This window comes from Phalacrocorax aristotelis, chromosome 3 (assembly GCF_949628215.1).
Source record: "Phalacrocorax aristotelis chromosome 3, bGulAri2.1, whole genome shotgun sequence".
NCBI lineage: Eukaryota > Metazoa > Chordata > Aves > Suliformes > Phalacrocoracidae > Phalacrocorax > Phalacrocorax aristotelis.
Genome location: NC_134278.1, coordinates 37,202,916 through 37,271,388, shown reverse-complemented (window position 1 = coordinate 37,271,388; position 68,473 = coordinate 37,202,916). Strand labels below are relative to the sequence as shown.

At 39.4% G+C, this 68,473-nt stretch overlaps 1 protein-coding gene and 1 long non-coding RNA gene across 7 annotated transcripts; one reads left to right on the top strand and one right to left on the bottom strand.

The window, feature by feature from the left end:
• Window positions 1-11,088: 11,088 nt before the first annotated feature.
• Window positions 11,089-50,708, bottom strand: TTK (TTK protein kinase). 6 transcript variants are annotated; one of them, XM_075087150.1, is made up of 24 exons: window positions 50,615-50,708; window positions 49,989-50,055; window positions 47,017-47,193; window positions 41,938-42,082; window positions 41,430-41,655; window positions 35,597-35,703; window positions 31,472-31,615; window positions 28,250-28,358; window positions 28,077-28,152; window positions 27,900-27,994; window positions 26,779-26,881; window positions 25,996-26,119; window positions 22,700-22,878; window positions 22,442-22,578; window positions 20,750-20,876; window positions 19,525-19,617; window positions 17,432-17,589; window positions 17,190-17,341; window positions 15,823-15,947; window positions 15,426-15,506; window positions 13,312-13,488; window positions 12,803-12,893; window positions 12,537-12,634; window positions 11,089-11,337 (listed from the first exon to the last, which is right to left on the bottom strand). In XM_075087150.1, exons 4-24 carry the CDS (start codon window positions 42,080-42,082, stop codon window positions 11,248-11,250), a joined length of 2,637 nt encoding a protein of 878 aa, XP_074943251.1. In that variant the 5' UTR covers window positions 47,017-47,193; window positions 49,989-50,055; window positions 50,615-50,708; the 3' UTR covers window positions 11,089-11,247. The 6 variants fall into 6 exon arrangements, with proteins under 6 accessions (XP_074943251.1, XP_074943254.1, XP_074943248.1 ...); XM_075087153.1 differs by having other exon boundaries at window positions 26,779-26,878; XM_075087147.1 differs by lacking the exon at window positions 49,989-50,055 and adding an exon at window positions 46,144-46,225.
• Window positions 50,709-50,812: 104 nt separating this feature from the next.
• On the top strand, window positions 50,813-55,732 carry LOC142054502 (uncharacterized). Its single transcript, XR_012659550.1, has 3 exons — window positions 50,813-51,030; window positions 51,427-51,611; window positions 53,315-55,732. It is a non-coding gene; the product is annotated as an uncharacterized LOC142054502 (long non-coding RNA).
• The last annotated feature ends 12,741 nt before the right edge of the window (window positions 55,733-68,473 follow it).

The following is a 68,473-nucleotide window of genomic DNA, read 5'->3' as shown; positions in this document are numbered from 1 at the left end:
ATGCTGATCTATGCAAGCCTCGTTAGCCTGATCTCAAAAGTATGCCTAGATTTAAGAAGAGAAGTGTGTAACAATAACATAGAAAGTGACACAAAATACAGCTCGGGTTTATTAATGGTAAATCAAACTATTCTAAACAATTTGTTTTCCCCTGACAGTCAGGAGGTTGGGATGTAATATGTACATCTTGACATACAACTTTTGGCACAACAGCCTCTTACTGGTTGAAACAGGGAAAAAGCCAACCATTAAGACAGTACCAATGCTGGTCTTGCTCATCATGTGAATTTGGATGTCATTCTGCTGGTCAGAAAGAAATCAGAAGCCTGAGGAGCTCAGTGCAAAGCAAGACCAGTTTCAGCAGGCTGAAAAGAGGCTCTTAGAGCTCCTTCAAAGCTTAAGAATCACAGCTAATATTTTCATTAATGACAAAAACAGCATTCTAATGAAATTTACCATCATCTCTGCTTTTATCATCCTCAGTTCAAGAGCAGTAATTCAGGTCTAGGTGGTTATCTTCACAGGTAGGGGTGAAAATGAGTTGCAATAAACTCAATCATAAAAAGAACAGGTCAAGCACCTAGAACCAAACCAAAGCATTTCACCTGCATGCTGTGAGCTTAGCAGTCAGAGTTGAAGGGGGGGAGCAGGGGAAGAGTTCTGTATTAGTTACTTATTAGTTATCAATCACAGCTGCTTAAGCCAACAAAGAAGATGCAGCCTACGGATCGTACTTAGAAAAGTACTCCCTGAAAAGACAGAGAAGTGTTAATATTCCTCTCTAAAAGCCACCTTGTAAGACTTCTGAAATAATTCCATTTTCACTTTGTCTTCTCTGCATGTGTCTAGCCGGGATGCGTAAAAGGGTAAAGACAGGTTACCAGGTCGGTCAGGAACACGCTCTACAGAAAAGCCTGATTCACTTAGCCAAGCAGAAGGAAGGCTGGGAAGAAGCAGGAGGACACCAGACAGTTTCTCACCCCACGAAGAGGCTCTTGACATCTCACAAGGCAGAACACTGGAGATGCAGTATCTGCCTCTTGCTGGTTGGGCTTGCTTGTTTTGTTGTGCATTGGGCTTTGGGTGGTTTTTTGTTGTTGTTAGCGATTTTTTTGTGGTGGTGGCATGGGGTTTTTTTGTTTTGGGGTTTTTTTTATTAGATTGGATCCATTAACACCAGGAACTACAGTATTTTTTTGCTGTAGAGGGAAGTGGATGCTTCACCTAGTCCTGTGCGAATATCTTCATCTTTCTTTTATGCTTGGCCTGCATTAGGGAAAAGAAATTCTTCATTATTAGGGTATGATGTTCTAAGCAGTGCTCAAGATGAAAATCAATTAACCTCTGTGATAACTTGAGCCTATATTGAGATAAGGTATTATTATAATTGCAATAATTGATATTTTTGTATATAAGAATAAGCAAGTCTCCACTTGTAATGACTCCTATTTACTGTAAGCTGCTATGGAAAAATGTGCTTAGATGCACTAGCTTTGGATGCACAACTCGTGCATTAGCAACGTTTATGGGATTAACTCATCACACAACCAGACTTTATGCCCATCCCTCCTGGGAACATATCGGTTTCCAGACATAGTCAAAAGCAGGATGTCCGGTATCCAGGAAAGTTTATTCTTTGTTAGTCTTCCATGAACCAGAATCTCCCTGAGTTCAAAAACACCCTTGACCAATGGCTAAAGGGGCAAGATTTACTGCTGATACAATGACAGACCACAAAGTGAACAGCAAATGCTGTAGGGCTCATTTTCCAGCAGGCTTACTCCAGATCCTGAAAGGACCTAAACTCCAGACCATGGAGGCCTTATGCTAGGAACTATGGCAGGAGCCTACCCAAGTGATACCGGGCACTTGCCAAAAGTGAAACCCAGAAGAATTTGAAAGGAACACTGTGAACTCCTTGAACTGGTATTTCCCCATGAAACCACCACTGGAGAGCTTCCAGCTATTGCCTTAAACCCGAGAATAAGGACATGCATATAGCAGTGTGAGGCAAGGTGCTGTGGGAAGGCTGAGCACAGGGGGAACTGTGCAAAGGAGGGGCTAGTTAAACAAGTTTTGCAGGACTGTTTATAGACCTGCCCATGTAGAAAAAAAGCCCACCAGCATGCCAAAGTAGTTATTGGAGCATCGCCACCTGCGCCGACCTAAGCCGCCAGCAGGAATTGCTGCCGGCATTATCGTCAGGCTACGTGCAAAATGTGACCTAGCGCCAACTATGTCAGTACGTGGTTACAAGCTGAGTTGAGAAAGTTATAGCTTACGCAGGACCTGAAGGTGAACCTGTAAGACCAAACCTGAAGACCAAACCTCTAACAAGCAGAACCTGAACCCTGCTCCTACCACAAAGGGCTGTATGGATTACTCTGTTACTTGCTTTCCTGTAGCCTTGCTCCCAGCTTGCGTCCAGGCAAAAAGTCCATGATCCTAGCTTCCAGGTGCCCTTCTGAGGCACGGTGTATGATCTCAGCAGGAAAGCTGCAGGGAAGTTACAGCAAAGTTACAAAACCTGCATGACTACTTGAGACAGTGGCTCAGGTACAAGGCAAAGGTGGGATGCCAGATAACTTTGCACAGATATGGTCAAGCCATTGCTGGTACACAAAATGCCTGCTAAAACATGATTGCTTTTCAGTTGACGCTGACGTATCTAATCAAATACATTTGAATGCTGCTTGCAAAAACTGTCATGTTGGCAGGCAGGGAGAATGAAATCAAGTAGCTAGTACCCAAGGAAACCCAACCACAGGGCTCCAGTTGAGGAATCTAACTGTTGTCACAGTGAGTCAGAGCAAGAGGCTGTGTGGTCTGACATCCTTTTCACCATGAACCCCTTCAGCAAGGTAAGCGATTCAGTCTCTGGCAAAACATTCCAGACGCTCCAGATCAGAGGCTTAAAGGGAATTCCCAAGACAGAGATTACATCCACACCACTTATACTCAGTGCCAATGATCATAGTAACCTCCTTGAATGTGCCTCATCTCTTTTTGAATGTGTTTATACCTTTGGCTTCCACAATATCTACCACTAGCCTCATTTTGAGCATAATTACCTTTTGCATACTAAACCCCAGTATCTTCATCTGTTTGAAAACTCTGACTGATCATTTCACCAGCTCCTAGCCCTACGCAATGCCGATTTCTCCCCTCCAGCAACCTGCCAGAGTGGTACAGTTTCCTAAGTGAGTCATACAGCTTGCAGTCTTGTATGGAAGTTATTCCATCTCTTTGGAACACCTTCACTGGTCCTCTCACCACTTCTCTAGTTTTAGTAGATCCTTTTCAAGGACTGCAGACAGCATTCAAACCACATTTATATTGCAGTGTATCAATATTTGTTTTGTTCTCTTCCTTTCCTAATAAATAATATTCTAATTGGCTCCTTCGGTACAAGGGTTGGGCAGATATTTTCAGACAGCTATGCATAATGTGGAAAAAGTTTCCCCAAATACCACTCTGAAGCCCCTTGTGTTATACGCATATTAGGATACCTTCCTCCCATGCGAATTCCTTTGTGTTCTGTCAATGTAGGCTTTCCTCTATGTCATCGATAATACGAGATTCTTCTACCTGTTTTCCGACAGGAAGCTCTATGTTTTAATTTTTCTGAATACTCCTGTATCAACAATCAATCTACTGTTTAACCCTAAGATCGCTTGGGAACATGCATTACCACAGCTCCTTGGCCCACCTCACTGGTAATCTTCCTTAGGTGGGAAAGACCGACTACTTATTCCATAGCTTTCTCCCACCTGTTTACCCTTGAGATTTTTCTCATTTGTCTTGGCATATCAGCTTCTCTTAAGAGCTGTTGAAAGACCTTGCACTAGTAGCTTTTGGAAAGATCCAAATATGCCATATGAGTATCTTCCTCACGGACTTATTGGAAAGAACTAAGTAGATTTGTAAGCATTATTTCTCCATGAAAGACACTCTCAGTAGTTTACATTCATTCATGAATCCCCTTATTCTGCTCTTCAATATATTTACTTCCTTCGATTTATTTATTATGGAAGTCATACTCGGTAGTCTAATTTACAAGCTCCAACATTCTCTAAGACCAGTATGACATATACTACCTTCCATTTCTGTGTTCCTAAGGGTAATTTAAAAATCACACAGTACAGTGTCTAGCACAGCTATTGCAAACACCTTTAGACTCCTTCAGTCAATACCATCTGGGCCTGGAAAGCTCTTAGTGCTCATTTTATCAACTGCTACTGGCACATCAACTTCAAATAGTTCCTCAGACTAATCTCTTACAAAGCAAGGCTCCGATATGAACACTTCCAAATTCCTCTGCTCTGAACACCTATGCAGGTAACTAACTTTGGTTTTCTGCCACAATTGTGTCTTTCCAGAGAAGATGAGGAGCAAAAGCAGCAATGGGAGTATTCTCTAACTCAGGGCAAACAATGTGCTGAAAGCCAGGATTTATTTGAATCTTCATCTGCTCTCCCTAAAACAAATTCTTAATTCATATTCCCATTGTCCAGCACACATCACAGCAGGTAGGAAGTGTCTTCACCTTTGCAGTGTTGGACCTCTGCTAAGTCCCAAGATCAGCCTGAAAGATTTAGGCAGACACTCACTTTTGAGTCAGGTACCCCAGTCCTGCTCAAGACTCCTGCTTGTCTCATTACTGAGGTACCTTATTGTCTTTGGGTACTTTCACCTGTAAAAGCCACAGAAGCACCCCAGTGCCACCACTGCCCATGCCGACAGGCAGCACTGGTTGTCAGAAGGCAGCACCTGGCTGCCTTTTACCTAAACCGTTGTGAATTTGGAAACCGTCTCAGCAGCTCAGTTCCAGTTGGACTTGATGATCTTAGAGGTCTTTTCCAACCTTAATGATTCTACGCTTCCTTGAGGGGTCCAGGCCACTAGATACATCCATATGACACGTAGCACAGGCAGACACGGAAGTTTTGTTTTGCATTACAGTGCAAGAGCTAGCGCGTTCATCAGCAAAGTGAAACACATAGGCGGCAGGCCTTCCTCTGCCCGTGGAGCCCCTCCACTGCACGGCAGCTGCTGCAGTGCCCAGCACCCCGCAGCCACCCTGGAGGGGCATCGCTGCCTTCTGCTGCACAGAACTGCACATCCATAAATCAGACCCCCATTGTACGAACATCCAACCACCACATGGATGACAAATTTCACCCCCATTAAGAATATTTCAAAGTGTGATGGCACTCTGCAAGAGCTCTATCCCCCAGAGTCACCGAAGGCAACAAGCATTGTACGGACTCGTGCTATGAAGCTGCCAAGCTGTAAGCCGACAAGGAACGTAAAGAGCAAAGACTCATGGAAATGTTTTATCCAAGACCACATAGGAAGCAAGCATCAATGCCAAGAATCTAGTTTGTATTTCTGTAAATATAGGTACTTAATTTATTTTTAATTGGTTTTCAACAGCTATGTAAAATAGGGAAAAAAACTTGAGGTGGATAGACAAAGCATGTAACAAGCAGGTGTTCAAATTGTGCTTGCCATATAACATGCACGTTAAGTAGGTATAGACACAAGCGAGAGACCTTTACAATATTGTAAGAGTCAAGACCAATGGGCTGATGCTGTTTAATCATTCACCTTTTCCTTGTGTTTATTAAGGGTTCAAAACAGTAACACCACTGTTCTTCACAAAATTAGTCATCGCTCATTGCAAAAGCTGTCTGGATTTTAGCAATTCATCTGATTAGAGCTGGCATCTTGGAATTGCATCACTGTTTAGCTGTGGATATTCCACCGGCCAAGGGGAGGAACTGAGGTGAGGAGTCAGATTTTTATCTCAGGTTTCATTTCAGCAGCTCCCATGAAAGTGTACAGGCAGGCTGTACGAAGACCTCTGCTGTTTGCATGTAGCTGTAGTACCTCTATATGCTACAAGTAAATCACACTACATTGCCTGCATTGAGCAACGAAGGGAATACTTTTTATTAACAGTTTATACTTGGCTGAAACAGGATGTGTCTTAGTCTTAGACATGAGTTTCTAAGATACAAATATGGTAACAAGTAGCATTTTTTTTTCTCCTTGCTGCTGAGAACTCAGGCAAAAGGGAGGAGCAGCAAGGCTTTGAGAGTATAGACAACAGGAAGGAAGCAGCAAATAGTTTTCAGCTCTTACTTGCCATAACTGGCGCCTGCAAGGATTAGCCTGTAATCCTTGTGGAGGAGCTCAGGAGTAAACTGGCCTTCAGAGGTGGACTAGAACTCAAGTTTACTTCAACTGTTTAATTTGATACTTATCAGCACTTCCAGAATTAGTTATCTGTTTAGCATGAAACCACTATCAGGAGCTTAAAGAACAAACCAAAACCCAGAGGAGAGACCAAACATGGAGTGACAGTTGACGTCTTACCTTCAGGCTAACTCACACCCTGCTCTGCACTCTGCTGTGAGGGATTTAACCATTTGCTTCCTGCCCAACTACACATTCAGCAGCAGGAGCTAAGACTGCCTTCAACAAAGCCAGATGAGAAGCCCGAGTCTGACTCCTCCAGGACCATGGGCATAGACTTGTCTTGCTCCTTGGACAAGTGTCCTGAGCACAGGGAGTTACGGAAGAGAACAGCCTCCTTTTCTTATATTTGTCAAGGACTCAATTCTGGGTGTTGGCACACCAAGACAAGCTGTAAGAGCAGAGCCTCCAAAGCTTGAACTCCATTTAGCCTTTGGATTCCAACTATACATACAGCTGTTCAGGCTGAGTCATGCTATACCCATCCATAAATAAAAAAAGGAAGTCACCTTTCTGTAGTTAGGCTTTTCTTACTGTTAGCTGCCGAGTAAAGGTTTTTTGGACCAGATTTAAAGGTTTAAGTTTCCAGACCCATTTTTTAAACAAGAATTACTAAAGGGAACTTACCAAAGTGTTCTCTTTAACCTTTCTACTCTTCATGTAGTTGTGGTATCTCAACGTTAGCTGTTATAGCATTATACTGTATGTGTATCCAGTAACAGTGATTACAGACATACTCTGGCATAGTCAGCCATCTTCTCTCCTCATTTTATACACACACAATGCCCTGAACTGTGGCCTTGAGGGTGACAGTAACACATGACAGGCATTTTGTAATCTTGAAAGAGCTTCAGGCAGCAACTTCTGTTACCTAACATTTAAGAATGGTATTTTCTGTCTTTTAAAGTTACTCATCCATAGCTATTCTGTACTTCACACACACTTTTAAGATCCCAGCAGAATCTGAAGAGGGGGATGGTTGGTTGTAAAGCAAAAAAACCCGTAGGAATAGACTGAGGGCCGCTAAGTGGCAGCTGCTAAGGTAGGCAGACATCATTAGCATGTCACTGAGGCAGAAAAAGAGTATAATTCAATTACCCATTTGCAGTGGAAAATTTTTATTTGAAAGGGATGACTGATAACAACCCGCTGCCTCTCATCAGGCCCAGTCCTCTTTCATAAGCCACCTCCCATGCCACCTATATTTCCTGTGGATTCTTTAACAGTTATGGAATGAAAGAAATGATTGATAAACCATACACTACAACAGGAAAAAAAATACGGCATGTGTTTTGCTTCTCTGCATATTCAACACTAACCAAAGAAGAAAAACAGTGAAGGTTAACAATTATAACATCAAAATAATTATGCAGAAGTATGTCAAGATCTGTAATCTAGACAAGTAGTTGGGAGACACTTCAATAACTCTTCGTGAAAAGATGTTTCTGCAGAGTAAATATTTTCTTCACAATTTTTCCTCTGAAGAGGCTGATACTTCTTTTCCCCTCTCTAGAGAAAGTCAGAGATAGCATTTCACTTCCCATGCCCTAAGTAGCCTCCCAAACTGTCTAGAATATAAAAGGTGCAGAACGTTAACATTTTTTTCTTCAGTAGCTACAAGCTTTATAAGTTCAACATTTATAAAACAGACAAGCAGAATACAATTAACATATGTATTCATTATGCTTGAAAAAGCACTGAACTTCCACAGAAGTATTAAAGTCTGGGATTTAAAAAAAAAAAAATCAGAACAGGATCTTCAAAAGGAAGAAGTCTATCTTTTTTCCCCTAGAAATACGGGATAGCTCCCTCACCGTCCCTGAAGATGACTAATTGAGACACCACAATCTGTTTCATATAACAATTAGATTAACAGAGTTAAGTTTATAATTCCAAGTTTGCCCTTACAAGGGATATGTGCTGCTCCTGCATGTGCCCCGTCACTGGGGTGAGCACAGGTTCTCTGCCCCCTGCACCAGCCCTCCTCCCAGACCAGGCTGAGGGGAGAAAGGCTGGTATCAGGAGTAGCTCCCACCCCTAATCACTCTCCCTGTACAGTCCAGAGAATAGCTGCTAATCTGAAATAAAGGAGGGCAGGTGTTGAACAGACACAGGAACACCACACCCCAGAATAATTAATGCCCTTCTATGAGCACTAATTCTGTCTCAGCAGGATAGTCTTAACTGGCATGAAAGTGGTGAGGGCTTGGAGTTTTGAAACAAGACATTAAACAGAGGCCTAATAAAGTTACAGAAATATTATTCCTCATTAAAGAACTTTAAAATTATTTGAAGAAATGTTTTGCTGCTTTGAATATAAGAGAATTAAGAACAAAGTTTCCCACCTATCAAGGGGTACCTTTATTATATTAGCAAGCTTTGAAAACCTCATTTAAAAAAAACAAAGCTACTAAAGTTTGGGAAAAAATACAATACTTCCAAGTTTCATGTATCATTTGAGATCAAAGTGTGTGCTATTCTTCTCATTCTTTAGTTCTTATAGGGTTATAAAGTAATAAAAAACCTGATAAATTGATGGCAGGAAAGATAGAAAGAACACATTGAAATAAGGTCTCTCCTCCAATATTGCTGTTGAGATAAGTATTAACAACTCACTATCTCTTTTCTTGGCTATTAACTTCAGATTAAGACATTATGATAGTGCTATGAGCGATACCAATACAGTTACTGCTGCTTAGTGTGCAAGCATGGGAAAAGGTTCTGCTGTGAGCTCAGGAATCATGCAGAGTACAGATGCCACTCCGCATCTTGATCACTGCAGAAATACCTTTTATTCCCGGAAGGCACAGCTAACACATTTTCTTTAACTGAGGTTGTCACTAAAGAGTGATCCCTCATAAACACAAAGGGAAAGTAGAAGAGAGCGTGCAGTACAATATGCCTATTCCTATAGGTATAAGATAAGCTTACCTAGACAAAGAGAAAATAAAGCTATCTCAGTCCTGGTTAATACACATGGCAAAGGCAGTGGGAATTCCCCTTTTACAGGGTCAAACTGAAACTTCTTGAGAACAATATCCATGTCCTCAGAACATCAAACACAACTACCCAGTATTTTGTGATGCTCAGTCATTCATAAGAATTCTCTGGATGCCAGCCACGTCTTCCCAGGGCAGCAAGATGTGCTGGTTTAAGTAAGCCTCCAGCAGCGTTTTCTCCCTCCAGGCAGCTGACCTAACCGACCTGCCAGATGGCACACAGACGACAGAAGTGCTATGTACATGCACTTCCACAAGAGGTAGAAAATTTCCAGGCACTTGATTTGTGCTCCAGTGCTTGGATGCGTAAGTTATACTTCTGTCAGGTAGTAAAACCTGTCATTTTAAACTAGACTGCCTCCCTTCTTCAGAAGCTTTATGGAGATTTCACAGTACTGTCACAGGTTCAGGTTAACAGGTCACCAGTAGTGCCATGCCACTCAGATTTTTGATCCCCTAAATCTTCTAAGAGCCATGGAAATGAAAGCTACAGAAATCAACTGGTAGTAAGACATCAGTGAGACCTAACATTCCGATATCAAAGAAAGCAACTAGAACCCGTGAATCCAGGCAATCCAAAGAAAAAAAAAATACTCAAAATGGGGGAAAAAAGAATATTTAAATATATGTTTACAATGAAAGACAAACCTCCCTCAGTTTAGGCCTTTGAAGCATTATGACATCTTTTCCCAATGAGTTATCCAAACTTAAACACAAATACAAAAGCTATCACAAGCACTTTAAAATTTTTCAGCACTCTTCTGAAGCTAAGAAAACATTAACTCTGTAATCTAACACATAGAAATTGTCAAGGAAAGCTTCCCTAGTGCTGACCTTCAACTTTTTCCATCATTGATCAAGGAGTATGGCATACTCTAATTCATACAGATAAACAAGGAAAGAGCCACTTCAACAGTGAAATTGGGATCTTTATATGTAAGGCTATTATGAAGGAAAGACAAAAACAGAGTAGTTCAAAATGCTCAATCAAGACAGAGAGCTGACAAGCTCCAAGCTTTAGAAGGTATCTGGACAGTATAGCAGCTGTCATGAAACTGAAGGCAAGATTTTTTTTCAATTTAAAACTATTAGATATTATTTTAACATCTTTCAATTATTTAAGTAAATTTAAAATTCATACACTTACACCAGATATGTAACTCAGTTAAAACAAAACCTGATCAGTCCACTAACAATTGTGTAAAAAACAGTCCTTCTACGTTCCATGCATTTTAAAGAGTGCTTAGTATTAATGCTTTTAAAATTTCAAATTAGTGATTTCTGACCATGATGAATCTTGATGGGTGTTCTATTATTTTGAAATTTGAAAAGCAATTGGATTTATAGTAGCATTTTTAACAGAACAAAAGTCATTTTAGTCACGTAACTCCTCAGAACAGTACTGATGCTTCCACCATGTCACTTAACCACAGGAACAGCTCCAAAACTGGGTGACATTTGCATGTATCTATCAGTATTGTAACCAATCACTTATACAAACAGAGTGCTTATTTCCTTAGTTACGATCAAAGCTGGACACAAGCAGTATTTGTTGGCAAAGAACACAACAGCATAATACTCTGTGCTCACGTCACAGGAGATATTTCAGGAGGTATTTGAATGTTTTCCATGTTTAGCAAAGGGCACTTTAGGAACTTTTTTGTTTTAGCTTCAAGGGGATAAGAGCTTGAAGAGACTCATACAAGTTTTTGTACTCCATACACTGTAGTTCTTTGTAAGTAACAAAGACCATAATCACCAACTAACAATTTTCATTCTTCGATCCAAGTGGCATGGCAAGGAGTCAAACAGCCCACAGTGAAAAGTATTCAATTAAATTCTTTTTAATGATCTGCAAGCATTATCAGAAGACACAAAGAACATTTAAAAATGTGAACTTCATGCTGAGTGTCCTTTTAAAAGCTAGCAGCACAAAATATTTTTTGAACAAAACAGACATCTCTGTTGCATCCTGAACAGTAGTACATCATTTTGCTGTCCATGATTTTTGACTCCCACGTTTTGCAAATGCTGATACATCAAGACTTTTACCACTGTTGCACTGTTCATATAAAGTCTGAAAGGTAATAAAAACACAGGTATTCAGGTGAACACAGTTGTATTGAAGATGAAAAACTATCTTTATAACATTGCCACTTGAGGTAAGTTACCACCTACTGAAATATTCCAAACTCCGTATTACAATTTCTCTCTCAAATCAGAAAAAGGTACACTTAAGACAGCACAGTTGTACCAGCTGTAATGCAATGTAGTGCCTAAAAGAAAACACATACACTGACTTAGCAGCATGCGCAAAGGTATAAAGCTTCACAAGGTGGCACAGAACAAACTAATTAAAGATTTAAAATCAAGGTTACTCTGTTAATTGTCCCTGATGTGGAAACACCAGCATGGAACAGATGTACTTGCATAGTCAGAGTGAACAAGCTTTATATGAGATAGGAAAAAAATCAGTGGCCACAAGCATAGTCACATCGCAATATTGTTAAAAGAATAACCTCTTGTTTACCCTCATATTTAAAAAAAAAAGGTCAGGTATCACTAGCAGTGTAAGTGTACATAAACTTTAGATTTACTTTATGCATACTGAATTTGCTTTCCTCCCCATGAAAGCAAGTTTCCATTCCACCTGAATTTATTACATCTTTGACCACCATCACCTCTTCTGCGAGACAGGTGGAGAGAACAGAGTTGGCAAAGAGTTACCAAACTTCTCTTTCAGGCAGTAAACTGAGAGGCTGGAATCATAATACCTCAACATACAGGGACTAATTTACACATAACAATGCATTAACAGTTCAGGAACTTCCATGAAGAACAATCGCTGTCCAAAACTCGCACACTTGACAGATAAACTTAGACCATTTCTCCATATTGATGGTTCTTAAATTAGAAGACCTCCTACAGTTTTTGGGCAGCTTAAAAGCAAAGAAGCACAGTAAGGACTGTTTTAGAGAGGAGATGCTGGGGCAGCGGGGGGGTTGGAAATAAAGCGATACAGATATACTAGGGAGGTGGAAAGGAAAGAAAAAGGTTAAAAAAAAATCAAGACCACCATCATCCTTTCAACCCTTCCCATTAGGAAGGATGCGGCAAGATTCTGCATGGTTGCAAACAAAAGCACTATAATGTGTAATGTTCTTCCAGCTATAGTTAAAGCTTTGATATATGTATACTTTCAGCTTTCACTACCAAACATTCTAACCTTTGTTTGCATGAACGCGTGCTGCCGTACAAAATAGAAGATTTACTTACCCTAGCAGCTCTAGAAATAGAGTTGGGAGAATTCAAGCCAACAAGCTGGCCAAGGATACGTTTCATTTCCTCGGTTGTTCCTTTTGCATTTGGAACACCTGAAGTTAATTTATAATTATGTAGTTTATACATAATTCTAAATCATAGCATAATTATAACTTAAGTTGTACATAACTATGCATAAATTACCAGCGCAGTTTGTAAGAAGTATCTTAAACAGAATTATAAATACTATTTAATAAAAATATATTTTAGAATAAAGGTACCTGTTTGACAATGACTTTGAATTTGCACATAGGGATGTATCAGCAACTCCGAAACAGATATTCTTTGTTTAGGATTTCTTACCAAACAGCGCTGCAAATGAAAAAAGAAGAGGAAGAATTCTTTGCCTATAAATCAAAAGTTTTCCTGAGAATTAACAGTAAGGATATTTAAAAGACCCTACAGATGCATGTCAGAACTACTTACTGCCAAACTACATTACAAAAGCTACTGTATTTACTTTGGGTTGTTCAGCCAAAGGAGTTAAGCCAGACTGCTTTAAGTATTTACTTGTAACTGAGCTGAAAATAGACATTTACTATGGAAACTCTATGAAGGAGCTCTAGCTTCATTAAGTCTCCTTTTGGAATACGACCTGTTACTACAAGTAGCAGTGAACGTTTATTTGTGACAGAAGTTTCTCAAGCACAAGTCATCAGTTTAAGAAAATATGCTTTAAATAAAGAAGTTGCCATTATTTGAATAAAAATTTATCTTAATGGATGGTTACCTTTAGCACATCTTGAAGATCCTTCTCAGCAATTTCTGGAAATTCTATTTCATAACTAGGGTCAACGATAGCATGCAGTTTATTAATTGGATTTGTTATATGTTGAAATGGAGTCCTTCCATATGTCATACAGTACAAAATACATCCCAATGACCACACATCACTTTTGGGACTTATCTAATATAAAAACAAAAAATATTACTCCTCATTTAAAGAGCGGTCCCTTCAGTCAATTCATCATGTAAGTGTACAGTCATTTCACTTAACAGTGTATCTATTTTACACTGGATAACACATCTTAGTAACTATCACAAAAAAATCACCATGACAGCATGCCATTATCTACTAAGACAGCGACGTGGCTTCATTAATATTCCATAAGTTAATAAAAATAACTATCTTGGAAAATAAAAAGTTAGTTATTCAAGTAAGTTAAGTTAGAGGCAGTCCTTAGCAAGTTGAACAGCAATATTCTAGTTTTGGATTTATGAGTAAATACAAATAAAAGCATACTAAATTAATTCAATCCAGAGAACAGTGAGACATCACAGCTAGGTCCCCAGAGTGGGAAGCCATAGTTTAGTTCCTCTGGGTTTAAAGGATTCAGATCCAGATTTCAAACACCACACCTGGGCTGTTCCTTACAGGAGGAGTTTCCAATTCTCCTGTCTGAGGCACTTTTAGAAAAGCACATAAGGTTGGGGGCGCGAGGGAGTGGAGTGAGGTGGGGAAATAGGCACATCGAAAGCCTGACTCCCAGCACAATGGTTAGATTTTTGCTTAGATGAGCTGAGCTCCAGGACAAGTCTGCACTTTGCATGCAATTTTTAAAAAATGTAAAGGTAAAACTTTGAAAAGATAAAAAGTATCATCCTTAAAAGAAATCCATCTATAAAACATTCTGTTCTTTGTTTAGAAAGACAAGATTGTGTTTCACTACTTAGTAATACTTCTATTCATCTGTTAAAAAGTCACAATCTTTGAGTGTGTTTATGCCCATACATATGGATACGGATTTTTTTGAAACATCTTTCCACAAAACTATGCGCCCCTTAACTGAAGTCTGACTGCCAAAGTGAAATTGCTTTCCCTCGTTACTCATCATTCACATTCCGTTGCTCCAGTGACGTCATAAAAAGTTCTACAATACACAGTACTCTGTAGCATAGAAAAATTAATGGGATACACAGAACTAACCCATGTGTTCCCTAAAATACTAGATTTCATTGTATCATCTTTTAAAATACCTTATTAGGTATCACTTATTTCCTGCAAAGCTTGTCTCTCACTTAAAGAGCTCAGAAATATGACATTGACACACGCACCATATTTGTTGTTTAAGCAAACATGCTAACAAAGGTTTATATCAGAAAGCATATTTTCTTCCTTTCAGAAAAAGGCTTAAGACAGCGTTATTTATGCAGAATGCTAAAGCTGTGTAGCAGCTAGCGGTAAAAAAGCTCTACCAGTTTTTGGCAGAACAAAGCTGAAACAAAAGGACATAAGGAGCACAATATGTGACCAAGTAGTAACTGCGGAAGGATTCTCTCACTCGACTGTATGGAAGATCCTCCCAGAAACACCCCCTGAAAGCTCTAGCCCGGAGTGATTCCACTGCAAAGAAGGACTTGTCAGAGATGCAGAGCGTGATGGACCCTGAACCTGCTCAAAACAGTTGTAACATTAGTCATGAGTACAGCCTCTGATATGTGAAAGGCTGCATGCATTTCACTGTACTCTATATTGCTGTCCAATGCCATTCACACTGATAACATAGTGGAAGTCTATTTTATATTGCTCCATAAAAATGGATTATAAAGCATTTTTACGTTATCAGTTTAGATATATTATTATCAGTTCCTCCAATACCTGAGCCTGTGCATCTGTTTGCTTTCAATTTTACTATTAATTCAGCACTTATTTTTCTAAACACCACCTGCAAAATGCTTTTAGGTAGTTGAGAGAAATAAACTTAACCTTCAATCTTTGCCCACCACCATCGTAGCATAATGGATTTCCTTGTGTTCTACTGCCAGTGGAAGATTTTTGAGATGTATGCCTGAATTACTTTCTTCTTACCATGAATGAAATAGGAGAAAGACAGACCACATTACCTTAGATCGAGATTTTCCATTTTCTCCATAGGAAGACATATCTTTTATTGCTTCAGGTGGCATATAATTCATTGTGCCAACCTAGCCACAAAAATGTAAAAATATTGCTTTAAGTGAAGCATGCACTTAATTTAACTCACTTGATAAGAAGTTAAGATTTTTGTCTCAAAGCACTGAAAAGCATCTTGAAAATTTGTTTCTATTAAGGCTGAAGGCCTTTTATTCTGTTCAATAAAAACAGCTGAAGTTAATATACATTAATATTTTTATATACATATAGAACCATTCAGCATAAAATTTCAGTATTCATTGAAGTTAACTACACTAATCAACATAATCAGCAAGTACTATAGCACTTTACAGAAAAGTGTACATCAATTTTCCAGAAGTATTTCACCTGAGAATCTTTAATGATGCTTGTCACATCTGGCTGCATTTGGTTCGCAATGCCAAAGTCAATTAGTTTCAACATTCCATCAACTATCAGAAAGTTTGCTGGTTTCAGATCACTGTGAATAATGCCTGTAAAACAGTATTTAAAGTCAATCCAAGTTACTACTGACGTATGAGGTTTCTTTATTGCTCAATTTCCATAGCCCTTTCGTGGAGAGATGGTGCAGACCTGGCCAAAACCAAATTCTTCTTTGCAGATTTCATACAAGTGTTTCTATTTCTTTTTAAACAGTTAAGACTTGCATGAGTTTATAGTTTGAATTATTACTTATTTAAATCTGCAGGCACCCCAAAATAGCTCCAAGAGAATTGAGTTGCATAGTTTCTCTCAGTTAGGGATACTCTCTAACACAGTAAGGGCACACTGCCATACTGAACTGCTGTTCTGGAGCATTCAATGGCCTGTCCACTCCTGTAGCTTTCTCTTAAATTAGCTAAGCAGGTACTTAAAATAAAATAATTATATTGCTTAGTCTGATGTTTTCTGCTTCCTAATCTCAAAGGTACCGTTCACTGAGGATTACATATGACTGACCTCTCACAAACTCTACTCACATTTATTATGGATTTTAGTTATTATCCATATAATCAACCAATCCATCTTTATATTTTGCAAAATTGTTTCTTTCAAGGACACATGTAGTATGTAGCCTGTGTTTTAGTATTATTAGTATGCTGTCTTTCTGTATTATTGAATGTTCTAGTCTTCTTGCGCTGTTAAGGGATGATGCTGTCTGCTCTATGTACAGGTCTTCACTTTTTTTTTCTTAAATAGGAAAAAAATTTGAATCTGCTCTCTCCTTTATGTTATACAGCCAAACAGAATACAGATACGTGCACTTCAATTACATAGGTAAAGATGAAAGGAAGGCCCGAAGAACTATGAGAAGAAGCTGAATCACTATGTCAAAGTAAAGAAGAGAGCTGTGTAAAAGCCGTCGTTAATGTCAAAGATTCTTTGGAGAGTAAGTGGCTGAAATTTAAGTCTAATGGAGAACAAGCAGTATTGCGAGTACAGAACATAACCTAATACAGGAAAGATGATTTTCTGTCTGTTGCAAGGAAATAGAAAGCATTATACAACAGTGATACTTGGAGATACCTTTGAGTCAAAGTAAGTCTACCTCTACATCACGGTTTACCTTTCCCTTGTTTTCACTGAAACTTTTTCCACAATACAGTAAATACCCATCTTTGAATATCACTAGGCTTACACCAAAACTAAGAGCAGTACCACCTCCAAAATTTAAACACATTCGCATTATCTCTGCCATATAACCTATACAAATACCTAGAATTATTTAAGAATACCATATTCATGGATTGTGTGAACAGCTTCCAGCATATTTTTCCAATAGCTCTTTCGTTCTAATGGATCAATGTTTTTTTTCTTTTTGAGCCAGCTATTGAGATCAATATTTCCGCACTCCATTACCATGTAGATATGATGATCAGTAATTTCACTAAAAATAAATAAATACACTTATGTTAAAATTCAAGGCAACTTCTTTATATCAAAAGATACTGGTTTAATAAAATCAGTGTTTACTCACTAGCCATAAAGGCGGATGATCTTATCACTATGTTGCTGCAGTTTACTCAAATGAGCAATTTCATTCTTATAGCTCTCCACAGTCTGTTGATCAGCTTCCTCTAGATTCACATATTTGACAGCAAACAGCTGCTTCTTTTCATTCAGTACTTGAAACACCTGCAAAACAGTATCAGTTAATAACTTCCTTCAGTCCTAATTCTGATCTACTATGGTCCTTCATCTCACCACAGCCAGAACTTCAAAGAAAAACTGTACCTTTTCAAAAGGAAGAAGCAAAACTGAATTTACAGAGAAGTTCATACAAGTCAGAATAAAGAAAAACTAAGAAAGAAGCCACCAGTTACAACAGAAACAACCCTCTATCAGAAACCATCTTGGTAACATATATTTCACTAGATGTATTTGATCACAAGGCTGAACTGTTTCTAAGATAAAGGCGGCAAAATAACACCTCCCACAGATATATAATGGTTTGACCTGCCACTGCACATCCATTCTGTCACACCAAGGTTTGGAGGTTAGACCACATGGCACATAAGAACAGGCTGAGAGCACTGACTCTGTTCACTCTTAAGATGAGAAAACTACAGGGAATCTTATTGCTGTCTTCAGGTATTAAAGTGAAGGTATTAGAGAGACTACTCATGAACCATTGATGCAACAGGCATAGCTAACAAGAAGGCAAATTCCAATTAGATATCAGGAAACTTTTTTCATCATCATGTAGTCAAACAGGGGAACAGGCTGTCCAGAGAGGCTGTGAAATCTCCATCCTTAGCGATACTCAAAACTCAGCTGCAAGAGTTCATGAGCAACCTGCTCTATTTTGGCCTTGCTGTAAGCAGACCATTGGAGCAAGTGACATGCAGAGGTCCCTTCCATCCTACCTCATTCTACGATTGCATGCTGCCAACACAGTAAGTATTTATATTTCACTGCATGCCTTGGGTTAACTAAATATAGCCATTTCACTTTCCACATGCTGCAGAATAAGTACTACATAGGCTGTTACTAAGATTTAACCACTGTGTCGATGTATCAAGTTTCCCTTACACAAATTCTTAGGCTGTGCCTGTGACCAGTAACAGAGTCTTCAGACAGAAGCGTATGGGTGAAGCAGAGGCATGGGAGACAGAAGAAAGCAGACCAAAGAGAAATTTAACTCACACAAAACTGCTTATGTTATTTTTGTTACAATTCTTTATCTTCTGAAGAAGAGATTTCACCAAAACTGTTTCTCAAGCTCCTATGACCCCATTCTTCCTTATAAAAAGCATCTCACCACTTCAGTGATGCCTACACTCCACTTCTCACACAAGTTACAGAAGACTTCAGTAATGGGTGATGGTCTGTCCACTTCAGGAACTTTCAATTAACCTTACAAGCCACACACTTCCCAACAATGTAATCACACTGCCCTAAACAATAGCCTCTCAAATTAAGATGTACAGTAATACTGCAGCATACCTCTTAAAACAGAAGAGCTGATTTTATCAGGAATTTTAGTACTTACTCCACCATAGAAATTATCTTCAAGAGCATACACAATCTACCTTCAGGCCTTCATGCAGACACCAGAAGGAGGAGGGCATTGTTTAAGTGATGTTTTTAGATGGTCATGAGTTGGGTTATCACTTTTTCCTATTTCTGTAACTTCTGTTCAGTGTTCTGTCCACATCTGTTCAGCATTTCTGGTCACTGTTTATTCTTTACTTCAACACACCCCCTTTTATCTACCCTATCTACTGTTTTTACTTTATTTCTCCATTAAAATAAACAGCACTGTGCTCAACATCCTGTAATAATTGAAGCATCATTTTCAAAATAAAACATTAATTCAATTAGTATTGCTGGCTATCTGAAGACTCAGATGAAACAGTATTGTACCAAATCTAATCTATGCACTATGTTTCTTCTGCATGCATGAGGGATAAAGTCTAACAACAAATTTCCAGATTCTCTGGGTCACTCAAACACTGTACATGTTAGTACTAGGCACTCCTTATTAGATTACTTCAATGTGTGTGTAATACACTACAACTACTACTGTGTAAATGAGTGACTGTCTAAAAGGACAAAAGAGCATCTTACCTTGCTCGATCCTCCACTCCCTATTTGCTTTAATATTGTATAAACTCTTCCTTGGATGGCAAGACATTCATGGGAAGGTATAGAAGCTGGAACCTGTGTACATACAGAAAAAGTTCAGAAAATAATTATTGGTGTGCATGCAGCTGAACGCGGTAGAGCTCTACTTTGTATTAAGTTAATATGCTTTAAGTTGTCTTGGTCTTTCTGAACAAGACAAGAGTGGTAAAGTTGAACTTGAAATATGTTTGTCTTAACAGCTAAAGATTCCCATAGCAAAAGTATTTGTATAACGGTCATCACTTGGCATGTAACATCATTGAACTCTTACAGAAGATACCTGTGCTCTGCACATTGGAAAGCAAGAACAGTGTGTTCTTTAATTAGGCTTCTCAGATCATTAGAGGCACCTCCTTCTCCACACATAATGTTGGAAACTAGACTAAGAGACTTTCAGTCACAGCACGCAACTAACTCTGAGCTGTACTCAAATCACCTGGTATTTTATTTGAAGCTAACTACTAGTTAGCAGACTTCAGTGCTGTGAAGCTGAAACATCCTGTATTGCACATACCTGCTATACCAAGCTGTAGAACAGCCACAAATTTTGTATGTTAATCCTCTGGTAGGGACCTTAAACCTATCCCTCAATTCTACCTACAATTGGCAAGATGCCTACCTGAACGTGCAACGCATCTAAGATAATCCCTTTTTACATGATTTCAGGCCACTACAAATGAATCAAAATCTGTGAAATCTAACAAAATGGAGAAGGAATGTAATTCTTCATTCTTTTACCTCCCTCAGACTCTTATGGTTTCTAACAGACACTGGTTCTCTTTCTCGGTACTCCACTGTAGCAGGTAGTACCACTATAAAAGCATAGCAGAACAAAAATAGTGACTCTAGTTCTTGCCTCTGCCACGAAGTAGGATCTGAAAAGGCTTAGATTTCAGATATAAAAGTTTCAGGTTTTTAATACAAGTGAACTGTTTTTTCAGAAGCTGACTTATTTTACCTAAATTGAGACATACATATAAAGCAACAGTTAGTGTAAGAATAAGCAATACAGACTACTTTCCGTTACTCATCCAGAAAGATGAACAGCAACTTTAGATTAAAATATATATATATATATACACATACACACATGCATGTATTTAACCTAAAGTAGTCTCCAATAAAAATATGCACTGAAAAATGGCAGAAGACAGCCTACAATCATTACCTGCAAGCCAACTTGATTTTGAAATGGAGTTGCTGGAGTATGTGGCAGGAAATATGGGAGCTGGCTGTAGGGAGTAGAAATTTGACATCCTGGTAGAAGGTTGTTCTTTACAACTGGCGTTCTGAAACTAAAGGGAATTATGAAAAATATCTTCATTTAGTTGTATTTTTTTAATATGATTCTAACAACAACGTTGAAATCTTCACTGCTGCTTGAAAGTTAAACCCTATTGACTAGCAAAAGGCTGACCCTCTGCTACATTCAACAATTTGCATTAAGATCACTTCAACTTCTTGACTTAGAAGCCCTTTAGAAGTGCACTTAAAGTTTAACATACTGAGGAAGTATTTCTTAAAACACGAACTAATTAAATGCCCATCTTTAGATACTAGCTGGCACTCCTCAAACTGGAAAATGAAAGCACCATATAACTAGAAGAGTTGACCATAAGACAGCAAGATCATCTGAGCCACAGTTAGTTTTCTTTAGCTTATTGTTCTTTATTCAAACCCATTTTAGATGGAGACTTTTTTTTAAGTGAGCATATTGAGACAAACAACTTCAAGGCAATCATGAGAGGTGTGGGTTTTTTTTTGTTTGAGAGCTTTAGTGACTCTGTGAGCGGAAAGATTGTGTATTTAAGAAAACTAAAGACTGCAAGAAATTCTTGATGTTTTTTTCCTTTGTTGCTTTGATGTGTCTACCATATATTTAGTTGTATTACCAAATATACTTTTTTCCCCCCACAGAATTTACAGAAATTGATGCTAAGATCAGAACTGGAGAAGAATTTATATACCTGGACTTTTTTTGTAGAGAATAAAATGGCAAAAGTTTGAAAAAACACAGTCAAAACCAGTCAAAAGGACAGTTCTCAACAAACACAAAAGCACTCAACAATTCTGCATATTCACTATGTGCCACACATACCGTGTGCAATGAGAATTTAATTTTTTAAAATTTCCATATTATCCAAGTTTGAAAGAACCAAGAACAGCATCTATTCAAGGACGACTTTTACCAAGTTCCATCATGAGATGATGTACTTAACTCGCTACATATATTCCAAATTCTACAGCTACAGACACACAGGTTCTACTAACAGTGCTTACACATAATACAGCCTTGACCTATATGATTCATCCTAGAGACTTATGAAAATAGTAAGTAATCATATAATTAGAAAGATTTATCAACATATATGCACAGGGGTTTATGCCTAATTTAAGACTGCATGGATAAACAAATGCTAGCATTTCCTAACTTGAGTGCTCAATCCTGAAAGCCTCTAGATTCCTTACGCTTTTTCTTCTCTCCAAAATGCACACTCACATCATGGGAACCAGACTGGTATATAGTTATCAATCTAAAAAGCCCATCAGCCACAAAAGACAAGGCATCCAAAAGAAAGTGTAGTGTAGCATGGATGAGAGAAAGAGGTAAGTGCTGTAATAAAGACTTATTGATTTCATAGTGTACTTCCAAATGCTGAAAAGCTGACCAGGAAAACAAAGTTCCCTAAATGCAGTCTGAATCTTCAAGTCACATACTTGGCATCAGGTGTTGGAAGCACTCAGAAATCTTGTTTGCTATCTGAACAGAAAAACCTCAAGAAACCCTGTTAAGAACTGCTGAAGGCTTTCCAGAGATTGACTACTGTTCATGAGCGTGCAGCTCAAAGAGGTGGCTTACCAGTCCATATAATCATTATATGTGGTGCTTGGTGTTCCACAAACATGTGATGGATCACTTTTCTTAGAAACAGCATCTGGTGGTGATAAACCTCTTGAAAGAGGATGACCAGATTGTTCAAAGCTCGATTGTTTTCCCTACAGAGGGCAAAGCAAGATATTATTCCACACAAGGAGCCACAATTAAGACAGAAATCACTTTTTCAACACATGAAAGCTGCTGCAGCTAGAAACCCACTACATATTCCTGTTACTTTACCTCTCTAATGCAGCTTTTCTGTGTAACTTCTTGAATTGGCCATTTTTTCCTGGCATTAACACAGTTTAGTTTAATCTGATCCAACTGTTTTCTGTAGCTTTCACCAGAACTAGATTGTTGCTGTTGGCTTTCCAGGCTCCTTGGCTCTGGTAGCTTCAGCTTCTGATGCTGGACTTTTTCTAGGGGGGTGTGATGGAAAAAAGATTACTAGAAAAGACTTGATATTTAGTACTTGAAAAAGTTTCTAGCAGATTTATCCCACAGTTTCTAGAAGAATTTTACCTCATTTTCTGTATCCAGAATAAATGAACACAGTTGACTTACTGGAATCAGGCATTAGAAGGCATTAATGTAATCTTCAGGATTCATATTCAGTTCAGTGTAGTAACATGACAACTTTCTTCAAAATCTTAGGATACTACTGTAACAGTAACAGCAATATAACTGTTTCCTTCACCAACACACAGAACAAGATTATATTCATCATTTGTACTATAACATACTGGGAAACTGCACTGGTTTATAAAGCATTTAAGATAAGCTTTTGCAACACTTCAGAACATAATTCTGTTGTCTGTGACAATAGGCAACCTATAATCCAGTGTGACCATAGAATAGAATCATAGAATCATTAAGGTTGGAAAAGACCTCTAGGATCATCAAGTCCAACCGTCAACCCAACACTACCATGCCTTCCAAACCATGCCCTGAAGCGCCACGTCGACATGTTTTTTGAACACCTCCAGGGATGGTGACTCTACCACCTCTCTGGGCAGCCTGTTCCAATGCCTGACCACTCTTCCAGTAAGGAAATTTTTCCTAATATCAAATCTAAACCTCCCCTCACACAGCCTGAGGCCATTTCCTCTCGTCCTATCGCTAATAATTTGGGAGAAGAGACCGACCCCCACATGACTAAAGCCAGAGGCATAAAGGCACAAGGCATGCTCCATCTCATGGTTCCTTTTGCAGAGGTAATAGGACATTGAATTGGTAGATTATTGCAGGGCTGGCTGCAAATAGTACAGCTTAAGAGTGTTCCTTCACATACTCATTTTCTTTTCAAATGACTAGAAAGCAATATCCCATGCTAAGCAGAAGTTGAGTGCAATTCAGCTACCGAAGGACTGAGATACTACAACCAGTATCTCGTCCGGAAGCTTGAATAAAGCACAAACAGGGAAAGTAATACCTGAAACCTAAACTCTTATCAATGCAAGTCAATAGGAAAGATTTCCTGGGGCGTTGAGGGGACACTGAAATTGAAAAATCACCATTCTTCATATTACATCTTTTTCTTTCCTACAATAGGTAGGTATATTATCCTAAATCCAACTCTTGCATTATTAGACATTTTCACCTAATTTCTTTCAGCATGATCAGAAATCAGAAAGCCATCTAGGGAACTAGATTTCTGATGAAACATGGATGTGGCAAGTAACTGTAGAAGATTAGTACATGTAATTCCATATTCCACGTGCTTGTGTTGGTGCTAAGTCATTTGTAGTAACCTTATAAATTTTACCAGCCCTGAAATACTTGCTGTAAATCTGAGTTGTTCACAACATTTCCCAGAAAGACCACAATATCAGGCAGTCTTATGCCACCCCTATTTCTCTGTCATGAGGTCACTTCACACATTAGTCAAACTCTATGCATTAGGTGAATGCTTAATTAGAGCTTAGGTTATTTCTGGAATACACCAAAAATGTCTGTTTATAAAGTAACTCAAGAATCATTGCCCCAAAGTATGTTAATAATGCAATAAGAGTCTCAGCCATCCAAATGATAGCAAAAATATTTTTGTAAAGAAATCGAAGTTAAGTTTCTAAAAATTAGACAGAAGCATCATCATTGTGCTATCTTTAAAGATAATCAAGGAGCACAGGAACAACACAGTTAAGGCTGAAACACCATGTTGTTTAAAGCAAGAGGATTTACAGTAATCAAAAGTGTACCAGTGCCTTTGATTAACACTGACATTTAATAAGCCTCTAAAGAGCATACATTTATTTAGTACAAACATCATTCACAAACAAAGGATCCCTGCAGTACAAGTTCATAAATTGGATTACACTAACTATATGGAAAGAATGGTGAAAATAATTCAGGGTTTTTTGCAGGACATAGGAAAAAAGGGGCAAACAATTTGGCTTTTGACAAAGTGTTTCCATAATTTTGGGAAGCCTCATAAGAAAATAACTATGTCATTAAAGAAACTTACTTATTTTATACCTTGCCCAAAGATTAAGATGCATGTGTATGCTGTGTTAAAACTTAGGTGAGGAAAACACTATATTACAAGTTAAGAAATGCCCAAAGTGACATAAATTTAACATTTCGAAGTAAAGTCCATGGGGCAGTGAAGCTGAGCAAAGGCAACAGACACTTAACAGATGAAACCAAGACAGAAAAGAGAAACCTGACCACAGCGGAAGTAAGTAATTCAGGAATGCAAACAATCCTAATGTGAGAAAAAGTCTCCGATACATAGGCAACAGAAAAAGCTACCTAGAGTTTCATGTGCTAATGGGTAAATAGGATAGAAAGCAAAGTGTTGAAAGTAACAGATGACACGGGTGTTCTGCAGAGAGAATTGCGAGAGCTTTGTGCTTTTTTCAAGGGAAAGAATGTCACCATCTCACCTTTTTAAGCTTACTTCAGCCAAAACAATCTCAGATTAAACTTCAACAGAAGGAATTAGAGCTATAACATCTATAGGGTAAGCTAGGAGCATATACAAAAAGTCACAGGAGAAGCAAACTGCTATAATTTGAGTCTGTCTCGAAAAAATCTGAACAGACTACCCCTCAAGAACATTATAATCCTGAGTTGGCATTTCTCTCAGCTGACACCCACCTCTTTTTGGCATAGACTAGCACTTTTTCCTGATACTCTGGCAATATTTTTCTCCACTCAGGCTGGCAAGTCTTAATCTGAAGCATTGCATTGTTGCTATTTCAATGCCTATTTATGTTTTGTGTATTGTAAGAGTGAAGGATGTAATGAATTAGGACTATACATTGATATTTTACTTCAAGCCCAGCACTCCACTCTTGTAGACAGTGTTGCCGTGAGGATTTTTGTGGGTTTTGGATTTGACAGGCTTTTTTTTTTTTTTTACTACTTTCACTCAAAAGCAAAATCTTAATTAAATGCTCCTCAATTCCAAGCAGACCAATTTTTCACTTCTTGAAGAATTCTATTTAGCAATGCCTTCTTTTTTAACATAGAACAGTAAATTTCCAATACATATTCTATTTACAACTACTAAAACGTCACATATTAATAGTTACCTTCTCTTCTCATTGCACGACTGGTATCTATTTTGGTTTTGAGAGTCACGGTTGAACCGGTAGCTGTTTCTAAGCTGTTCTCATCCAACATATGCAACTGTAAAGAATCTTTTTCTTGCAAGGACTAAAGAAAACAAGAAGTATCTTAAAAATAACCAAAGGAGATCTGAAGCACAGTGCCCAAAAGACATTTCCTTGTGATAATTAATGACTGACGCACCACAGAGCAAATATCCTTCAGAAAATGATACAAGTATTACTGATACCATTTTTCAAGGCATCAACACTCTGATTTTCCATCATACAGTTTCCACAACAGAGACCTAAATGCTTTCTATTCTTGAATTTTCTTTTGGGGGACATGAAAATGCAAGGCACAGCTCAAAATTAACCTCTATCAAAAGCCATCATTTACAGCTCTATAGAGCACTTAGTGAACTCAATTAAACAGACCTCACTGAATAGAGTACTTCCCATGATAAAACTCATGACTACAGGTGAAAGAGCTCCTGTAGTCAAGATGAAATCTGTTTATCCCCTCTTCACCTCCTATTTCTCCCATCAGATGTACTGTTCAGAGAAAGCTTTCTTAATGCCTGATTATGCATAACAACTTTCAAATTTAAAAGCCACAATGAACACTTTAGTCACAACTGATAACATAAAGGAAAATTCTGCCTTATTTCTTTCTTGAATTGATAAAAGCGTTATTGTTTTCCTTTCTAATACCATAGGACAGCCAGGTAGAGTTCCGTATATCTATTTTTAAAAGATTTTAGTTACCTGTAAGTCTCTCAGGTCATATGAATCACCCCCACTAGATTTTGGTTCTGACGGTGGAAAAGGTGCAATGAAGGCTGTGCATTTGGAGCTGGATATTTGCCTACTGAAATAACATTGTTAATTACATCACATGCCAACATATAACGTAATGATTGCCTTTTGTGAACCAGATGAAAAAGGTAGTTGTGCAAAAACTTTTGGCCACAAGTTTCACATATACAGAAAAGCAGGTCCACTCTGACAGCCACGTGAGAAACAACAAAATAACACAGTCTAACAATGCCACCATCATCCTATCAAGTGACAGGTGACCTAACTGGCTGTCTTCCATATAAAACAGTAATAAGCTACAACTAGGGTCCTAAACCCCAATGGTGTGTTCCAAAGTAAATTTTGCTATAGTTACAGAACAATACTATGTGAAATACCTTATCCCACTACTTTCACAGATTCAGAATATTGGGCTTTAACTAGCTTCTGAACAGCTAACTATGCAAATTTTACTCTTTGGTTACTTATTTCTCCCCAGAATTCCCATTTTGGCATGAATTTAATCACACAGCAGAAAGAGAGGAAGAAAGTTAGCATAACAGACTTGATGGGGGCAGCTGGGGGAGGGAACTTTCTCTTCTGCTTGCTTTCAAGCTATGCTACAGTCAGGTAAAATGTAGCAATGTGCTATTTTAGTTGGCAGATTCTTCCACCACTGAACAGTTATTCACAATAAAATTAGCATAACAACTTTATATAACCATTATCATATAGATTATGTTAAAATGAGGATTTAAAAACGTTCTGGAAGTTGCAAGGCTGCCTTATATCTAATTGTAGAAACTGGAATATACAAACGTAAAGTTATTTTGAACAAAATTTTTGCTTTAGTGTCCATTTCTTTTGAGCCTACTGATTAGCCAGAACGAGAAATGGATCTTCGCATGATCTCATACAAAGAATCTGAGCAGTAAGACAGAAGTATGTTACTGCAATGCCTGTTGCAATTATGACTATTTGTCGATAATCTTCAGATCAATGTTAACATTCGGCATTTCCACTAACCAATAAACACACTGTTGAAAAGGAGTATTCAAATCTGTGTACTGTAGTAAACCCAATAACCATACCTCTTCGTAACACTAGCTGTAAGCGGGACATCACTCTTCACATCATCACCAGCATCAGTTACTAGTTTAACAGGAATCCTCCCAAAGGGGCAGGCCTAAGAGCAAATTGAAAGTTATCAGATGTGTAAAGCAGAATGAAAAGTTTAAGACATTGAAGGAAAATGTTACATGTTCTACCTGGTTAGATTTGGTTAGTGGTCTTAATGGATTGTGGTAATTAACTACAGCATCAAGTTCCTGAGACTTCTCCTCCCTGAAGGCAAGAAAAAAAAAACCACAACATTGTAGTACGTGTTTGGTTTTGGTTTAAATAATGTTTTAAGAAATTAAATAAGAAATCAGGCCATTACCCAAGAAAAAGTCTGGTAACAGTAGAAGAATTTTCACCAGAATCATTTCTTTTTATGCTTCCGTGATTTCCAACTATGCTCTGAAGTCCAGATTCTTGTGTACTTGATACTGTAGGTAAATTAGAATTATTCAGATAATACTGCAGATTGTATTTGTTCCAAAAGAAAAAAGTGTTCTTTCAAAATAAATGAAATTCAAAAGTACATATAGTTACAGTAATCTAGTATCAATGACATATCACTATTTCCTACTGATCTAGACAGACATTTTATATAATTACGTAAGACACAATAATTCAGATGAAAAAAGAAAAAAAAACAGAGACTTACAGCCAGAAGGAGCTTTCCAGGATAAGCACAAGATGGCCTGTACAACTGTTTAATATATTAGCTACTTGTTTTCTACACAGCTGTAGTTGTAAACTGTGTCCAAGAAATATCTTCAACTTCTAACTGAGAAGCCTCACTGTTAATATTATGCTATACACAGGAGGAGGATTATAAGCACCAAACACATTGGTTTAAATAGTATCTTGGTGGAGCAAGAAGAAACCCACGCTTTCAGAGCAAAGCTACATTTTGAGAATAAACCTCCACTCCAAAACAGCATAATCTGAAGCATGCTTCCGTGGCTTGCTCTACAAGGACTTATGAGGAGATTTAAAACAGCTTACATTCAGATTCTTTCGTTGTTCATGCCAATTATTGATCAGCACAGGTGATGAGGACACCCACACCTAGGTAGCTATAAGAAATCCTAAATTAAGCATCAAACCTAGCTTGTTTCAGAGATAGCATCTCAAAGGTACAACTATCTAGACGATCCTCACAAAGTCCCTGCTACTGCAGAGACCCAAGATATTGACAATATCCGTGATCTGTCCTGTTCAGTTGAAAACTTGATTTTGGACTCTGACTTCATTTATGTGGTATTTCGTTTTCATACAATGTTTTTGTGCTACCTCAGTTATGTTTTTGTAGATCTGTCTGGATTTAAAGCATTTAACTGGTTCCTGCAATTGCAAAAGCATGCAGCCTTTTCAGTTCTAGTGAAAATTATAAAAAAAGTAGCAATCACAAAATAAGTAAATCTTTCACAAGAATACCTTCTCCTTTAGGTTTTTCAGTCCAGTTTCTGGAAGGCTGCAGGCTAAATCCCTAGAACTACCTACTGTGTCAGAGGTAGGAGACAGGAATCAGGACATCAGAATTACCAATCATCAATTAAACACTTTGTTTTCTCCCTCAGATTCTCCCACCCCCTCTTTCTAAGAGGGGCACTTTAAACAGAGACAGTTTTAGTCATTGAAACTTTAAGAAGCTTCCAAATTTCAATTACTGAACATTGTTTTCATACTGACAAATCCTAGGCTGAAAGAAATTTCAGAAGTCACCTCCAAACCTCCTGACAGAGTTAGGCCACAGGCACATTCCCTGCTAGACCCAGCTCTACTAACCAGCTGAAGAATTTACTGGCTCAGTGATTTGTTATCAAAACCTTTTGCTGGTCCCTTCACCTCACTGACCTGCCAACACAGCACTCATGAGAGTAATCCCTAATTCATATCAGGTAAATTCAACCGAATTAGTCTACACAAGTAGTTGGGGTAAATTACATGAGTTGATTTCACTGATAGCGGTTTTATAAGCTGTGCTCTACTGCCAGGTCAAGGAAGATCAAGGCAGGCAACAGCAGACAGCTTATTCACCACCCCCGTCTTAATCCAGTAGAGAATCTTGCTCGATTATTGAGGATCTGACAGAATTATGAAGTTGTACCTTAATCTTAAAATGAAATGTCAAGTCAACTCCTATTCCCATTATTAATGAGCTTTGTAAAAATGAAGTATTTATTTCAGATATATTTTACAGTAAGCACAACCAGAAATCAAGTTATTTGAAAAGTAATTCTAGAACCTCAAAACCACAAACGAAGAGCTTAAAACAACATGGTCATCATCCAAGCTATTTTTGCCTAGAGGTGAAAATAAGGTCATTTCTCAGAGTTGAACAAGTGACCATGAGAAGTCAGAACACACTAATGCAAATACATCAACACTTCAGTAACTGCCCATGAACACGTTCTGTTCATGTGCTACAATATAGAGAAGGTAGCTTAATTCTTCGTTTAGGGAATGCTGCGGAGTACAAGCTATTTTAAGATACTTCAAATATACATCTCTAGCTAATATATCCTGTTATTCGTTATAATATCCTGTATTATGCTGTATATCCTGTAGATATTCTCCCGTGGCCTAGTACAGCAGCTGTGCCACTTATGATGTCTGTTTCCAATTAACGGTAAACAGAATAGGACCAAAAATAAAGTTAATTTAAAAATTATTACTATAACAGACTATTATTTCAAGTGTTGCCAAATGTTTGGTGTTTTTTCCCCCCACAACTAGTGTTTCACAAAAACGTTGACTCAGCAGGAGCCAGCCAAACCTCAAACCACATTCCTTAGGACATATCCCTAAGGAAATTAAATCAGACCTATTTTGCACTAATTCTGTCCTTATACAAAGCAAGAATATAGAAGTGTTAGACACCACTCTTGGAAGAGTTAGTTACATGCACTTCAATATTAAGTCAAACTATGGTGGGTTTTTCGCTCAATTCCACGACAAAAAAAATTATCTTTTGAAAACTTCATAAGGTAGCTGTTCCCTTACTGAAGTTATATACCCAGCAACCACTATCAGTTATGTTTTATGATATAGCCAAGTACTTCAATTTTGTACTGATAAATACATGGCTTTGTCCATTTGTAAAATAAAGTTGAAATGGATTATTTTTGCTAGGTTTGACTGCACTGAAATGACTGCCAGAACTTCACCAGCCTGTCACAAGATACACCTCAAAGTAAGCTGTCTGCATCATTTAGTCTGTGTCAGTTCTAATTTTTCTCTGCCACCAGTAGCTCTTATTTCACTCTTTCAGCCGTAAGTCTCTGTTACAAAGTCCAAACACCTAACGACAGTCAGAGGAACACCATCTGCAGAGTTGGAGAATCTGCCATCCTATGGCTCCTGCAAACTACAGTCACTGCATTGAAGATGGAACCGAATACTGAAGGAGAAAGATAATATAGATAAACAGACTGTTTTAGACAATAGCAGATTATGAGTTCGTATCTAGAAGGGACAGAGATTAGAAGTATTTTTTTCAATCTAGAATTACCACATGCATAAAACCTGACATTTTAAGAAATTGGAATACCTGCTAAGTTCTCCTTCTCCTCATCTGAAAGCAACTGCTTTTTTTGTGAATGAAGGTTTTGTAGAGCAGTTTCCAACATTTCTAGTGGAACAGCAGAGCACTCCACAGCTTTCTGAAGGAGCTGCTTACACTTCTTCACGTTTCCTAAGTAGTAAGGAACACAGAGATCAAGAAAATAGAAAACAATTACACTGGGGTAACATGGCCTTTTTTTAAAAAAAAAGGTGATTACATTCATACTGTCTTACATTCACTTTGCATTATTCTCTGAAGCCATTGTTCATTAGGCACTTCCCCCCTTAGATATCCACTTTAAGGATATTGCCTGGAACTAGTTACAAGTGAACCACATAAGTCAATTTTATGCATGAAGTTGAGCACCAAGTCACAAAATCTGCTCTATGAACTCACAAAGCTGCATTCTCAGTATTTGTTTAGTGTTAAAGGAACTGCAAGGAAATACAACACAAATTCTAAAATCCATTTTTTCTGTAGTATCAGCAAGGAAAGACAACCTTTATGGACTTCCATTTAGATCGGACCAGATATAAACTTTATTACGCATGCATTATAAAACATCTTTAATGCACTCAATAGACAAAGTTAAAAGCAGCTGTTGTTAAATCAAACATCACTACTCCAGAAAGTACTGCAGTTAAGCAAAGAGGAGTGAAAGGAAGAATACTCTTTCATTACAGTTTTATACATTATTAAGTGCCATAAACAGAGATTGAAAAGAACTCAGGGGGGTAGAGGGGATGTTTTAACAACAAGACATATTGAAAGCAACCATTTTACATATGTAAGAACATACACATACAGCTATTAAACAGTAACAGTCAAAAAGAAAGAAGCATATTGCAACCAAGATATTTTCCTTGGTTTATAGAGCATCAGGGCAAAATGATACCATGTTTTATTACAGCTATTAATGCCCTGAAGTCCCAAATGCCCTTCTTCCTCAGTTCCAAAGCAGAAAAACAAACCACTTTGTTCTTACAGGTGCCACATACATATATAATTAGGTACTTCTTATACTATATAATAGTATACTTCAGAGCTCCATAATGTCTCCAGCACTCAAAAATCCACTAATAACTGGAGTTAGACATCAGCGTTGACTGCAGTTCAGACTGGAGAGGAGTGCAGTGTATATATTAGGAACTTATGCTTAAGTAACCTATTTTAAGAATATTAAAGGGCTGATGTGGACACTGAAGCAAGGAAACTTCAAAAGAAGATTGCCTATAATTTCATTCAAATCTATTTTGTGCGCATTTGTTACAACCTGTTTTATAACCATATAATGAAATACTATTTTTCTCCCAAATCCCTAGCAAGTGGATAAGCTTAGTATTTCTTTTCAAGAATCCTTAATCAGCATTCTGCCTTTGGCTATATTTAGTAACCACACATTGCTACAGCAACACCTGCTACTCAAAATAAAAGGTAGTTTCTCCTAGTATTATGTGTCTCATTTAATAATAACATGATATCAGAACACCTATGAGAAAAATTAACTGCTCCATCCCCCTTAACAGATGAGGGACAAAGGCACAAAAGTAAAGCCAGAATTATCTGTGAGTTTCAATCAGTCCACTTCATCAGATACAAAAAGCCAGAATGATCCACCCAGGCATAATATTTTATATAGCCAAAAGTAGAGTTTTATTTATGGTCATGAGTTCCAAGCAATTCACAGCTTCAAGCACACTGCCCAAGGCAGACCAAAAGTAAGGAAGGTCAGATGAGGAGCTGCCTCTATTTAAATGAAGTTGTACTCAGCATTTAAATAAAACCAAAACAGAATGCCACCTTTATTGTGTCGCTCCATTTTTATGTCATGAATATTCAATTTACAAGGAAATGAGTATCAATATGCCAACCATAATTTCAGAATTTTGACTTGAGCTTTAGCTCACAATTTTGCTCAAGACAGGGAAGTGAATGTGTAATTAACTTTTTCTTCTTAATGGAACTGGATTAATCTGTATTTCCCAAAGCAGTTGGCAGGTGTGCCAAGGCACTGCTGGAATGACCGGGATGAGGAGGTCAAAGCACTACCCTCCTCCTTTCCCTCTGGCTTAAACTGGACACAGTGAAAAAGTAACAGAACTTTTAAAGTAACAATATACAACTCACATGTTACATTAATCCACTTTGAAGCACCCAGCAGGGACACTATAGCTCCCTACACATTACCAAATGTCAATTAGACCAGCTCAAGGGTATCAGATACAAATCGGAGAGCACGCTGGAGATAAGGCAAAGCCAATCATAAATGGCTTATTCCTTTGGGATTAGCATTTCATTTCAAGTTGACTGCTTGTTGTCAATGTGAAAAACTATTGCATTAACATATCCCATAGCTACAGGGTAATTAAATCCACAAGAGATTGTGATAGGACGAATTTAGTCATTAGTAATCACTGTCATAGAATCATTAAGGTTGGAAAAGACCTCTAGGATCATCAAGTCCAACCATCAACCAAACAGCACTAGAAACATTTCTACCTTTTACTTCAATTACACAATAGGTTCTTTATTACACTTTGACAATATCTTTATTATTGAAATATTACTGTTTAATTATCTTTTAATAAGCATACAGTGCTCACTGAAGATTTTTGGTAGGCAGCACAACACTGCTACAAGGTACCAGGGCCACCTCCCCTACACACAATAGGAAAGAAGTGACATAAGCCAAGGTGAACTTTGCAGACTACTGGCCCAAAGTGTTGAGACCCTATTGTTCTAGATATATTAGAGCATAACTTACATAGTCTGGAATAGCTGAGAGAACTGGAAGAACAAAGGAAAGAAAAAACTCCAAGAGTTTAATAAGTGAAGAAAGAAAGAAGAAAAAACAGTGATGCGAAGGCAATCATTTGTTACCTCTTACCAGCAGGCCAATGCCCAGCCAGTCTCCGAGCACCTGCTACTGTGGAAAGACTATCCCCCAGCTTTTTGCTGCTGAGCATGATGCTGTGCGGCATGGAATATCCCTTTGGTCAAATCAGGTCAGCTATATCAGCTGCGCCCCCTGCCAACCTCTCGCCCACCCCCAGCCTTTGGGTAAAGGAGAGGCTGTGCAAGAAACAGAAATCCTTGACGCTGTGCAAGCAATGTTCAGCTACAGCTAGAACATCAGTGTGTTACCAACCCTGTTGTAGTCACAGATCTAAAAAACAGCATCGTATAAGCTGCTAAGAAAATTAACCCTACCTAAGACAGAGCCAGTACACCAAGGAACAGGAGATATTAATTTAGAAAGTTTGTTCTCAGGGCAACTATCCCTACACCAGGGCAGACAGGTCAGGCATCCCCTTACAGAAGGAAAACAGAATTTTTAAGACATTATCACTCTCATATCAGACTGGCTTGCCTAAAACAATGCTGTATGGCACCATATGACAGAGATTACCATTCTGTTTTGAATACTGACAAACCCTGCCTCCCTAATGGACTGGAACATGGCATCTATGATACTGTCAAAAAAGTGAGTCCATGACATTTATGAAGCAACAGAAGATGTCAGACATCTCCATTGTCCCAACATGGATGTTCAACAATGGAATAGAAAACAGAAGAATCAATTAAAATTGCTAGCTACTTAAGAACCTGAGTGGCAGAGGAGAAAGTTTAATTTGACCAAATTGCACATTCACAGCATATTTTGGTTTAATTGAAAAACAAAAAACAAACACCACACAAAGAATCAAGAGTTGCTTTTTGGAAGGAGCCAGAATGTCTTCAACAATCAAGCTGAAAGTACCTGAAGCAAAATTATCACCCAATTTTGGGCATAATTTTTCAATACAGCAAGAGCCTTCCTCATACCTCCCACTAAGATCTAAACTTAAAAACAGAAAATCACTGCCAATTTTCATCTTAATAGTTTTTTTTCCTTTTTAGAAATAACTTTCAGAACTGTGCACATATTTTCATTAAAAATGAACAAACATGTTCTCATTAAGTTTCAATCAAAAAAGAAAATCCAGATTTTGATTTTTCTGATTTAATACCTCTCAGTTTCCTTGCAAGTTCTGTAACAGAGCAGAAGTTTAGAACAACAAGATCTAGAACACCACAGAAGAGCAACACGAAACAAGACTTTCTACACACCTTGTGATAGTTCAAACTGTGCAAAAGCCACATGCACAAAAGCAAATTTCTTGCAGTTCAGTCTGGCCAGATGAAATTGATCCCGTGCCTCTTCTGGATCTTGAAGACTGTAAAGACAGCATAACAATAGTTACACAAGGTTGAAGAACTTGAGTAACAAGGATGAAATTCCACGTGCTGGATGATGGCTTTAGATAATTCTGGAAAAGCAATCTGTCTGTAGCTGAAGTCTTTCCTCTTCCTTAGAGCCATTAGTGAAGTGCAAATAAGCAGAGTCTTTAAATTATTAGCTTTTTAAGATATCAAGCTGATCCTTTCCAAATACCAGATTGTGCTTAAACCTGAAGAGGAAGATTAAGGATTTCTCTGTCACCGCTTGTATTATTCCTCAAAATATGTAGGTATTTTCCGTCAGCATACCCACCTGTCGCCCTTCAGGCTACATGCTGACACTATCCAGAAGAAAATCTCAATTCTTCTAGATGCATCTACTCCTATACAAAGGAAGTTGCAAGCCAGGGGGACAGGAAGGAGATTGCTTTAGAAACACCAATCGTGGAAAAATGCACCATATTAATCAAGTCAGGAGAACTATTATATACACTTAATTATATTCTGCAGCAATATGGTCAAAGTTTCCAATCCATCACATTAAAGCAATACTGAACTCCAAAATTTTGCTAGAGGTTATGAGGTTTTCTACATTGAAGAGCTTCTGCAACTGCACCCGAATTGTCAGATTCCCTTAGCAGAGAAATAGGTCACTGAAAGAAGTTGTTTCTGTTGGTACATCTATAATACCATGCCTGTAAGAAAACTAGGACACAACAAGAGCATTTATCCAATAGCTACCTCTTATCAAGGGTTCTATAGGAACATCGATTCCTTACAAGATGTAGGGAATTCATTCCATTTCCCCCATAATCCTAGGCAACACTCTTATCAGTTAATTTCAGTAGCACAAGGTAGATTTCAGTCCATTTTCTGCAGACACACCAGAAGCAGCAGTGGCAAACTTTGTATACTTCAAAAATGTAGAGATTGTGCCACAAAGTCCAGACATGATACTTCACATTTAATAGTTTTACTTTTACTGAATTTTAATCCTAGTTTTACATTCAGCCACAGATTGCTAAGTAGGACAACTGAGATGCCTGCACAGAGTACACCAACACTTAAATATTCCAGAGGATCCACAGCTTAAGTAAATACTTGTCAAGATAGAAAAGGCCCTAATCTATATCACTATGAAACAAGTTAACATCACATGTCAATGGACTCCCTCCACCTTTTTAATATCTATTTTAAAAAACCACAACTCTAACACTTCTATTCGCAAAATCCACAATCAAGAAATAAAGGACATTCTTCTAAAGTTCCACCCTAGTTCAACAGTTAAGCAAAGGTAGTACTTAGAAGTGGGGATTGTGAAAAATTTGTGACAATTGCTTAAAAAAATAAGTACGGAAAAATACAACATGGAAAGCTAAAGGCAACATATTTCCAGTAGGATTCTGTGGAATGAAGAATGAAGGCAAAGTCAGAGTAACACAAATTAAGCTGAAACATGTGAATTACATTCCCTTTCAAAAAGCATGTTAAAATTTAAGTTCCTGTAGAAAGCAGCAATGACTTGGATAGCAACCTACAGAACAAGACCTAATATTAGCAACAGGCATCAAGTGCTACACACTTGGTGGCACTGTGCTACAGCCAGAAGCATTACATGAAAGCAGGCCTGGTGTGGTAAATGAGCAAGACACATATTCAATCACAGATGCAGCTGGCTCTTCACCTTTGCCTGTTTCAGAACACATTCAAGGGTTCTTCAACCAACCAAAGTATCATAAGAGGTCAAAAAGTTTTGGCATAATCAGGCTACAGCTAGAGAAGATACAAAGATAAGACAGATCCAGTGCCAAGAATGGAATAATCCAGCTTTGATCAGAAGAAAATAGTGGTGAGGCCAATAGACACTAAAATCTCAAGCTACTGTCACTGCTTCTGGAGTTTGTGATGCTCTGACTTGTTTTTCCTGTTAGGTAAATCATTTGGGAGAACACCAAACAGAACTTTATATTATACAGAACCAGAGAATGCTGGGGGTTGGAAGGGACCTCTGGAGATCATCTTGTCCAACCCCCCTGCTTGAGCAGGGGGCACAGGAACACATCCAAGTGGGTTTTGAATGTCTCCAGGGAAGGAAACTTGACAACCTCTGCAGCCTGTTCCAGTCACCCTCAAGGTAAAGAAGTTTTTCTTCATATTGAGGTGGAACTTCCTGTGTTCCAACTTGTGGCCATTGCCCCTTGTCCTGTCGTTGGGCACCACTGGAAAGAGTCCAGCCCCATCTTCTTGACACCCAACCTTGATATTTATAAGCATTGACAAGATACCCCCTCAGTCTTCTCTTCTCCATGTTAAACAAACCCAGGTGTCTCAGCCTTCCCTTGTAAGAAATGCTCCAGTCCCTGATCATCTTGGTAGCTCTCCACTGGACTGTCTCCAGTAGGTCCCTGTCTTTCTTGACCTGGGGAGCCAGAACCAGACTCAGTACTCCAGATGTGGCCTCATTAGGGCAGAGTAGAAGGGGAGGATAATCTCTCTCGACCTGCTGACCACACTCTTTTTAATGCAACCCAGGATACATTTGGCCTTCTTGGCCACAAGGGCACATTGCTGGCTCATGGTCGACTTGCTGTCCACCAGCACTACCAGGTCCTTCTCAGCAGAGCTGTTTTCCAGTAGTTCAGCCCCCAGCCTGTACTGGTGCATGGAGTTGTTCCTCCCCAGGTGCAGGACCTTGCACTTGCTTTTGCTGAATTCCATTAGGTTCCTCTCAGCCCAGCTCTCCAGCCTGTCCAGGTCTCATTGGATGGCAGCATGGCTTTCTGGTGTATCAGCCACTCCTCACAGCCAACTTGCTGAGGTTACACTCTGTCCCATCATCCAGGTCATTGATGAATATGTTGAACAGGACTGGACCCAGCGCAGACCCCTGGGGAACACCACTAGTGACAGGCCTCCATCCAGACTCTGCACCCTTGATCACAGCCCTCTGAGCTCTGCCCTTCTGCCAGTTCTCCATCCACCTCACTGCCCACTCATCTACCCACACTTCCTAAGCTTGCCTGTGAGGATGTTATGGGAGACAGTGACAAAAGCCTTGCTGAAGTCAGGGTAAGCAACATCCACTGCTCTCCCTTCACCTACCCAACCAGTCATGCCATCATAGAAGGCTATCAGGTTGGTCAAGCATGATCTTCCCTTGGTGAATCCATGTTGACAACTGATAACCTTCTTTTCCTCTACATGCCTGGAGATGACCTCCAGAATTAACTGTTCCATCACCTTTCCAGGGAATCAAGGTGAGGCTGACTGGCCTGTAGTTTCCTGGGTCCTCCTTCTTGCCCTTCTTGAAGACTGAAGTGGCACTGGCTACCCTCCAGTCCTCAGGCACCTCTCCTGTCCTCCATGACCTTTCAAAGATGGAGAGTGGCTTTGCAAAAGCATCCACCTGCTCCCTCAGTACTCAAGGGTGCCTGAGGGCCAGCCTGAGCAGTAAACACTGAAGCAAATAAGGCATTCAGTAACTCTGCCTTCTCTGCATCATCAGGGCACCCACCTCGTTCAGCAGCAGGCCCAGTTTCTCCAGTTCTTCTTTTACCGCTGATGTCTTTGAAGAAGCCCTTGTTACCCTTGACATCCCTTGCCAGATTTAGTTCCAAGTGGGCCTTAACCTTCTTGTTGCATCTCTGCATACCCTGACAACATTCCTATATTCCTCCGAAGTGGCCAGTCCCTCTTCCACATACAGTAAGCCTCCTTCTTACATATGCCACAATGCATGAGAAAGCATTAGCTTATAATAAATTATTACTAAACTGGATAATCTCAAAGTAATTTTCAGATGGGGACCATTTAGGGAGATACAGCAAAATTCCATTGGGAATGATGCTATGTCAGATTTTGGTGAGTATATTTAAGAGTGGTTTGGAAGTGGGGTTGGTTTTGGTTTGGTTTTTTTTTTTTTAATAATTTTCATTAGCAGATCAGAAAGCATATGACTGATGGCATTTGCCAACTAAAAACACACAGCAGAAACCCAAAAGAGCAGATCTGAACTACCCAATGAGCTAGGTAGATTCTACAGTAATGATGATTATCATAGCGTAAGGTATTTTAGCATAGCTGTAGAGAGTGCATTTAAAAGGTGAAACAAGATAAACTCCCTCCCAAAAGGGTCTCTAAAGGTTGTAGGAGTGAAGCAACTGGATAATTTCAGTGGGTTCAGTGGGATAATTTCAGTGATAATTTCAATCAAAAATGTTAATAATACTTGTGCATTCTAGCATTAACAGGCTACCGACGGTGCCTTCAGTTTTGCTTTCTGCAATACAATACAGGGAATACAGAACACAGTTCTAGTACCTATTTAAGAAGTATCCACCTTTAAAGCCATGTTTTAAAGGTCAAGTGGAAAGAGGTCCAAGAGTTTTAAAATTATTAGGGAGGTAGGAAATCTTTCTGAACTTAAACTCCTACTGTATGTAATGACATAACAGATGTAACTTGATCAAAGTATCCAGTCACCATTCTGGAAAAGAAATGCCAGAAAGTATGAGCTGGAAGCCTGTGCTACACAATTTCAGTTCTGAGGAAAAGCAGTAACCTTTGAACAAGAACACCATCTCTCAGTATCTTTAAAGACAGGAGGTCTTTCTGGAAGATATGCTTTACTCCACTTACACAAAAACACCTTACTTCAAGACACTAAGGATTCACAGCAGGTCATTATTCACTCCTGCTTGTTCCTCAACAGTAGATTCAACAGATTATTTCCATTGTATGCTTTTAGTAAACACTGATGCACAAGATCCATGCAAATGACAGTACAAACAAGTAGACTGTATAATACTGCAAGATCAAGCCACCTGCCAAGAAGTCAAATGGGAGGACATACAAGAAAGAGAAAAAGCCTATCCATATTCACTGGGAGACCATCTGCTTAACTCTGATTAAGGATTGCTGCAATGTTAAAACACAGCTCTTAATCAAGATATTTGCTGTCACAGTATTTCAAGTGACAAAGAAACTATGAAAAAAAAATCAAATTATAACCACATCCCAAATTATATTTGAAAACACCTGAACAACAATGTTCAAATTTGGACTGAATAAAGCAATAACTGGCCACAATCAAAACTAATTTCATAAGCATGGAAGTATGGAATGATGTTCTGAAACATCCTTCCTACCCTAACAGAGCTATTTAATGCAGCTGGGATGCATCTTCCCTAGCAAGGGAGAAAGGAGACTAGACAAGGATATACCACTATCCTTGTTTGACTAGATGGATTAGATAATAGCAACTTGTCTACCTCACAGCTGAATCAGTTATAGAAGTCGACAGGGAAATTAATCCTAACTTACAACATACACAGTTTAATACAGATTATAGTTACCCAAAGTTATATCAGATTCTACCCATCCTGCTTCTTTTGAGCTGAACTATAAAGCTGAAGAAAAAAAAGAGGGTCTCATGCTATTTCCGCATGTACCTTACACTCAGAACACAGAAAAAGCATGTAACCATCTCTAAATCAAATAGCTCTGAACAATCATCTATATTAGCATATACCAAAAAATGCAAGTGATGTGGAGACATCAGATAAGCTGACCAGCAAAAGCTGCTCAAATTCAAGGAGTTGATATGAAGATATCCCTATTCAGAATGTTTTGTTGCAGAACCTACTAATGAAAACAAACTATTTTTATCATTCAAATTCAGAATTTTGAATTATGACTTCTCAAACTGAAAATTTCTACTTACGCTTTCAACTCAGCAAATCTCACAAGGATGCGAGCGTAGCTTTCATCTTGACTATGCTTTTCCGCAGGTAACGCGGTCACCGCTTGACTGTAACGACCAATGAGTCTATTCAGTAGGCTAACATCCACCTGAGGGCTACCCTTTTTCTCTAGCCTAAGCAAAAAACACAGCCAATCTTCTGGATTATTTGTTGTCATCATTATTTGATTAACAGTTCCAGAGTTATCTGACAGAAAAACAAAGGAGACTGATTAAACATGCAGCAAACATGAACAGAAGAAAACAGCTTTTATTAGCTTTCATGTAAGATGACTAGTGAGGCTTTATTTTTCTTTACACAAGATTAGAGCAACACAGTTAACTAAAAGAAATAAGAAGAGATTAAATTTATTTCGTGGTCATTAATATTGAAGAAATGCAAAACCTTAAATCCTTTTGGTTAACCTAAGAGTGAAAGAGCCATTAAGATCAGTTGCGTAAGTGATAACATCATAACAAAAATACATACCTGTTGTATCAGCTGAGATTTTAGTACAGTTAAGGTCATCTGTGATATTGTCTTCATTTCTGTATTTGTTTTTCAAGTCTCTAACTCTGTTCATGATTGAAGCAATTTGTGGCAATCCTCTTTCACTTAAGTCCTCCTCCTCCATCTGCAGACACAAGGTTAAAAACCAGTGAGGTTACTGAAGAACCCTGTTGTAGCTCACCTTAATTGGAATTACCACAGGAAAGCCTCTCATGTACATTTTGCAGATTAATTGAGACTCAAGCATGTTATGTAACATAAATACTCTATTAAGCCTTTGTCAGTGTAGTTATACAAGTAAACTTCTTTGCAGAAGCCAACATAGATGAACAAAAAGAATCTGTACTTATCAGCCCAAATATTAGTCACAGAATCACAGGTTGGACGTGACCTCAGATATCATCTAGTCCAACCTTTCTAGGAAGAGTAGTCCATGCTTCACAGTAGCCCTTTCCAATAAGGGATATCCAGTGTTTGAATAAAGTGGGGGGGCAGAATATGTTGCCAGAATAGTTGAGTCTGTCTTATTAAATCACATCCTGAATCCATAGATTAGGATGACTAAAAGGTAATCCCCCTCCTAGCCAGGTACTCCTGGGACTTCTCTTGAATAAAGAGTGATTGAACAGCCATTTGTCAGACTTCACAGTGACCTGGGTCAGGGACAAACACCAACAGAAAATTAAAAAAAAAAATAGTGGGGAGAGCTTATATCTTTTTGCTTGATGTTTTTCCTGCTCTCTCAACTGTGTCACCATATGGAAAGAGAAAGGAAAGGCAGGAGGGAGAGACTTGCATTTGATGACACCTGTAAGGCTGTGTTAGACTACCTTAGATGTGTCACCCCACACATACACCGTAAAATGTAAACATTTTTCATATAGAAGGAAAATTTAATACTATAAACTTGAAGTTTTAACAATATTAATATTTTCTATCACTGGTATAACTTACAGTAGAAATAATAAGTTTCAAGACATGAGAGACACTTACAACCCATCTTTTAGCATTACCTCCTCTCTGTAATGGGCATGATATTTTTATTTAACATAATACATGTATAGTTGGACAGTGAGATGTGCTCTGAGAAAATATCAGTATATTCTCATTATGCTTCAGTTTTAACATTCTCCTTCTCTAAAGCAGCACTTAATTGCAATGTGGTACACTTATTTATACCACTGAGATTCTAAATCAAACATTTTGAAATAGTTCCTAGTCCTAGTTCCCGTTAAGTTTTGCTGTTGCAAAATTTTACCACCTAGACGTCTGTTCAAAAGGATTCGTTCTAAGAGATTACACAAAGCACTGAATATAGGTGAACCACTAAGCAATATGTAACAAATTACTATACTACATTGCTCATCATGAATAATATTCAACTTTTGTATTAATTCCTGGCTGAAATGTCTGCTTTATTAGGGAATACAATCCAACACTGAAACTAAAAACTAATGGTGGAGGGGAGGGCTAGCCAGGAGACAGTAATCAGGAGATGAGAAAAGTTCACATGTGAAACACCAAAGACAGATCTATGCAGAGTTTCACAGCCTGTGTGCAGGCTGAGAGAACCCTAGAGCAAATTTGTGTACTTTGTCAGCTACTAAGAATTATCTCCACATAACTGGAGTAATTTGAGGCTTACAGAAGTAAATATTAGGAACACTGTTAAGACAAAACTATGTATGTTTAAACTTTGTATAGTCTCTCTATTCAGGAAGGGCTAGAAGTGGGCAAAGTCATAGGTAGACATCCAACTCCAACCTTTGCTCTCATGGTTAGCAGTGAAGACAGGGAAATATTTGAAGATTACCACTGCTTTCATATATAAACTAAACCAAGCAATTAATAACTATGACTAAGCCTTAACAGAATTAAGGCTGTGATAAGACAGGGATAAACTGAAAAGAGCTCAGGAGAAAAACGGTATCAGTAAGAAAAACATATACCTTCAAAGATACACTATGCATCCACAGCATCATCTTGCAGTTTATGACAGTAAGAGGACCCAGGAATCCTTTCACCACAAGGAGAGATAGACACAATCTTGCAAGTTTAATAGACATGTAGAAGTGTGAGAAGATATTATGGGTGAAAGGAAAGTCCAGGAGAGGTAGGATTCTTTCTGAAGAACAAGCTAACTAGGTAACAGCTTACAAGTTCCTACCTAAGTACAAATCAGGGCAGAGCACACGCAGGTTTGTAAGAGTGCACTGAAAGAATGAATGAATGTAGGGAAAATGTAAAAACAAAGTTAAGGTAAAAGTGACTATCACTGAACTTAGTATTTTGGAAAACTTACAAGATTTTTTAATCTTTCATAACAGTAGCTTAGCTATTAAATGCTACATGTAAGTGTTTGCAAGCATTTATTAAGCTGGTAATTTAAATCCAGGTTCACAGTTGGCTTCTTATGTTTACTTAGACATGTTACCTTATGGCCCTCACCCTCAAGACAGTGGAGCGGTACTCAGGACTGATCTGTAGACTATTAGGGTCTAACTTTCAGATCAATGCAGACTAACAAAGACACAGCAAATTAAACTATACTAAAATTGTAACCGTCCAACACTTCATTAGAAGACTTAAAAGATCCACCAATAAATGCTGAAAACTCCTGCTATAGTAAAATATCTGTTGGGGATATGCAGAAAGCTTTGATTTTCTTCCAGCAGAGCTAGTAAACACAGAAACACACTCAGCAATTTCAACAGATATAGTGCTTGCAAGAAAAATGGCTTTTTTTCCCCTCTTATTTGATACTTTCCCATTTCAGCCACCTTCCTAGCTCACATCCCCTTCCCATCACATTAATCAATTAATATTCTAACAATCATTAATGCAAGTTTCCATATTCCTTACTATATTGCACATCTGGCAATTTATTGCAGATATGTATTTACTTCCTAAATTATGTAGCCAAATCTGTACATCAAAAGCAAACAAACTTCTATATCCTCTCTGTTTAGCCCAAGCTTATCCCATCCTGCTGATCCCCTTCCTCCAGGGGATTCCCCTACTGCTTTAACAAGTGGTATATGCCCAATATACAGCAAGTAGCCAAAGTTCAGACTACAACAAAAACCAGGGGCTCAAATTCTAACAGCTCCAGGACAAAATGCCTCACAGAAAGAAAGATCCTTGCAAACTTTATCTCCCACAAAATTAGTCTTCTCTTCCTCTTCACAGCCCCTGTTCCTCCACAGGAGTTGCTATAGGCAATTCACAAACAGGAAAGACCTAAACTCAGATGTGTTCTGCATGTACATACCCATAAAGCCAACATGAGCTATGATCCCATTACATCCTTCTCCTGTAAAAGTTTAGCGCACAATATTAATCTAAACTGCTTGCCACAGGTTGCCGCAATTAGTTTTCACAGCAGGTAAGCAGAGAGATAAGAATCTAGGCAATCTGAGCAGAGCAAGCATGCTAAAATGAACTGCAGAAAAACTGATGACTTTCTTTTTTCACCTACAAGTCTTTTACATTTTCATGAAATGCACCAATCACAGCCTTCCCCACATTAATCAATGTCCCATGCATCTAATGAACATGAGAATTCTAATATTAAAAACTGTGGTTAATTAAGTCCATATCCAGGGGATTTAACTTCCCGATTACTGTGAAGTTGGGCCCAGAAACAGAGAAGGTAATGCACTCTGGACAGATTAGGTCAAAGAAAGACTAAGTTTATTTTTACAGTGAATTGTTGGTCTTTGTTCCTTTTGTACTCAGGTATAACAAGTCAACAAAAAGTTGCTGGGAGGCCCAGAGAGATTACATCTATTTTAGATGAATTATTGATAGAGATGTAATTGAATGGGATAAAGTAACTTCATCAGCCTCTAATTCCACCACCTAAAAAATAAACCTGGCACCACTTTCAGGAAGCCTCACAATTAATTTTTAGAGCACTAGTTGTCACAAGTTTGCGCTTCTTCAAAAGCGGCAGACTCTCAGCTTTCTCCAAGCAGCAACCATAAACCAAAAAGATTTTCATGTTTACAGAGCTTCCTTTTGCAGCAGAAGCAGGTATATTTCTTGTTCTTCCTGTATTAGAAATGGCCCACCATTAGCAGATATTAAGTCTGCTCTTCTTTATATAGAAGTGTTTTAATAGGTTCAAAACACAGGGTTTTTTGTGTGAACACCAAGATTTAGTCTGGCAAAAGCACCACATACCTTACAACTATAAAATGGTCTTAGCATCACTTTACCAACTCTTGGAGCCCGGTGAAACGTTCAACATACGACTTCATAATATCTTTGCGGAAAAGCAAAAAAAAAAAGCAGTAAGTTCTGAAAATGGTTCCTTCCTTCATTTACAAAATGGAACATTTTCAGTGGTCTAAGAAAAGTAGAAGCAAGCATCCCCCAAATAGAGCTGTAAGCAATACCTATACAGAAGAAAAGCTATGAAAACTAGAGACAGCATGCTAAATCAGTGCTATCTGAAAAACAATTTTGGTTTCACTAAATAAAGACTAAATGCGACTAAATAAAGAACCCTCCCTTCATTTTTCTTAAAAAAAGTAGCACATTGAACAAATTCTAATTTCAGTGCTCATTTGGAACTTCCTTTAATATCCGTTTCTCCCTAAAGCACATAGTCTTAGAAAAAAAACATTTGTCTCTTCATAAGGAAGATCTTGGTACACATTGCAGTTTTGCCTGTGATAAATACAGCAGAGGGGGCTACAGGAACTCAGTACTCCAAGTCTCCTCTTCATGGGTGAGGGGATCCTTAAAGATCTGTCCTTGAACTGTATCCATTCCCCCAAAGCATGGATGAAGTCAGCTTCTCAAAAACCTGAAGCACCAAGAAGGTCTAAAGAAATTTAACTCTAGTTTAGTAATACAGCAATCTCTCATTACAACTGTAATTGCTAAAAATTCCCAGGTGAATTTTTTTAAAATATTTATATCTTCCTCACCAATGTAAAAGGTTCATTATTCATTTTACAATGATAGCTTGCCTAATGTAGCAGACCGAAATAAAAAATCATGTGCCGCATAAATTTGATCTTAACTCTCAACAATACATGTCAAACTTACATTTCTGGTATACTGCTTAACTGTTCAAGGTTCAATGTGTCGTCTATGGAAAAAACTTCTCCTGAAGAAAGTATATGCCCAGTCAAAAAGGTAACGTGGATGAGGGTCAGACTATCTCAGATGATCCCAACAATCCAGCAGAGGCAAGAAATGTAGCTCTCCATCCTGAAGAAGTTCCTGTGTATCAAAAATGGAACGGTTAGACACTGAAATGTAAACAAATACCAGTATATGCTGTAAGCTTGACTCATCTTCATGACATCCCAGAAATATAGTTTTCCTTTAATCAATAAAACTATTCTTAGTTAGCAATGAAACTGTACAAAAAAGCTCTAATATTGCTTTTGGACTACAGGCAAGCACTTCCAAATGTGTCAGCTTGTTACGACATTTACATATTTTAAAAACTGCCTAAGGGCATAATCTCCTGTGTATTGTCACAATTTGCAACTAAAGTTTCCACTCATGCCAAAGTTCAACTGTAAGCAAGTGTTCAGACTCGTTTTGGCTTCAGCTGCTGCATGATTTTTAAAGAAAGCATTTGCCATTCATTTATCTGTGTGAAGCATGTTCAAAATCTGACAAGACTACAAAGACCTAAAATAGCAACGCACTTATGTTATATGCACTCAACAGGAACTGAGTTTCTAACTGCCATGGCTACATGGCAGCACATCTGAGATCTAGGAAAGCCACGCAGGAGAGGTTAGAGACAGGGAAGCAAAGAACAGGGAAAACGTGTGTGCAGAGACAAGGAAGATACAGAACAACCTTTAAAAAAAAAGTGTAGTAAAGTAACTTCAACCCCTCATACAGACCCACTAAATAAGGAGCCAAGGGACAGAGACTAAAAGAGCAGTATATGTTGTAAATGGATGAAGTGGCAGTATCCATAGGATTTCATGTGTAATACCCCCTACAATATTTATTGATAATAAAGACAAATAATAATATCCAGTCTTGAAATACCAGAATTGCTGTGCTACGCTATTTGCTCAGTTTCTGAACCAAGCCAGATGCAGTTTTTCCTCAAATGCAAACTTTCTCAAAAGTACAAAAACGCATTTTTTCGTTATTTAACAAAAAGGAATATTCTTCCTACCCCTGGAACCAACTGAAATACTGCATCTGTTTATCTAACAAGGTGTAGACGGCAGCAAAAAGTTTAAGCATGGGCCCAAGAGCTTGCCTGGCTTTTTTCCTCCAAGTGAATTGATCAGCCTAGTAAAATGTTATCCTATTACCTATATTTTCCTCAATGATCTTTTGTGATTTTGTTTTTTAACCTGAATTTGATGAGGGATTTCGGGAGAGGCATTGTGGCTACAACTGTTATGTTATTTATTTGTTTAGCTCTGCTCCTATGGTCTCATTAAAATGTCTACTAGTGTCAAAAGACTGTATGTTGAAAAACTTTGACTTAAGCCCTCTACTCTGTGTAGAAGAGGTAGATATGCCACTTCTAAACCAGGAACTTTACCCATGCGTGTGTTGTCTGGTGCCTTCCTTTCTTATGCAGAAAGATCACATATATAACAAGAGCAGAAAACTAACTGTAGCCTTCATCTACAGTATTTGCGTTATTCTGATGATACATTCAGTTCACTATTTAATAGTGCTCACCATTTAAGCAAAGACAGACATGCTTGCTGGTAGCACAGCAAATGCTGTCAGTTACAAGAACTAGAACTATCTCCAAGTACATCAACACCACTGCCAAAACACACTACAGGACTAGCAAAGACCTTTCCTGAACATTGGGATCTATTGCACAGACATATAAGTGTTTAAAGATTCTTGCCTTCAAGATTTTGCCACCTTGGTTCAAGGCAAGTAAGAATGCAAACACAAAACCATCTTCAGAAACACAGGCCATTATCTGCCATTCATCCAGTTACCAATTATTATTCTGTAGATGTTGCAGCAGAAGCTCATCTTTGTTACTCCTCTGAAGGGACAGATACCAGCTGTCACAGAATCATTTAGGTTGGAAAAGACTTTTAATATCACTGAGTCCAATTATAAACCTAACACTGTCATGCCCACCACTAAACCATGTCCCATGAGTTTCTTTGAAACCCACGGGAAAGCAGATGCACTTGATAGATGATACAAGCTTTTAGGTTAAAGTCTAAAGAGCAGAATGCAGTGGTAGGAACATGAAAGAAATCCTGCCACCTTTGTTTGCTCCAGATAGTAAAAAAATGCTATTACTAGAAAGCATCAAGCTAAACCATTCCATAAGCAGTAATGAAAACCTGAATTCAGACAAGCAGCAAAACCCTCCAAATACTCTCTGACTTCAGCTCCCTTCATGTCGCATATGATACCCTGAGCACAAGACTGGATTAAAAGACTATTAATTGCTATCCAACCACACAAACTTGTTAACTCACTTCTAACATGTTCCCTAGTGCAGGCACTGGTAGAAGTCTCCCTTCTACCAAGCCACTATTTCCCAAAATACATAGAAATGTGATTTCAAAGAGCCTCCACCCAGGCCTAAAAAAAAAAAACCCAACACCTATATGTGAGCATAATCTTTGTTTGGTTTTGTTTACAAGTCCTACAGCCTAAACCAGGTTTTTCTTAAAGGCTAATAAAAACACCCAACATTAAACAACAAAAAAAAAATCATTATTTTAAACAGTTAGCAGCATTACCTCTGACTAGAAATAGGAAAACTAGAAATTCTACTGTTAGCTACAAAAAAAAAAAAGGACTCAAAGATATAAAATAGGGCTAATCAGAACAAAGCTCAACAGCAGAGAAGCAGGTGAGCTACTGTAGCATAAACAAACCAGAGTCTGTACAGCCTGTAAAAAAATAACCAAGAGGCAGTGGAGAACAGGGCAGCACAAAAAAACAATTTTAAGTTCTGAAGGCTTAAGGACACAGCCAAGCAGTAACAAGGAACACAACTGAGTAGTTTTAATTTAAGGTATCATTTCAGGATAGGTATTGCTTCATACCTGCGCTAGCCAGAGCTGAACAGATACGTATTCCAAGATCTTTCTCTCCTTGCCTGTGCACGCCTTCCTGTTTCCAAAACAATCTGAGTAAGTCAGTATCAAGCAAGGGGCTGCTTTGTCTGTATTTCTAGAAAGCGGTATTCCTCAGCCTAATTAAAAATAGGTTGCGCGATAGATTGATACCCTCACCCAATCACACCTTATTACGTGTTGGCAAGCCTGCAGCCAGCTACGTTATCCGGAATTTCTTTTTCCTTTAATTTCATAATATACCAAAATTTAAATAAGACGAAAAACAACACACACAACACCTCTCTCGAAACCCCTCATCAAACTCTAGTTAAAAAACAAAATCACAAAGAAGGAAGGCAGTGAGAAAAGGCCAGCGAGGGAGACGCGGAGAGGGACTCCAGGTTACCTCACCCGCGGGGCCGCCAGCCCAGCCCAGCCGCAGGCCCCGTTCTCCGCCAGCCGCCCCACTGCAGCCCGCCCGCAGGGCCGGGGGGGCCGAGGGACCCGCCCCATGCACTGCCGCCTCCCGCGGCTCAGCGGCCTCCGCAGCTGCCCCGTCAGCCGCGCACCCCGCTGTCCCCTGCCGGCCGGCCCCACCGCCCTCACTCACTCACCGCCGCCGCGGCGGCCTCTGCTTCAGGGCCGGCAGGAGGCTCCGGCCAGACAAGGGCGGCTGTGGCGCTCTCAGTTTGAATATCACCAACGCCCAAAGAGTCCCCTTCCCATTGGCCAGAACGGCTCACGGGGCAGGGGAGAAAGTAAGCGCTGATTGGTCGGAGGAAGGAAAAACAGTGTACCCCGCCTAACGATTGGAGGGGAGGGGAGGGGAGCGGCGGCGGCGATGGCGATGCTGCCGCCCGTAACAGCCGCGGCACCTTCCCGCCCCCAGCGCCTCGTGGGGTCCGCCGTGCTCGCGCCGCTCTCTGCTAGCCCGCCGCGGGAGCAGGACTTCTGCGCAGGCGCGCTGCGGCGGGGCCATTAGCATCCGTGGCCGCTGAAGGGGGTCATCCCCTACAGCTGTGAGGAGGGGGTGAGCGCCGCCCCGCTGCCCGGCTGGAGGGGCGGGAGCGTGGGAAGGCCTTCCCTCGGCGGCCGTGGCGGGTTTTTCCCGGCGGGCTGGCTCTTCCTTGGCGAGCTGTGGGGAGCCGTGAGGGGAGGGGCGTTCGAGGAGGCGTAGCGACAGCCGTTATTCCCGACTCCCACAGAGAGGGGAAGGGAAGTGGGAGGTGGCCGGGGTCAGTTCTTGATTGCAAAGTGCAGACCACAGAAACGAGATAATACTTAAAATATATCTGAAAATATTTTCCTCTTTAAGCGATAACTGGTTTTGGTTTTTTTGAAGCCTCGTTTAGCTGTAACAGAACTGTGGGACTGTGTGTCCTGACCAGCTCCTTAATATGACATTCTTCCTCTACCTTTTCCTCAGATGGATCCTTCACACGCTGATCCCGTACCTGCAGTATGCCTAAGGCTGCTAAAAGCAGCTGTTTCTCTGAGCTGGCCCTTTCTTCTAGGAGTTGGATTACAGGAATGCAAATGCACTGAGCGGAACGGTTCAGACTCTCTCAGTTTACATTCTGGCTGTGTTCTTTATAGTGTTCTTTATAGCAGGTATGGTTCTTCTCATTCATATTTTGAATATGAAATATTCTGAATATTTTCAAGATTCTTAACACTATAAAAAACAGTGAGGCATGTGTATATATGCCTTATTAATTTTGTAAGTTACTAATTAGCTTTCCACAGACACCATGCAACTTAATAATGTCTTAAGAATATGATACCTAAAGTGGCCTATCATTGAGATTTATTTTACTCATCTGTGTTCACCTAGAATTTAAGTATCTTGTCTGATCTAGTGATACAAGTTCACACTACAATCAAGGAAAAGAGGCTATTTAAGACAAAGAGAAAGAGGTTTTCAGTACAAACATCAGCTTTAGAATGTAATGGATCACTCAGTGGAGGGAACTCTCATTTTTTCTCTGCTAAGTATAGAGCAATTCTAACTTTAAGGTATCTAAGTGAGATTATGTTTTCTTCTATATTTATTCCTCCTTGCATATACATGTTTCTGGTGGGTTTGATGATTTTTTTTGGTTTTGTGTTGGAGTTCTCATGTTCCACTAGAATCCAGATCTAGTGAAAAATTAAAGATGCAGAAAAAGTTGCATGAATCCGCTCTGCATCTGTCTTCACTTGAGGTACATGATCATAGATTATTTTATTAGGAGGACTTTTGATTGGGTCAAAGGAGATGAGAGTTGTATTGTTGTTGTGAGTGAATGATGCTGTAAATGGCTGTCATTTCTGTAGCTGTGACAAATCAGGATACCATGTAGAATCCTGGCAAAGCCAAAGTGAATGTGAGAAAACTCAGGGTAGACGTCTGGAAAAAAACAGCAAAGAGAGAAAAGGGTCAGAGGAAGAAAGGCTGTAATACCCTTAGAAAAAATAAAGGAGCTTCCATTTAGTATTCTTCAAAAAAATGTAAAATATATGTGGTGTTTGGATTTTGGTAGAACCATTATCTATCTGCTTATGCTTGTTATTCATTATCAAGTCATAGATCTATAGGGAATTTAACACGTACACCAGTTGAAGTCTTCACCTAAAGGTGATTCCAGTCTAAATGACAAAAGTGATGTGTGAGTCACAAACCGCAAGGACAAGATTGGATGACAAACAAAAGAGAGGTCAATGTTTTGTAAGGAGTTACCCATCAGGAGAATCCTGTTACTGTTTTAAATACCTGATCATATGGTAAGATTTCGTACCAGTTTGGATGATAGTATTGCAAATCCTAGTGTAACAACGGCACAGGTGAGTCATGAAGGATTTTTCAAATGTTGATAAAATCTTTATACCACACTGTGGTGTTTTTTTGTAAATGGAAGTAAAGGAAAGGCCTTTCTCTTCTAGATGAAAATTTGGCAGCCACTGACCCTTCCCCTTGAGTTGGTATTTGAGATTTAATGTCTCTGATATGAAGGGTTGATCTAAAAGAAAAGAGACATCCATGAGAAGAAGCAAGTAAACATTCCGTCTAGAACAGATGGCAGAGTCACCTCAACAATTGAGTTGTTCTGAAAATAAGTGGGTAATTAACAAAATATTAAGATTTTCAGCAGCAAGAGTAATCACCAGATATCTAGTATTCCTACTCATTCTAGCTGTTACGTTTCCATGACACACTACTTGTTTGTCGCTACTGTCTACTTTGAGACTTATGTGTATTTTTTTGTCTTATTAAGAGAGAACGATAGTTATTTTATACCAGTGGATCTCATCCCATTGCTTTTCTTCATTTACAGATCTGATGCATGCTTTGTGACTGGCCTTAGAAAAGAAACTTTTATTCCATATCGATGGACACATTTGGTCACAAAAATAATGAGAACCATTGCATCTGGGCTTCGTGTTGCCTGATACCATTTTTTGCTGAAAGTCTGTAAAATGCACAGATGTACACACACAAAACACTTATTTATGAACCGGCTAATCAACAGATCCCAAAAAGGAGGTATCAAGAAGTGTTGAAGCTGTTCATTTCAGAAGGATACCTAACAGATTGGCTATAACCATGACATATGTTGAGTATTTTATTGGTGATACAGAGGTTAATATGAAACAGCTGCCAATAAACTTGATACAAAGGTGGTGTTAAGGCTGGAGGCAAGTGCCTGGGTTGTTGACTAGGTCCTGGCCTGAGGTTAAGCCAACTACGGGGATGTGGAAATGCAGTGAACGTGAGGTGAGAAATTGCTGAATGTAAATAACTTTGAGAGAGGCTGATGAAAGCTACAGCTCATGTGGAAGGTGGCTGGATCTCACGTGGCTATGGGGGAGTTATGTATAGAATAGCCACACTTCCTAGGTATTTGAAGGAGAATATTTTGGAAGGGGCATCTTTTTGTGGAACACAATCTTACCACACTGAGAGCGCCTATATAACCACATTGCAAGTATGGGATCGCTTAGGTACGGTACTGGACAGACCAGATTTGAAAACGAATTTATCAAAACTGGGACCAAGGGAGAAAAAGGAGTCCTGTATTTGTGATGAGTCTAGGACTGAGAAGGGGAAGCACAAGGTTGGTGAAAGCTGAGAAATGGGAAAAGAGATGATAAGCTCTGGAAAGAAACACATACTTTTTCCTGCTTTTGGCAGTTAGGTTAAAGCTTGTGGTAAAATATGTTATGTTTAAGCCTAACTTTCTCTGATCAATAGTAGGGCTACTACATGAACGTTTCTAAACCATGCTAAGAAGAGATAGGGTAGGGTTAATTTTACTTCCTCTGAGCTATCTGAAAGGCAGATAGCCAGTCAGAGCTGGTGATCTCTGTTCCTTCTGCAGCCAGCACAGGGGAGACTGCCAAACCCTATGTCCTTCCAGTCCATAGATGAGGTGCGGGACTCTCTGGAGGTGTCTGTCTTCTTCTCAGCTGACGTGAGGGAGCGTCTGCAGCTCTGTTAGTCTAAATGTGTAACTTGCAGTCAATTAAATAAAGTTAATTCTTTCCAAACTGCTTCCTTCCACAAGTAATGCCATTTCTCGCCATCCTGTCCTGTGCTGTATCCCCTAGCTTCCTGCCTTCATGGATATACTTTTTCACTGGATGACCTGCATTTTGGTTTTAAGTTAAAACTGAATAGCTTTAATTCAGCTGATCACCCAATTTCTAGATTTTAACTTGCTCCCCTTGGAAATAACAAGGCAGCCTGTGTATCTCAGTGATGAATTGCTGCATAGTTCAAACATCCATTTTCATCCTGCCAGTGCCTTTTCATTTTCAGATGCTTTTCTGTGCATCTCCATCTCATCAAAATACCTTGAAAATATCTGAGAATTTTGTTTTCAGCATCTGTGTAAGACTGAGAAATATTACTCACATCTTACATTGGAAAACTAAGGCACGGGAAAGTGAGAGGCATACCTGAAGTTGTACAGGATGCCCAGATCAGATCTATAGATCAACCCCAGAGATCCTGATATCCATTCCAGCACATTAAGAACTTTCTCATTTGAGGATTTCTTTGGCACTCACTAGTTGCAGTAATCTTTGAGGAGACATATATTATTATATATAGCCACTTCAAACAGTGATAATTTTACACCTATGATAGGGTCAGCCTATAAAGGTTGGCACTGAGTACAACAAATAGGTGATTGCTCACCTGCATACTGGATAATTACTAATCTGCTATGAATGACTTTTCAGCTAGAGTTCTCCTGTGTTTTGTTCTGTTATCTGGCCAGTGCAGTGTACGTATGAGCCCACACAGGAAATCCGTGATGATATGAGAGTTGTGGTAGCTTCAGTAGGAGGATAATACCCCACTGTACATATCGATTTCATCAGATCCAGCTGGTGCTGTTCAGTAGCTTACTTCATATATGGCCAAACTGAGTTACAGATTTGTGTGGGCTGGAAATAACTAGAAAAGAACAGAGTTGAGAAATCATATGAATAGTCTGTTGTGCAGGTTCACAACGTCAGGTCATGCTGGATCTATATGTTCTGTTGGATGTGCATGTAAAAAGAACAGAAGAAAACATATTTTGTGTATATATCTTGTTAGGAATTTCCTTTTGAGTGTCCATCTTTCAGCAGCTAAGCATGGTACAGTTGTCATTTTTACTGCGCTACATTTGATGTAAGTACATTCTTGAATATTTCAAAAAATGTCAGGTATTACATATTAACTGCAATAAAATCTATCAAACTTGTTCCACTGGCTGCTAATCAGTTCCTTAGTGGAATTTGAAATCTGAGTTTTGACCTGTAAAACTGTAGATAATACTTGTGTGATTAAAGCTTTGGCAGAAGTGGTCTTTTCTGCCCACATTCTGGTCCAGCTTTTCAGAAGACACACAGTTGTACTGGAATGGTCCTCTGAAACCTGCCTGAGAAGCAGCACATGATAGTTTGTGCATAATATTCCTCTGTACAGCCCTTAGACTGCATATGGTTTCTATGTGACTAGCTTAAGCTTGGCCAGAGAAACTTGGAACTTATTTTCAGCTCTCCCTTAGAAAGCCCCGAGAGACTGCAAGTTACTTTTTACTGAAAATAAGGGGTGCAGGCAGAGGGACATGATCTGTGAATGCCTTCCGGTTTAAGCAATCTGAGACCTGAGTTTGTTCAACATCTGTTCATGACATCTTTCCTCATAAATTACTGACTCAAGACTTAGCTATTGTTAGGTTTTGGAGAAAATTCTTAGACCATCAGAAATAACCGAGTAAAGGTAGTTTTACTTGGGCAGCTCAAAGTAGTAAATTTAAGAACGTGCATGGGTGAAAGATGCACTTGTTCACAAAGCTAGATCAAGCCCTAAAGTTATTGCAACATCTTACCATTGTTCACTGCATTGTTAGAGTATTTCAAAGAGTAGGTGGCCATAACGCAATAATGTGCATCAGTCATTTTAACATACACCTTTCAAAAGAGGTGTAACAGACACCTAAACAGCAATCACCATTATAGCTGTAATATGACATACAGCTGTGGTATCAGACAATTCTTGTTTCAGTGTCTAGAAAAAAAAAGAGATAAATTCCGAACCACATTTGTTTATTGTCAGGCTGTAGGACCCTGCAGAGAAAACAGGATACTGATTTGGTTCTGCTAATTCACCAGTCCATGTATCTGTGTGGGGGTCTTCGGAAGGTTGGGAGATCTGTAAAATGTTGGGCATCCTGCTCCACAGACTGTATAACTGTTGAGAACATTGCAATTGTTGAAAGTCTCCTTTGATTATTCCTTCACCACAGCCAGTAAAGACAAGAAAAGATACTGCATATAATTGTGAATTTGGTCCTGGAAAATTGATGGCAAGACCTAGATTTGGGTAATCTAAATGATACTCTTAACCAGAAGAACATGAAGTGACTTCCAAATATTTAACCAAGAAGTCAGTTCTTATCAGACTGGTTTCTTATGCAGTTTCTATAAGCCCATGTAACTATGATATTTAGTAACAGAAAAAACAAAGAAAACCGCCAACAGATGGGTTGATTTTCCAGAAATCTGCTGGGAAAAAGAGTAGACTTCGAGGATGACTACATCCAAAAAGGCACAATCAAGGTCCAAGAAGCCTAGACAGGGTCAAGCCTTCAGACACTAAATCCAACAGATGGAAACACTTCCTCTGTCCCTCAGGAGTAAGTATGACCCCATATCTACACCACCTCTTACTTGCCACCATCCATCTTCAACAATTTTATAAAAACTGAGCTGATGAAAAGCTAGTAGGGAAAAGATTTGTGTTTTCTTTACAACTCTCCCACCATCTTACAGACATCTGTAGAATCATAGAATCACAATCATTTAGGTTGGAAAAGACCTTTAAGATCATCAAGTCCAACTGTTAACCCAGCACTGCTAAAGTCACCATTAAACCATGTCCCTAAGCACCACATCTAAATGTCTTTTAAATACCTCCAGGGATGGTGACTCAACCACTTCCCTGGGCAGCCTGTTCCAATGCTTGACAACGCTTTTGGTGAAGAAATTTTTCCTAATACCCAGTGTAAACTTCCCATGATGTGACATGAGGCCATTTCCTCTCATCCTATCACTTGTTACTTGGGAAAAAAGACCAACCCCCACCTCACAACACAACTCACAACTTTCAGGTAGTTAGAGAGAGCGATAAGGTCTCCCCTCAGCTTCCTTTTCTCCAGGCTAAACACCCCCAGCTCCCTCAGCTGCTCCTCAGAAGACTTGTTCTCTAGACCCTTCACCAGCTTCATTGCCCTTCTCTGGACACATTCCAGCAACTCAAAGTCTTGTAGTGAGGGGCCCAAAACTGAACACTGTGTTTGAGGTGTGACCTCAGCAGTTCTGAGTACAGGGGAACAATCACTTGTTCCCTGTGTAGCCCTGCAGGCTGCACTATTCCTGATACAAGCCAGGATGATATTGGCCTTCTTGGCCACCTGGGCACACTGCTGGCTCATGTTCAGCCAGCTGTCAGCCAGCACCCCCAGGTCCTTCTCCCCTGGGCAGCTTTCCAGATGCTCTTCCCCAAGCCTGTAACATTGCATGGGGCTTTTGTGACCCAAGTGCAGGACCTGGCACTTGGCCTTGTTGATCCTCATAAAATTGACCTTGGCCCATCGATCCAGCCTGTCCAGATCCCCCTGTAGAGCCTTCCTAACCTTGAGCAGATCAACACTCCTGTCCAACTTCATGTTATCTGCAAACTTACTGAGGGTGAACTCAATCCCCTCTCATCCATATTGTTGATAAAGTTATTAAACAGAACTGGCCCCAAAACCAAGCCCTAGGGAGCACCGCTTGTGACTGGCCGCCAGCTGGATTTAGCTCCATTCACTGCAACTCTTTGGGCCCAGCCATCCAGTCAGTTTTTTACCCAGCAAAGAGTACACCCATCCAAGCCAGGAGCAGCCAGTTTCTCCAGGAGAGTGCTGTGGGAAATGGTCTCAAAGGCTTTACTAAAGTCTAGGTAGGTAGACAACATTCACAGCCTTTCCCTCATCCACTAAGCGGGTCACCTGGTCACAGAAGGAGATCACGTTAGTCAAGCAGAACTTGCCTTTCATAAACCTGTGCTGACTGGGTCTGATCACCTGGTTGTCCTGTACCTGTCACGTGATGGCACTCGGAATGATCTGCTCCATAACCTTGCCCAGCACCGAGGTCAGACTGACAGGCCTGTAGGTCCCCAGATCTTCCTTCCATCCCTTTCTGTACGTGGGCATCACATTTGCTAACCTCCAGTCAACTGGCACCTCCCCAGTTATCCAGGACTGCTCACAAATGATGGAAAGCGGCTTGGTGAGCACTTCCTCCAGCTCCCTCAGTACCCTTGGGTGGATCCCATCTGGCCCCATAGACTTTCTGTGTATCCAGGTGGTGTAGCTGGTCACTAACCATTTCCCCTTGCATTATGGGGGCTTCATTCTGCTCCCTGTCCCTGTCTTCCAGCTCAGGGGCCTGGGTACCTGGAGAACAACTGATCTGACTGTTAAAGACTGAGGCAAAGGCAGCATTAAGCGCCTCAGCCTTTTCCTCATCCTTTGTTTCCCCTTGCATCCAGTAAAGGATGGAGAGTCTCCTCAGCCCTCCTTTTGTTGTTGAAGAATTTCTAGAAGCATTTTTTATTGTCTTTTTAAGTTCTAGTTGGGCTTTGGCCATTCTAATTTCTCCCTGCATGACCTCACAACATCCTTGTAGTCCTCCTGAGTTGCCTGCCCCTTCTTCCAAAGGTCATAAACTCTCCTTATTTTCCTTTAGCTAAGGCATAGGGCTTTGCTTTTATTTTCTTCCTTATGTATGAAAAGTTATGACAAAAATGGATTTGTAATCATTGCAGTTTGTCACATGAAAGATTTATTATAAATATATAAATGCATTTATCATTATTATTGCATAAATAATGTATTTGTACTGGAATGTAGTGTTCCCTCATTACTATAAGTAGGGTTCAAAATTTATTTAAGTAGCCAATCATTAATACTTCACCCTCTGAATTATCAATGCATCCAATGTGTTATTATGCCACAAAAATTTCACTTCTGACCCTTCTTTATTAATGACCTTAAGAAGCAAGTAAATAAAATATTAGTGAAATTGCTAAGTGAATGGGAAGAGTTGGAATAGAAGCAACATAGAACAACCTTAGGAGAATAGAACCAGAACAGAAAACAAAATTATAAAAAAAACCCTGGAAACATTCAAAAAGAATGACTAAGTGGGCAATCAGTAATGCTGCAAGGGAGGCATAGATGATGTTACACGAGGATGTAAGTATGTCATAACTGCCCCCCAAAGCAATTGCCATTTTAAGCAATTAAGGATTCTGACAGAGTTCTCATGAGTCTTGTTTTTCACCCCTTACCTGTTTTCTCCCTCTTTTATTGGAGGTCACTACTTCCATACCGCAGATAATGAATGCAGCATACTTCTTTAATCCCAGTGAAAGTGGGATGCTCGACAGAAATGGCGCAGCTCAAATACACATTTCTTTTGATGCACTCTTCCACCTCTGAAAGTAACCTCAGGCAGTGAGATGAAGGGAGTCTCCCAAACTGGTTCATCTCTTTTCTCAGCAGTATGATCAAAAGATTCAGGCCAATTACTCTCAAAATCATCTCATACCCCTGGAAATGAATAAATTAATTTCTACCATGAAAATTCTCACTCTTTTTGCCAATCATAATGAGAAAACAACTCAAATTTTAACAAAGTGCAATGTTTGACATTTGTCTCACACTTAGCATTAGTGGAAGACTCCAGTGACTCTAAGCATTCATCTGCTCATTTCAAAATGAGATTTTGATATGGTAGATGAACTGTGAGCATGCACAAACCACAGCTATATTACAAATTAATGATCTGCTGACAAAGAAGCCTGTAATTTCAGCCAGGATGGCAGGGACATGAATACCTTTGCTGCCAAAATTACCAAAGAGATCAGATTCAGACTGTCCTATCTTCTTTTTCTTAACAGCCCTGGACAGATTGCATCAAAAGCATCACTGCGGCTCCTGACTACCACATTATCATGAAGTTATTTACAAATTGGGTCACAAAAAACCAACAGGGCCCCAAAAATGATCCGAGGGCTGGAACGCCTCTCCTATGAGAACAGGCTGAGATGGTTGGTGTCATTCCGCCTGGAGAAGAGAAGACTGCAGGGAGACCTTATTGAGGCCTTCCAGTACGTAAAGGGGGACTACAGGAAGGATGGCGGCAACCTCTTCAGCAAGGCCTGTTGTGAAAGGACAAGGGGTAATGGTTTTAAAGTTAAATGGTTTTAAAGTTAAATGGTTTTAAAGGAGGGTAGATTTAGACCAGATGTAAGGAAATAATTTTTTACAATGAGGGTGGTGAAGCACTGGAACAGGTTGCCCAGAGAGGTGGTGGAGGCTCCATCCCTGGAAACATTCAAGGTCAGGTAGGACGGGGCTCTGAGCAACCTGATCTAGCTGAAGATGTCCCTGCTCACTGCAGAGGGGTTGGACTAGATGACCTTTAAGGGTCCCTTCCAACCCAAACCATTCTATGATTCTATGATTCTCTGAAACCGGAAAGTGTTCAGAAAGACATTAAAAAATTCAGGCATTTGGCAAAAAATGCCATGGGGACAAAATTGAATTAATTTGATTTGTGAAGCTGGACAAGAAGTAACAATGTATCATACTATAATATTCAGCTGGACTGATAATTAAAATTACACACAGAAGAAAGATTCTAGTACTATACAGATAGGTCAGCTTTGTGTTGCATCATCTTGATGTTAATGTCTTGAGTACTCTCTGGAGGCACATTGTAATTATGTTCATCAGTATTGTTGAGAAAGTGGACCCTGTTATTTGTAATCACATAGGAAATAGAGATTAATCAGATCTTGCCAGAGAGGAAGATAGAACCTAAGATATAAATTGTTTGTTGCAGTCTCAGAAAAATACCTGCTTGTGGATACTGCTTAAACTGAAATTACGTAGATTATTTTTTAATTACCAATACAGCCAAATAATCCCATCAACACTCTCCACAAAATGCTGAGTGTAGAAACTGGGGTTTTTTTTTTCATTTTCTCTGCTGTGAAATTGTTTTTCTCAATTTATTTTCTTCAAAATAGTCAGTAGTTCCCTTGAGTTGAAGTTTGTGGTTTGATTTTTAATGCATCAAGAAAATTAACATAGATTTTCTACACAACTTTTTGAAGTGTGATAGATTTTAAATTAAGGCTTATTTTCCTGCATCTTTTTAATGAAAAAAAGAAAACTTTGCTGAACTGAAAAATAAGCATTTAAGGGAGCTGAATGTTTCTTTGGCTATTTGGGATACCTCCCAGTAAATGGAAGCAAAGAGCTTTTTTATTTTCATAATATGAGACTATGTAAACAGTGAAGAATGGTAAGATTTCAAATATCAGGGATTGTTACCATTGCTGGAATTAAAAAATAGATTTTTAAACTTTAGCAAAAGAGAAGCAAACGGAAATTTTAGAATAGACACATTTATTTAAATGCTATTTCTGTAAAGCATGAAGGAAATGAAAATTTAAGCTGAAAGAAAAAGTCTGGTGCCCAATACTAAGTTATTAAAAAGAGCTAAAATAATGATATCGGATGACGTTTTCCCACAAAAAGAACTGACTTTTCCAGCCGAAAATGCAATTCAGGATGATACAATGAAGCAAAGCTAGTGGAAGTTGTTACTAGGTAGATTGCCCAGAACAGAGCGTCAGGAGGTATTTAGAAGAAAAAACTGATCTAAGCCTGCCAAACGTGAGCTGCATTTTAAGATCTTACTACCAGGAATAAATATGTAAATGGTTTTTATCACAGCTGTAAGTAGCAGCATGAGAGCCAAAAGATCCACCTCAGGACATCCTCGTTAGAGCTCTTAATTTTAGCTCATCTTAAATGAGCTAACCTGGTTATTGAAAGCAGTCCGAGGGCAGCAACAGAGGGCAACGTGGGCTCCTATATGCTGCTGAGAATTGTCAAGCTGAGAAGCTATGCTCTTATCCTGCGTGGTCCTCTGTGCTGCCACTGTTGCTTGTCATACCCAAATAGCATTTTTTAAGGAACACCTATAATATATAGCGTGGTACAGACTACTGCCTGATGGAAAGGATCGCTTGCTCCACCTGGATCTGGCTGTAACTTAAGAGACTATCATGACTTTTTACAGAGCCAGTTCTTCGGTTCTGTCCTGACAGGTTTGCAAGGTTGATAATGAAAAATCAGGTTACTTCCTTGGGAATCAGGTCTTGCATGCTGAGCTGCACACTTCTGTAATTGATTGGGTATGAAAGCAGCAGAAAATTAGGAAAAGAACCATGGCTTGGGTAGCAAATGGAACTTGTGTTAACTCATGGCAGCAACACCTCCTCCCAGGTTTCTCAAGGAAGGAGGTTACTCAAAAAGGAACCCATAGATTAATGGCACAAAGGAACCAATCACCAAACGTGATTTAATCAAAGGCATGAGAGTTGAAATTAGCAATTAGCAAATGTCCAGACACATGGTACTGATAAAAAGAGATTAGAAGGTTTTGTCCACCCTGCTTTCCATTGGGTGAGCAGCATGAACAGACATGCACAAGTCAGTTTTAGTCCAGTAAGCAGAGGTAACATAGCAGTGAAGACATGGCAGCATGATGTGGTCCAGTAACCAATGTATTCTGTATTCATTCTATAGCCCCAACTACTGTTGCAGTTACTAAGGCTGTGGTTAACTGAGCTAGCCAGATTACAGCCACATAGTGGTACTTAGGTGAACATGTGGAGAAGCCAGTGGAGACAGTGGGGTACGCTACCCAGAGCCAAGGTAACTCCAGGCTCATTGGAAGGGCTGACCTACTTGCTGTAGTCTTGCAGTAACACTTGTTTTCACTGTGCATGAAATAGGTAGCCAGAGGTAAGACAAAACAAAACTTCTTTTTAAAAGCAAAGACATGATAAAAACCAGTTATTCGATACTTAGAGTGCATCACAAGACTTGTCCCCAGGGAGAAAAATACAAGAACAGAAGAAGGAGAGTCATCATGACAGTGAACATTTCTGATGCCATCTAGGGGAGAAACCGCTCCAGTTGTCTGGTTTATTACCTTATGCCCTGGGAAGGTTGAAATTCAGATTATGACACCTTAGAGGACCTTAAAACCATTGTCCTAAGTGAGCAAATTATCTTAAAGTTGATGATATTAAATCATTCAAAACTGAAGTACGATCACAGGTAGGTAAAGTTGTTGAGATTTTGACCTTACCTTTGCCAGCCGTTTCATATGTATTAGGAGAATTTGATTATTGGCTACAGTAATCCCTTAGTAGGGCATTGGCACTTAGCCTCATTCTCAGTGAATAGTTCCTTATGGTGATGTAATCAAAGGGTGCTCCACCGTATGCTTATGTAGACTTTGCATGAAAACTGCTTTGAAAATCTTGTGCCTGTTTGCTGTAGCAAGAAGGGAATTTAATTACGACCAAATTAAATATCTTGATTGTCAAAAAGCAAGACCCTGTACAACCAAGAAAGCACTTCAAGGGCTGCCTTCCAAATAGAGAAATCTGTCAGGAACCCTTCAAGCTTAACATTGTTTGGAGAATTATGCTGGAAACTTTAAGCCATTGATATCTGAAATCCCACTGGATGTTTAGAAAGTACTGAACCTGTTGAAGATGGCCTGAGTTTTGAACAAAGTAGCAGCAAAGATCAAGGACTGAGCTAGAGTAGAGGAAAATTGTGCAGAGGAGATGACTGGGATATGTTTGAATTAGCAATTAATCTGACCTATCAATGAGTGATATAAAGGAAAACTACCCTATAGATATTGAAAGTGGTTTCAGCAGATGATCTCTATAATTTCTGAAAGAAAACAGAGTGTTTACAGGTACTTCTGTAACCCAGCCGCTAACCAACACAGGCATGTTTCTTGCCTCGGTACCAATTCTTCCATACCAAAATGTAAACTAACCCTTTCAAGAGGCCTTAGAAAAACAGATTGCAAATAAAAGTTATCTTATTCACCAGTGTTACTCCTTCCAAAAATAAATTATAACTTCAGATAACAGAAGTTCAATTTTAAAGACTTATTAGAGTAGGAATAGTGAATTATTCACTGTAGCATGCAATCCAACATAATCTAAGTGGAAAAGGAGGAAGATTTTTGTTCTTCATGTTAAACTGAAAGAATCAAGCATTCATATCCAATCCCTTATAGCTTATATTATTCTGTGAGTGCTGCATTTAAGAAGAGCAATTCTTTTCATTCAAGAAACTTGCAATATCTGGCTTGAAACAGGAAGGTGTATTTCAAGACTTGTCCACGAAGCAAAATCCTTCCCTGTTTATTTACGGAGATAGCATATTAACCTGTGATTTTGTGAATGCCACAACATATTAAAGATTGCAGAATCAGATGACTTTAAATGAAATACGTTCTAATACTATCTACAGAAAGATTTTCAGGTTGATTTTTTATATAAAAGTACACCTTTTCTGAGAAAATGTGTTACAGAATACCGTTGAAAAGCCAGCAAAGACATTTTGTTGGAGGGCTTGGATGTTTGAAGAGGTAATTATTCCATTTTCTCAATTTTTGGCAATGCAAAACTTCTTTAACCCATCAAATCTACCAGACAGCCTATTCTAGAAGTAGTTTTGCAACTTGGAAGCAGGATCAAGATTTTGCCAGGTTTTTTTCACTGCCAAGCCAGGGACATAAATATAAAACCCAAGAGAATACAGGAGTCTTTCTTAAGATTTCTGCCCTGACATAGCCAAACTATTGGTTTGACCTGGATAAAAATGGAAAACCAAGCTAAGAATTTAAATGACAGTATATGGAGGAAATCCAAAAGCTACTGAAGGTAGTGGCATACTTAAGAACAGAGAAAATAATTAGATTAACGAGATACTTGCTTCACTAGAGCCCAGGGAGCACTGCTTTATTGCACTGTAGAGAGGCACCCACGCTAACTTGGAGTTGTATTAATGACTGCGGTAGCAGCAGAACCATTTGGCTCAGGCACCATTTGTACCCCCCCTTTACCAACTCAGTTACAGTGCATCACTTTATTTATTTGCCCACAGCTTCCCACTGGCAAGTCAGGCAAGTCTGGAATAGGTAGGATCTTTCACATTTTTATTTTAAAATCTGTTTCTCTGCGTATTTTAGATATAACTGAGGTGTGAAGTTTATAAATAATGTAGCTAATGCTTCAGAGCATTATTGTGAAGCTGCAGTGTCTTACCGAGATGTCAGCAGTAATCTGCTGTCCCCAGTAGGAGGACAAGAACAAAAAGAATGGCTGAATCAGTCTTTACTGGATATGTTTTGTTTCGTAAGTGACTCAAGGGGGCAAATTTCTTCAATTAAAAATAAGTTTAAAAATACAGTTTCAAATACTAACATTAATATTAAACAAAGAAATGGCAAGAAGAAAAAATAAATTTACACATTGACATCAGAATCTTCTCTGCGTAACGAATGAAAAGTACAGTTGCAGGTCTGGGATGTGGCTGGGATCACAGAGACATGGTGGGTAGCTCGCAGGACTGGGTTGCTGTTGTGGATGGATACAGGCTCTCCAGGAGGGGCAGGCCAGGATGGCAAGAGTGGGAGTTGTCCTTTGAGTGAGCCATGAGAATGCATGGAGCTCTGCCTGGGGACAGCTGAGAGCTCATGGGTGGGTTAAAGGGCGGACCAACATGGGTGGCATTGGGGTGGGCATCTGCTACAGGCTTCTTGGGGAGAAGAAGTAGATGAGGCCTGCTTTGGAAAACTGGTAGAAGCTTCCCATTCACAAACGCTGATCCTCATGGGAGATCTGAACCACCTGCTGGAGGACCAACACGGCAGGGCACAAGCAATCCGTGAGGTTTCTGGAGTGCACTAATGTCAACTCCCTGGCACAGGTGATTGAAGAGCCAATGAAGAGAGGTGCTCTGCTGGATCTGATAGTTACAAACAAGGAAGAACTGTTTGAGCATGTGAAGGTCAAGGGCAGTCTTGACTGCAGGGACTATGAGATGGTGGAGTTCAAGAACTTACGAGGGAGGAACAAAGCAAAAAAACAGGATCACAATCCTGGAGACAGACTTTGGCCTGTTCAAGGACCTGCTTGGAGGAATCCCATGGGATACAGTTCTGGAAAGAAGCGGGGTCCAGGAGCCCTGTTTGAAATTCAGGGATCACCCTCTACAAGCTCAGGAATGGTTGATCCTGACAGGCAGGCAGTCAAGCAAAGGTGGCAGGTAGCCTGCATGCATGAACAGGGAGCTCCTGACAAAACTCAAACACAAAAATGAAGTGTACAAGATGTGGAAACAAAGAAGGATGACTCAGGAGGACTATAGAGACATGACCTGAGTGTGCAGGCATGGAATTAGGAAAGCCAAAGCCAGTCAGGAACTGAATCTGTAGTCCTTCATCAACTGTTCCAATGAGGGTCCTTCCCACAGGGTACAGTCCTTCAGGAACAGAATGCTCCAGCATGGGTCCCCCACAGGCCACAGTTCCTGCCAGAAATCCTGCACTGGTGTGGGCTCCTCTCCATAGGCTCCTGCCAGGAGCCTGAGCCTTCCCTTTTCAAGGCTAAGCAATTCCAGATCTGTTAGCCTCTCTTTGTGTCAGGATGCTCCAATCCCTTAATCATCTTTGTGGCCTATCTCTGGACTTGCTCTCTTGTACTGGGAGCCCAGAAGTGGACGCAGCACTCCAGATGTGCCTCACCATAGGACTGAGTAGAGGATAAGAATCACCTTCCTTGACCTGCAGGCAACACTTCCCCTCATGCAGCCCAGGATGCTGTCAGCCTTTGTTGCAAGGACACATTGCTGGATCACGATCAGCTTGTCCACCAGGCCCCTAGGTCCCTTCCTGTAAAGGTGCTTTCCAGCTGGTTGGTCCTCAGTGTGTACTGGTACATGGACTTATTCCTTCCCAGGGCAGGACTCTGCATTTCCTTTTGTTGAATTTCAAGAGATTCTTGTTGGCCCATTCCTCTAGCCTGTCAAGCCCCTCCAAATAGCAGCAAAATCATCTGGTGTATCAATCACTCCTCCCAGTTTTGCACTGTCTGCAGACTTGCTATAAGTACACTCTGTCCCATCATCCAGATCATTAATGAAGATATTAAACAGTATTGACCACAATATCAACCCCTAAGGTACCATTAATGACTGGCCTCAGCTGGATTTCATGCCACTCATCGCGGCCCTGAGCCCAATAGTTCAGATCACTTTCAATCCACCTCACTTCATTGGTTGGTCAATGAGGATATTATGCAAGATGGTGTTGAAAGCCATACTAAAGTCAAAATAAACAACATCCACTGCTCTCCCCTCATCCACCAAGCCACTTGTCTTATTGTAGAAGACTTGGTCTTCAGGTTGGTCAGGTGTGATTTCCCCATTGTAAATACATGCTAATGGCTCCCAACACCTTCTTGTCCTTCCTAAGCTTCAAAATAGTATCAAGGAGGATTTGCCCCACCACATTGCCAGAAATCCAGGTGAGGCTGACCAGCCTGTATTTCCCTAAATCCTCCTTCTTGTCCTTTTTGAAGACAGGACTGTTGTTTGCTTTCTTACAGTCCTCAGTTGCCTGTCTCGGTTGCCATGACCTTCCAAAGATAACTGAGAGTGTCCTCCAGTGACATTGGCCAGTACCATCAGCACTTGCGGGTTCATCCCATCAGGTCCACTGTGTATGCCCAGTTTGTTTAAATAGTCTCTAACATGATCCTCCTCCATCAAGGGAAAGTCTTCCTTGCTCCAGAACCCTGATGTATCTTGGAAAAGCCTGAGATTTATATGGATTTTAAGGACAGCAAACTTAAAGCTATGATGGTATTGCAAAAGCAAATTACTCAATCCTCATGTATAAAAATCAGGTGATTGATGAGTAGGAGCTGAGAGGTGATTTTACTTTCATATTGGTGCTGTGAGTCTTATATCAGAAAACAGCAAAGGATCTTAATT

Coding starts and splice junctions, on each gene's coding strand:
- TTK (XM_075087147.1), bottom strand. CDS start 46,170: ATGCTAAGACCATTTTATAGTTGTAAG. Junction 22,579..22,699: donor AGAAAAGCTGCATTAGAGAG/GTAAAGTAACAG, acceptor TGCCCTCTGTAG/GGAAAACAATCGAGCTTTGA. Junction 11,338..12,536: donor CTATTTCTAGAGCTGCTAGG/GTAAGTAAATCT, acceptor ATTACCTTTCAG/ACTTTATATGAACAGTGCAA.